The 72,089-nt window shown below is 34.5% G+C and overlaps 1 protein-coding gene, 1 non-coding gene and 1 pseudogene across 3 annotated transcripts; 1 reads left to right on the top strand and 2 right to left on the bottom strand.

Annotated features, from left to right (window-relative positions):
- Positions 1–29,558: 29,558 nt before the first annotated feature.
- LOC107951323 (ycf20-like protein) lies at positions 29,559–31,399 on the bottom strand. Of its 2 annotated transcripts, XM_016886326.2 has the most exons (4): positions 31,114–31,311; positions 30,767–30,947; positions 30,468–30,639; positions 29,559–30,173 (listed from the first exon to the last, which is right to left on the bottom strand). In XM_016886326.2, exons 2-4 carry the CDS (start codon positions 30,931–30,933, stop codon positions 30,102–30,104), a joined length of 411 nt encoding a protein of 136 aa, XP_016741815.2. In that variant the 5' UTR covers positions 30,934–30,947; positions 31,114–31,311; the 3' UTR covers positions 29,559–30,101. The 2 variants fall into 2 exon arrangements, with proteins under 2 accessions (XP_016741815.2, XP_016741814.1); XM_016886325.2 differs by having other exon boundaries at positions 29,559–30,639; positions 31,114–31,399.
- An 8,678-nt stretch (positions 31,400–40,077) lies between these two features.
- Positions 40,078–40,184, bottom strand: LOC121217355 (small nucleolar RNA R71). The gene has a single exon (XR_005913448.1). It is a non-coding gene; the product is annotated as a small nucleolar RNA R71 (small nucleolar RNA).
- A 26,970-nt stretch (positions 40,185–67,154) lies between these two features.
- Positions 67,155–68,666, top strand: LOC121212757 (immune-associated nucleotide-binding protein 9-like; annotated as a pseudogene).
- Positions 68,667–72,089: the final 3,423 nt, after the last annotated feature.

Below are 72,089 nucleotides of genomic sequence, written 5' to 3'. Positions count from 1 at the left end.
AATTAAGCCATTATTCAAATAGTAGGCCACTTTTACATTTTATTCGATTAAGTCCTTTTATCAAATTAAGCACACAAACAATCAAATTTTCATAAGAAATTTTCACACATACTAATTCACATATAATAAGCACGAAAAATAATATTAAAATATTTTTTAGACTCAGATTTTTGGTCTCAAAACCATTATTCCAACTAGGGTCTAAATTGGACTTTACAGCTTAATTTTTTTATCGACATGAGCTGAACAAGATACAACACGGGCGTGTGACACGGCCATGTCGCCCAACACGGGACTCACACGACCGTGTCCAATTTAAAACCCCTAAACCCTAATTTCTTTTCACCTATTTTGTCTTCTTCTTTCCAAGTTTCTAAAAACCCTAGTTGTTGCCCCCCTTTCCCCTACTCCGACCACCTTTTGTCACCCCACACGCACCGCCCCCTCGATAACCCCTCACCTTCACATACCACCAACACACCTCACGAACCTACCCTCCTTGTGACGCAGGCGGAACCCCTCAGCCACCTTGCGCGTCCCTCACTTTCACCCTCTTTCTTAACCAGCCACCCACCCTATATCCTTCCTCCTCCCTACACGAAAAAACCCCGTCCGATCTGCCAACCACTGTCCGCCTCTTGCGCCGATCACTAGGCACTGTCGTACCCCCAAACGCCGTACCACCGCGCATCATTACCTCCACCATCATTATCGATTTTCATTTTCCCCATTTATTTTATTATATTTTATTATTATTTTATTCTTTTTCTTTTATTTATTTTATTACTATTATTCTTATTATTTCTTTATTATCTTTACTGTTTTAACTTGTTTCCTTCATTTTTCTTAATTAGTTAGTTTATTACATGCTGATTATGTTTATTCTTCCTATCATTTTGGGCATGTTGATTATTCTATGTTTTATTCTAACAGCAGTACACCTTTACTTTGATTTTTGCTTATCTTAATTATTCATTGACCATTATTAGTTTTATTTGGTTGTTGACATTTTGGTTATTTGTTTGTTAAAGGTCGATTTCTTCACTAGGTCCAAATTGTTGAGCTAAACTTAGTTGTTTATTATGAACTTGCCTACTTTGTTGATTCGTTAATTTAATTTATCACTTTATCGCAGGTTTATTATGTCAAACACACGAGGCAAATCTAAGGTCGTTGTCCCTGCTTCAAAAAAGTAGAAGGGCCTCGGCGCGACCTCTTCTTCGAGCGCATTAGCCAAAGCTTGCCATCCTTTCCTACGATTTGCAAAAGGCCCACAGGAGGATCTATACCAGCTACATCGAGTACGACCACTCGGTTTGGGTAGATGCATTGATTGGGTCGCATTAGAGCAGGGCCAACTCATTGATGACGTGCACGCCATTATCACTACAACTCTGTGGGATAGATTATTCGATATCATCGAGCCCACCTACTTGGAGCTCACCTTAGAGTTCGGCGCCACATTTTCAGTCCAACAGGTCATGTCGGTCCATGATGAGCCAGGCACCATCACCTTTTGCTTTGGCGGATTGGTGCGACATATGAGCGTCCCAGAGTTTGGTGCTGCTTTGGGACTCTAAACGGAGGAATTCATGAGCGCCGAGGACTTTCTTCAACTTCATCGGCATATTTATCACTCACCTTCAACAGTTGGACTGATCTCACGGGCGTCCTGAAAAACTATGATGCGAGTTGCTCAAAGGCGACGTCTCTCCCACCGACCCTACTGTACCTTCACGCTCTTCTAGCTCATACGTTGATAGGTCAGAGAGAGAGCATAAGAGTGGTTAGTACATATGACGCCTATTTTCTGTGGAGCATAGCTACCGACCATATTTTTTATTCGGCATACTTCATCACTAGCCTGTCACCATCAAACTGAGCGCCACAAGAAGGGCCCCATCTGTCTAGGCCCTTACGTAACTCGCCTCGCTCGACATTTCGGTCTTCTCGACAAACTAGAGTAGTCCTCGACACTTACCCTAGTTGGTCAGATGTCCCCTCAGGGCATCTGAGCATGATCCATATGAGGATGATCGAGCGGGACGTAGAGTGGACCCCATTAGTACAGACTATTCCAGTCTGACGTTCAGCATGACCCAGAGGACTTCACTAATGATGTTCCTCTCTACCACGAGGATCCACCTTCACCACCACCTTCGAGTCACTGCCCTACTCATTCTGCTGCTACTTTAGCAGTCCTCTCTGAGCGATTTACTCGCTTTGAGTAACAGTGTTTTTAGAGGTTCGATAGCATCGATGTACCTCTACAGTAGATATACCAGCGTCTCCACATCTCCTCTCCAGCTCCACCGGCTCGCAACATTGACCAGTCTGATGATGAGGACATTGAGTCCATTTGTCTTTAGATTTCTTTTTCTTTTTCTTTTCTTTTAATTTTTCTTTTTATGTTTATTGTCTCTTTCTATTTTGAAATTTATTTTTCTTTCTAATATCCTAATTGAGTTTAATCTTTGCTCTTCTTTAGTATTTGTGTTTATCTTCTTATTAGTTTCCCAGAATCACGCACTCTCTCTACATTTATCTACAATTTCGCTTTTCACTGTTTTCGGACTTTTATCCATTATTCAGGACAGTTTCAGTTTTCTCCCTCTTTTATGATTTTTTTATATTATGATTATATTTGTTTGTACACTGAGGATAATGTACATCTTAAGTGTGGGGAGGTTATTTATATGATTATTTGAAAACCCCTGAATTATGCCTTGTACTTAAGTAATTTCCTCATATTACTGTTAGAATGAATTTTTCCTTGATTTATGATTCTTATTGATATGTTTTAGATTAAATTCATAGGTATTTGTGCATTGATGGTTTAAACTTTAAGACACTAGAGAATCAAGCATGATAAGTCTATTTTCAGAATTAAAAATTTTTAGGTTGTTTCCCTGAATTGAGTATTACCTTGAAGTTTGAAATTTGCAAGATTGACATCAAAAGCCATAATTTTTGTGAGATTTTGAGCCCTTAGAGCATACATTTTTCTTGCTCACTTTATTATTGGTTATGAGTGTGTCAATATTGATTTGTTATTCTAGAACTTGCTTCGATTATACATGTCGAGACCACACCTTTGATTTGATATATTGAGATGATAAAGGCACCTAGGTTTTAACCCACTTATCTCATAAAAAGCCTACCTCGATAATTAAACCTTAGTGAACCCCTTTAAGCCTAACGTCCAAGCCTGTGTGAAAACAAGGCATACATACTGACATGAACCACACGGCCAGATACACGCTCGTGTGCCATGGCCGTGGGAAAACTGGAGGGTATACAGACTTGGGTCACACGTGTAATACCCCCTACCCGTATTCATTGCCAGAATAAGGTACGAGGTATTACCGGAGTTTACGATTTTTTTTATATATTCAATATAGCCCCTTTATAAATATCTAACCTTGCCTGCAATATTAAATCGAGACCAAAAATAATCCACATCAACCAATCCAATTCAACATATTTTCAAGATAGGTTAACGCATATATATTCACGCATATTTATAAGATAACATCATCGCATACCAAAACCAAGATTTGTTAGCCATACCATTGGTTGACCTTACATTCATTTCACAGAATCATTTACTTTATTAGCTTATACATGCCATTGATTTCCAAAATAAAGTTTTTTATATACCGAAATCCTGAGGTTGATAGTGTGATGTGTCTCCGACCAAATCCGACCTCCGAGCTCTTAACACTACAAAACAGGGGAAAAGGAAACAAGGTAAGCACTTTGTGCTTAGTAAGCTCATGTAACAAGAATTATACTTACCTAATATTTTCAATACAATACAATAAACATTCATATATCCATTCAATGCATTATAACCCTAACATGCACAAACTCAACATTCAAGTTAGTACAATAATTTCCATGTACCAATAATATATACTATGATTGATGAGCTCATCAATACCATGGTTTCCATTTCCTTGTTATTTTTCCATATTTACCCCGTTAAATTTCTTTAAATTTCGATGGATTTTCAGAGGTACACTTTTAGTGTACATTCCCAGGTCCGTCAATTCATATTCATGTGCGCACATTTCCATTTCAGAGAGCACACTCCCGCGAACCTCATCCTTATAGCGGGATTACTAGTCCAGGCTAAATCTCCTGTAATATAAACTCATAGAGTATTGTCGCGATTACCAGTCCAGGCTAAACCCCCTGTAACGACAATTACTCTAATGATCTTAGATCTGAATTACCAGTCCAGGCTAAATTCAGACCCTAATTCGGATTACCCGTCCGGGCTAAATCCATTTTACACATATTCTTCGGGAGGACTATATCAGGATAGGATCACCCGTCCGGGCTAGATCCTTTTTACCGTCAATTCCTTTTCGGAGATCCATCGAATTTTCCTTTCATTCAACCGGGATTTCTTCCCATTTTATCAAATATATCACTGTTTCATTAATTTTCATACAATAAACATTCAAATGATATTCAAATCAATAACAACATTTCAAGCATTTAAGAATATAATTCAAGTTACACGAACTTACCTTGATACTTGTTCGTGTACAAAAATCTACTAATCCTGAAATTTTTCCTTTCCTCGATCTAGCTTCGTATTTGAATCTTCTGGATCTAAATAAATAAATTTAATCATCAATTTAATACATTTCATGTTCATATGCAACAATTTCTATAATTTCATTATTATTTATAGTTTATTCAAAGCTATCTATTTGAGTCATAGTCACTCAATTATTTATAACTCGAGCTACGAAACTCTAAATTAAGATCCATTAATTTTCCTGAAACTAGACTCATATATCTTCTTACCATAAAATTTCAGAATATTTGGTGTTTCCAATAAGTAGAATTTATTCTTTAAAGTCACCCATGTTCTGTTGTTTGATAGTTCTGACCATTCTTCACTAAAAATTAATTATCTCTTAATACAAAATTTGGATGATGTTACCGTTTATTTATATTAAAAATAGAATCATTAAGGATTATAGGAATATAAATTTAAGGCCATAATTATTTTTATTCATTTTTTTATGATTTTTCAAAGTCAAAACAGGGGAACTCGAATTCATTCTGACACTGTCTCACAAAATTCATTATATCTCATGATTTACAGATTCATTGCTTACACTGTTTCTTATATGAGAAACTAGATTTAATAAGCTTTAATTTAATATTTTTTTCATCTTCTAATTCGATTTCTAAAAGTTATGGTGATTTTTCAAAGTTAGTCTACTGCTGCTGTCCAATATTGTTTTAGTGCAAGCTGTTTATTACCATTTTTCCCTTAAGCTTTTAATAAATAACAATTTCATCCCTACTCAATTAGCCTCTCAATTGAGCTGATTTTTCTCAATTAATACTTTATTCTATCACCTTAACTAGTGTACAACCTTTAAGAATAAAAAATTCAGCAATAGACTTTAATTCCAAACATTTTCACAATTAGGTCCTAAAAATCAATTTCTATTGAACTTACCTAATAAAATCATCTCATAAACAAATTAAAGCTTTAATTTCATTCTATTTCATCATAAACTTATAGCACTCAACCATGGTGACTTTAAATTTCATCCATGAAATCAAAAACTAATGAATTTAATAGTAGGACCTAGTTGTAAAAGTCTTAGAAACACAAAATTTACAAGAAAAAGGCAAGGATTAACTCACTTGGTGCAAAAATTAGAAATACCAGCTTAGATAACCCTCCTATGGCTTTTTAGCTTCTGGAATTGAAGAGAAATGAAGAGAAATCTAGATATTTCCTATTTAGTCCTAGTTTTATTTAGTTAATTTTGCAATATTCAATTTTGCCCTTAATTTATCAATTTTCCTGCTGATTTCATGCCCTTGCCATCCAGCCCAAATAAATTTTGGGTCTAATTTCTTTTAAATCCTCTCGCATTAGACACTTAAGCTATTTAATCATCCCATCCACTTTTACACCTTTTACAATTTAGTCCTTTTCATTTAATTAGCTATCCAAACATTAAAATTTCCTAACGAAATTTTAATACCACATTATTAACATCTCATAAATATTTATAAAATTATTTTGACTCGGTTTTACGAGATATAGGTCCCGATACCTTATTTTACCCAATTTCTTCAATAATTTCTTTTTCTAACTAACCACTAAATCGGTAAAATTTTTCTATGAATATTTTCATACAATTTTCCTATCATATCAATTTTCATGCAAAAATATTGAAATAAATTTCTCTTTAAATCGAATTTGTGTTTATGAAACCACTATTCCGATAACATTGAATTTAAGCCATTACAACACGGCCGGCCACACGCCTATGTGCCAGCTCGTGTGCCACACATGACCAATAGACATGCCCGTGTGTCTAAGCCGTGTAACTCACTGACTTATTTTAACTAGGATTCAAGGGTCACACGGTCAAGTCACACGCCCGTGTGCTTATGTGATAGCCCTAAATTGACCCTAGTCGGAAAGCAGTTTCGGGACCGCTAAACCGAATCACCGAAGTATTTGAATATGATATTTATTGTCTAAAATGTGTGAATATGAATGTGTGAAAGTTTTAAGCTTCGATTTAGTCGATTGCATGTGAATTCAGCTAATAGGACTTATGTGTGACACTTTTAAAATGTGACAGGTTAATCTATAAGGATCAATTAATGCATGTTATAAGAATGATGGGTTTGCATGTCAAATTTCCAATTATAATGAGTAGTGGCCGGCCATGGATGGGTCATTGATGATAATATGAATTTTCTATTAGCATTATTAGTTTAGAAAATAAAATATTGAATTAAGAATGATAAAACATGAGGTGAGTGGGAGGAGAAACCAAAGTTGTCTCACCCTTACTCCCCCATTGCCGTGACTAGAGAAAGAGGAGGAAGAAAAATCTTTAGGGAAGAATTCGGCCAAGGTGGATAGCAAGAGGAAGGTAAGTTCAATGCCATTCTTGAAAAAAAAACTTATGCACCATTTGGATGATTAGTTAAATTCTACCTATTTTATGGTTTGAAGATAGGTTTTGTATGAGTTAAGTTTCGGCTGAGGTGGATTTGTGTTGATGTCATTAGCATGCTAAGTGTGAAGCTTTGTAATGATACATGTGATGGTGGATTGATGATTCTTGGATTTTCTTTTTAGCATTTTTGAGTTAGTCATTAAGTTCTTTGCTTAACCCATGGCAAAAAAATTTGAGACAGTGTGGTAGCTAGAGCATTCGGCCATGGTAGAAAATGGAAGAGATATATGGTTGTTGTTTCGTGTTAAATTTAGATGAACGATGGTAGATGAGTGTTTGAACTATACAAATAATCATATGTGAGCATTGGGTGCTAAGGGTAAAGAATCAGCTACCTTATTATGTGCCAAGACCGAATGTGAATTTGGTTATGTTTGAGTAATTTATGTGCTTAAAATTGATGTAGTATAAATTATCATGTCCTTGCCGAATATATATTTGATCAAAGAGGAGTTTGTTATTGAATATTGGTTCGGCTACTAAGCTAGGAAATAATTGTTGGAAACATGGTATCTAAGCAGTTATGTAGATATATATATATATGGCACTTTAAGTAAAATTGTTCATTTGATAAAGTTGGCTAATAGTTCAAGTAAGGATTACTCTATTTGAGAATGTACATGAATTGAGGGTTGATGTTTAAGTGAGGTAAGTATAGGTATATTCGGCTTGTAGTTTTATAAATGTGATATGAGTGTTTTGTTTTGTAAATGAGTAGTATGTTATGAATGGTTCTAAAATATATATGGATGCCATGTGATTGTGGTTGATTGGGAAGCAAATTGTTTGATTTAGCTCAAGAGCTTAGAGGATCAAAGTTGGATAAGGGAAAGGAAAAAGTGATCGAATAGCCGTTGAAATCGTTCGACAACTTCCGAGGTAAGTTTTAAGTTATTAAACGTTGAGTAAATTCAATCATAATGAGTTGATTTAATAAGATATGATGTGTCCATGATATGTCTTAAACTCAAATGGTAAGTTCATAAGTGTTTGGACTTGGAAATTTAAGAGCAAATTGTAATAATTTGCTTAGGACAGCAGAAGTAACGTGATTTTGGAAAATCACTATAAATTGTTGGTGTGGAATTATAGGCTGAATGAAATATGTAATCAAAGCTTAATTAGTCTAGTTTCTTATAAAAGAGACCGTGTAAGCAAAGAAATTTCCTATAAAGAGATATTTAAAGTTGTGTGAGACAGTGTCAGAATGACTCCGAAATCCCCTATTCTGTATTTAGAAAATCATTATAATTTGTACAAAAATGGTTATAAGATAAAATTTATATGCTTAGACTCCTTAATGAGTCTAGTTTCAAATGAAATCAAATAGAACATATTTTGAATTCTGTACAATGAGAAATTTGATTCGTAGTGAAGAGTGGTCAGATTAGTCAAATAGTGAAACAGGGGAAAATTTAAGAAAAATCTGGTATTGATTGGCCAAACCTAAAATTCTGAAAATTTTATGGATGGAAGATATATGAGTCTATATTCAGGGAAAATTAACTGTAATTGATTTTGTGTTTTGTAGCTCCAGTTATAAATAATTTAGTGACTATTGCTCAGGAAAACAGCTTGTAGTGAATATGTGAATTTGTTGTAAACATTGATGAAACAATTTGAGTTGCTCATAAGCTATTGCTGAAATTGTGTACAGATAAATATATATATGTGTGGTAAAGCCGAATGGCTAATGTGAAATATATATGAGATATGTATATTGGTAAAGCGAATGGCTAATGTGAAATATATATGAGATATATATATGTGGTAAAGCGAATGGCTAATGTGAAATATATATGAGATATGTATATGTGGTAAAGCCGAATGGCTAATGTGAAATATATATGAGATATGCATATGTGGTAAAGCCGAATGGCTAATGTGAAATATGTATGAGATATGTATATGTGGTGAAGCCGAATGGCTAGTGTGAAATATGTATAAGATATGTATATGTGGTAAAGCCGAATGGCTAATGTGAAATATATATGAGATATGTATATGTGGTAAAACCGAAAGGCTAATGTGAAATATGTATGAGATATGTATATGTGGTAAAGCCGAATGGCTAGTGTGAAATATGAATGAGATATGTATATGTGGTAAAGCCGAATGGCTAATGTGAAATATATATAAGATATGTATATGTGGTAAAGCCGAATGGCTAGTGTGAAATATGAATTAGATATGTATATGTGGTAAAGCCGAATGGCTAGTGTGAAATATGTAGGAGATGTGTGTATATTGTGGCCGAATGACCAAATGTGAAAGGTGCGTATTATTAAATATTTGATGAGGCAAATGAATTACAAATATAACAGTCGATGTGAATGTTGTAACATGTGATTAAATGTACATGAAACTTGGAAATATATTCCGGGTAAGACCTGATGACTACATGTGGAGATTATGTCCGGGTAAGACCCGATGACTACGTGTGGAGATTATGTCCGGGTAAGACTCGATGACTACGTGTGGAGATTTTGTCCGGGTAAGACCCGATAACTACGTGTGGGGACTATTCGAGCTAAAGGTTTCGCTGAAGATTCGAGTAAAGCATAAGATTATACGACTTCACAGTAACAATTGGTAATAAATACGTTCAATGCGTTAAGCTGGTCAGGTATGTATTTTGAGATTATATTTAAGCTTGATTTGGACTAAATCACAAGGTCGTTATGTGATGCATATGTGAGTAAAGCAATAAGACTGTTCTATGATTATTGTGCGTTTGGTCAATGTGGAAAGTTAGGTGAAAATATGTAATGTACCTATGTTTATAAGAGATCACTATCAAGTGAGAATTTATCTGCCTATTATATATGATGAGATGGGCATATTCGGTAAAGTGATGGTATGCCCGAAGGAAGAGTGAAATAAAAATACGAACAACTATGTTATAATTTGATTGTTATCTGTTGACACTGCTTAAAACTTACTAAGCATTGTAATGCTTACTCCGTTTACTTTGTTTCCTCTGTTTTATAGATCTCATTTGGAAGCTACAGGCTCGGGGATCGTCAACAACTAGTCACACTATCACTATCCACTGCTTGTTATGTTATGTTTTGAATTATTTTATGGCATGTAAAGAATAGACCAGTGGCCGAAGAATATTTTGGTTAATGTATATAAGCCATGCGAAAATGGCATCTTTTGAATGTGTACTTATAGCAGTTAAATTGTATCCCTGGCTGTCTTTAGTATTTACCTAAAGGAAATTTCTTTATAAAAAAAATATTCAAAATTTTTACTGTTCGGATATGAGCTTCAAGTCCGGTAATGCCCCTTTACCTATTCCGGCGACGGATACGGGATAGGGGTGTTACATTTTATTGGTATCAGAGCTACAATTTAGTCGATTCTAGGACTAACGTAGCATGCGTGAGTCTATTTATACATGTCATAAAGTGATTAAGTATTAGTGTGATGATTTTGGACTATTAAAATGTGTTTGTTGTATTGTAATGAATTTTGATCCCGATCGAGCTGTAGCAAGCTTCTGACTATGAGAATTTGCGATATAACTTCACTTGGATATGCTTAAATCATTAAGTTGATCAGGTACGTATCATGTACCCGTATTTGAATTTTGATTTGGATTGAATTATAAGGGTATAAGTGATGCAATTTCGAAAGAGTGTTACGACTATAAATGTGATCTTTGTATGTGGCTATGGAACTGAAAGTTAAATAGTCGATAAGCATGTTGTGTTCGTATTCAAGTAATGTAAATGATATACTAATGTGTATTGTTATATATGTATATGTACATGAGAATTGAGAGTTATATAGCCGGGCTAAGTCCCGAAGAGCATTCGTGCTGGTGTTATATCCGGGATAAGTCCCGAAGAGCATTCGTGCTGGTGTTATATCCGGGCTAAGTCCCGAAGAGCATTCGTGCTGGTGTTATATCCAGGCTAAGTCCCGAAGAGCATTCATGCTGGTGTTATATCCGGGCTAAGTCCCGAAGAGCATTCGTGCTGGTGATATATCCGGGCTAAGTCCTGAAGAGCATTCGTGCTGGTGTTATATCCGGGCTAGGTCCCGAAGAGCAATCATGCTGGTGATGTGCATTCGGGCCTCCGTGCCTAGTAGGCTTCGTGCCGGTAATTTGAGCAAAGTTTAAGTGTTGATTACTATACGAATTCAAATTTAAATGAAAGGATATGTTTAAAAGTGTACATACATGATGTTTGCAGACTTGGTTAAGTCATTTCAATGTGTAACAACAAATGAATAGGGGCACTATATGTGCAAATGATTAGAGGCACTGGGAGTGTGAGTTCTTCAACCGAGCACTATGTGTGCGAGATCGGTCAGTAGACATTAAGTGAGTAAAACAAGATTCATGTAAGACCTCGTATGGAACGAAGGCATTGATTTAAGATGGTGGATATGTTGTTAAGAAATGAATTCATGTTATAAATGTGTTACAGATTTAGTTTATGGAATGCTTGGTTATGAAGTCATATGTGCTATTGCTAAATGACCCCTATTTTTGTTAATCATGTTCAAGAAATTATTTCGATTAAGTTCGACATTTGAAAGTCTGTAAGCATTTTTGATGAATGCTGATAATTTTGGATATATGGGTTATGTGCTAAAATAAATCCCATGCCGGTATAATATATGAGGCTTTATGCCAAACCGATTGTATACGGGTATCGTTAACGGTGATTGAATGTGCTAAATGAATTCAATGTTCAGGTATGTGGAAGTTGATTTTCTGTTGGAAATAGGTTAAGTTGAATAGTGAGATATGATGGAGTTATAAAGGATATTTATTGGGATGTTTGAGTATATGTGTACTTTCGGTCAGGTTACAGCTTATACATGAATGAAAATGTGGGTTACAAATATGTGGGTTGATGATGTGAATTATACATGTTAATATGTGCTTAATATGTGTTTGAAATGCATTTGTGAATTAAATTAAGTGATTATTGCTTATGAAATCAAGAAAATGAGATATATGTCAATACTTGTAGAAATGTTTATGTATTTGTTTTAAGATAAGAAAATGATTTTATAGATCGATGCGAAATCAGTAATGAATTACAATTGCTATCGGTGAGCTAATATTCATATGGATATAATTCAATAAGAGGACGTTATCCTAAACTAGGCATCGGTAGAAATTTTCGGGGACAAAAATTTCTTAAGTGGGGGAGAGTTGTGACAGCCCTAAATTGACCCTAGTCGGAAAGCGGTTTTGGGACCGCTAAACTGAATCACCGAAGTATTTGAATATGATATTTATTGTCTAAAATGTGTGAATATGAATGTGTGAAAGTTTTAAGCTTCGATTTAGTCGATTGCATGTGAATTCAGCTAATAGGACTTATGTGTGACACTTTTAAAATGTGACAGGTTAATCTATAAGGATCAATTAATGCATGTTATAAGAATGATGGGTTTGCATGTCAAATTTCCAATTATAATGAGTAGTGGCCGGCCATGGATGGGTCATTGATGATAATATGAATTTTCTATTAGCATTATTAGTTTAGAAAATAAAATAGTGAATTAAGAATGATAAAACATGAGGTGAGTGGGAGGAGAAACCAAAGTTGTCTCACCCTTACTCCCCCATTGCCGTGACTAAAGAAAGAGGAGGAAGAAAAATCTTTAGGGATGAATTCGGCCAAGGTGGATAGCAAGAGGAAGGTAAGTTCAATGCCATTCTTGAAAAAAAAACTTATGCACCATTTGGATGATTAGTTAAATTCTACCTATTTTATGGTTTGAAGATAGGTTTTGTATGAGTTAAGTTTCGGCTGAGGTGGATTTGTGTTGATGTCATTAGCATGCTAAGTGTGAAGCTTTGTAATGATACATGTGATGGTGGATTGATGATTCTTGGATTTTCTTTTTAGCATTTTTGAGTTAGTCATTAAGTTCTTTGCTTAACCCATGGCAAAAAAATTTGAGACAGTGTGGTAGCTAGAGCATTCGGCCATGGTAGAAAATGGAAGAGATATATGGTTGTTGTTTCGTGTTAAATTTAGATGAACGATGGTAGATGAGTGTTTGAACTATACAAATAATCATATGTGAGCATTGGGTGCTAAGGGTAAAGAATCAGCTACCTTATTATGTGCCAAGACCGAATGTGAATTTGGTTATGTTTGAGTAATTTATGTGCTTAAAATTGATGTAGTATAAATTATCATGTCCTTGCCGAATATATATTGATCAAAGAGGAGTTTGTTATTGAATATTGGTTCGGCTACTAAGCTAGGAAATAATTGTTGGAAACATGGTATCTAAGCACTTATGTAGATATATATATATGGCACTTTAAGTAAAATTGTTCATTTGATAAAGTTGGCTAATAGTTCAAGTAAGGATTACTCTATTTGAAATGTACTTGAATTGAGGGTTGATGTTTAAGTGAGGTAAGTATAGGTATATTCGGCTTGTAGTTTTATAAATGTGATATGAGTGTTTTGTTTTGTAAATGAGTAGCATGTTATGAATGGTTCTAAAATATATATGGATGCCATGTGATTGTGGTTGATTGGGAAGCAAATTGTTTGATTTAGCTCAAGAGCTTAGAGGATCAAAGTTGGATAAGGGAAAGGAAAAAGTGATCGAATAGCCGTTGAAATCGTTCGACAACTTCCGAGGTAAGTTTTAAGTGATTAAACGTTGAGTAAATTCAATCATAATGAGTTGATTTAATAAGATATGATGTGGCCATGATATGTCTTAAACTCAAATGGTAAGTTCATAAGTGTTTGGACTTGGAAATTTAAGAGCAAATTGTAATAATTTGCTTAGGACAGCAGCAGTAATGTGATTTTGGAAAATCACTATAAATTGTTGGTGTGGAATTATAGGCTGAATGAAATATGTAATCAAAGCTTAATTAGTATAGTTTCTTATAACAGAGACCGTGTAAGCAAAGAAATTTCCTATAAAGAGATATTTAAAGTTGTGTGAGACAGTGTCAGAATGACTCCGAAATCCCCTATTCTATTTTAGAAAATCATTATAATTTGTACAAAAATGGTTATAAGATAAAATTTATATGCTTAGACTCCTTAATGAGTATAGTTTCAAATTAAATCAAATAGAACATATTTTGAATTCTGTACAATGAGAAATTTGATTCATAGTGAAAAGTGGTCAGATTAGTCAAACAGTGAAACAGGGGAAACTTTAAGAAAAATCTGGTATTGATTGGCCGAACCTAAAATTCTGAAAATTTTATGGATGGAAGATATATGAGTCTATATTCAGGGAAAATTAACTGCAATTGATTTTGAGTTTTGTAGCTCCAGTTATAAATAATTTAGTGACTATTGCTCAGGAAAACAGCTTGTAGTGAATATGTGAATTTGTTGTAAACATTGATGAAACTATTTGAGTTGCTTATAAGCTATTGCTGAAATTGATGTACAAGATAAATATATATATGCGTGGTAAAGCCGAATGGCTAATGTGAAATATATATGAGATATGTATATGTGGTAAAGCCGAATGGCTAGTGTGAAATATGTATGAGATATGTATATGTGGTAAAGCCAAATGGCTAGTGTGAAATATGTATGAGATATGTGTATGTGGTAAAGCCGAATGGCTAATGTGAAATATGTATGAGATATGTATATGTGGTAAAGCCGAATGGCTAATGTGAAATATGTATGAGATATGTATATGTGGTAAAGCCGAATGGCTAGTGTGAAATATGAATGAGATATGTATATGTGGTAAAGCCGAATGGCTAATGTGAAATATATATAAGATATGTATATGCGGTAAAGCCGAATGGCTAGTGTGAAATATGAATGAGATATGTATATGCGGTAAAGCCGAATGGCTAGTGTGAAATATGAATGTGATATGTATATGTGGTAAAGCCGAATGGCTAGTGTGAAATATGTATGAGATATGTATATGTGGTAAAGCCGAATGGCTAGTGTGAAATATGTAGGAGATGTGTGTATATTGTGGCCGAATGACCAAATGTGAAAGGTGTGTATTATTAAATATTTGATGAGGCAAATGAATTACAAATATAACAGTCGATGTGAATGTTGTAACATGTGATTAAATGTACATGAAACCTGGAAATATATTCCGGGTAAGACCTGATGACTACATGTGGAGATTATGTCCGGGTAAGACCCGATGACTACGTGTGGAGATTATGTCTGGGTAAGACTCGATGACTACGTGTGGAGATTTTGTCCGGGTAAGACCCGATAACTACGCGTGGGGACTATTCGAGCTAAAGGTTTCGCTGAAGATTCGAGTAAAGCATAAGATTATACGACTTCACAGTAACAATTGGTAATAAATACGTTCAATGCGTTAAGCTGGTCAGGTATGTATTTTGAGATTATATTTAAGCTTGATTTGGACTAAATCACAAGGTCGTTATGTGATGCATATGTGAGTAAAGCAATAAGACTGCTCTATGATTATTGTGCGTTTGGTCAATGTGGAAAGTTAGGTGAAAATATGTAATGTACCTATGTTTATAAGAGATCACTATCAAGTGAGAATTTATCTGCCTATTATATATGTTGAGATGGGCATATTCGGTAAAGTGATGGTATGCCCGAAGGAAGAGTGAAATAAAAATACGAACAACTATGTTATAATTTGATTGTTATCTGTTGACACTACTTAAAACTTACTAAGCATTGTAATGCTTACTCCGTTTACTTTGTTTCCTCTGTTTTATAGATCTCATTTGGAAGCTACAGCCTCTGGGATCGTCAGCAACTAGTCACACTATCACTATCCATTGCTTGTTACTGTTATGTTTTGAATTATTTTATGGCATGTAAAGAATAGACCAGTGGCCGAAGAATATTTTGGTTAATGTATATAAGCCATGCGAAAATGGCATCTTTTGAATGTGTACTTATAGCAGTTAAATTGTATCCCTGACTGTCTTTAGTATTTACCTAAAGAAACGTTCTTTATAAAAAAAATATTCAAAATTTTTACTGTTCGGATATGAGCTTCAAGTCCGGTAATGCCCCTTTACCTATTCCGGCGACGGATACGGGATAGGGGTGTTACACACACTGCCATGTAACGTGATCTTGTGTCACACATGGCTGAGACACAAGTCTGTGTCTCTGCTCGTGTGGACAAAAATAGGCCATTTGAATAGCCAATTTGCCACCCCAATTCGGGTCAATCTACAAGCAAAGAAATAAGCATGTACCAAATTTCAAACCAAAACATAAGCCACTCATGACATATCAATTCCAATCAAATACAAACTCATAAGCCTTACCAATCTATATCAAAACATAAATCAAAAGCTTGTCAAAACATTTCTTTCTATACATCATTCAATTTCTTGCTAAAACTTGCCAAAACTTACCAAAATTTACCATTTCCTTTGTCCAACTAAAACATATCAAATATATCATATTGCATCACATATCTTATACAAAAACCATGACATATCCACAACCATACCAAGCCATATCACATGGCTAAATATATATACATCACAAAACATAATCCCACAACTTCTACCCTATACATGCCATACTTTAATATATACATTTTCAAAGTACCAAAATGAGGTTCGGTAGTGTGGTGATGATCCTTGACGATCCTCAAGCTCACAGTAGCTTCAATATCTATAAAACAATACAAACACACACACAAAGTAAGCTTTCAAAAGCTTAGTAAGTTCGTACCAAAATCATCAACAGTATATAAAATATGAAACACCAACACATAAGTACTTATAAATTCTCAACTCAACTATCAATTTCAAGCCAACATCATCCATATGTTAACACCAATTCAATAAACTTTATATGCATAATACCATCTACCACATAGGTATTATACTTACCTGAACATTCTCGTATTCATTCATTTTTATTCTCACCTCTTGTTCGGATATTTTAAGACTTTCTGAAGATTACGAAGGTTTTAAACATCCACACACTTAGTGCTTTAAATATTAGCCGAAGCTACAATAATTCTGCACACTTAGTGCTTTCTCAATTAATTGAACCTATCTCGGTATCGCACACTTAGTGCCTCATATAGCCAAAGCTAGTTTAAATTGCACACTTAGTGCCAAATACCATTGATTTATCATCATATTCATCCAAACTAAATGTATATACAATCTATGTATAAACACAACATCAAAACATACTTATAACATCTTGTTTTACATACGAACTTATCTTGTACTCGAAATTGTCGACTCGGATCATCTACTATATAATCTTCGACTTCCTTCAGTCTAAGTCCGAATTCCTCTTTTCTTGATCTATAAGTATTCAAAATTAACCATTTTATTCACTAAATTATTCAAAACAATCCATAGACACATATTTAAGGCATTTTGCAAACTAGCCCTCACATTTTCACATTTCGACACTTTAGTCCCTAATTCACAAAATCACAAAATACACAAAGTTTTCTTGTACACAAGCTTAGCTGAATTTTCATAGCTCTCATACAAATCCATACATTTCATTTATTTCACATTTTAGTCTCTTAAAATAACATTTTTACAATTTAGCCCAAATTACTCAATTTCATCAAAATTCAAAGACAACATATGTTAACCCAAAACATATCTTTCATAATTCATCAACTAACATCACAAAGCTCATAGTTTCATCGATGGCATAACTCAAAAGCATCAACAAAATCAGAAATTGAGACATGGGATTGATAGTATACTAAGCAACGATTACAAAAACGTAGAAATTATCAAAAACCGAACAAAACTCATACATTAATCAAGCTTCAACCATAGACGAATGAAAACCTAGCCTTTGGATTTCTTTATTTCAAATTTTCGGTCAAAAATGATGACAATAAGGATGATTTTATGATATGTTTTATTTAACATAACTTAATTACTAAATACCAATTTTAACCTTATCTATTTCATTAAAATTCCACTAACTATTGTCCATATTTTTCCATTCATTAAACCAATGGTCTACTTGCATCATAAGGACCCCTCATGTATAAAGCCAAATCAACTAGGCACTTTTAACATCTGCCACACAGCTTTTACATTTTATGCGATTAGGTCCTTTTTATTAAATTAAGCACACAAACATTCAAATTTTCATATGAGACTTTCACACATGCTAATTCACACATCATAAACACAGAAAATAATATTCAGATTATATTATATTTTTTTATTCAAAAATTAAAAAAAAATACATTATATAAAAGAGTAAATTGATTTTTTTTAATTTTTAAATTTTTTTACTGTTAAAAATTTGTGTGGTACAATGACATATGGGGTATCATATGTACCTTATGTTAACGTAAATGAACTATGAACCAGTTTTTAATGTATATTGAATCTAATATATAAATATTAAATTATTATTTTTTTGAATATAGGGATCAAAATACAATTTAATTTTTAATATAGAGTATTCCATGATACTTGTACTTAAGTAATACATGTCCTTCACTTGAAATCCAATAGGAGGTTCTACTTTTTTGTGGACATCGATTCGTACTCTTTGACAACAAGACTGAAGATAAAACCAAGAGAGTGAAACAAGTTGATGATCTTGTCTCACTTGTGAACATGGTCATAGCGCAGAATAGTGGGCAACCATATTATGATGAGTTGTTTGTGGAACTAAAGGTTAGTCGGGTTTTATTTTAGTTTGTAGGGAATTTAGTATAAAGAACTTATGTGAGTAATTGTACTACAGAGAGGGGCAACTTCATGTGATAAACAAGAAGAGGCTGCTTCTCTAAAAGGCTACATAAAGCAAGAAATATGCAAGGAGCAGAATGAAAGATTATTTGAAAAGCTGCTTATGCGTATTTCTGAGTTGGTAATCCCCCTATCTTCTTCTTAATTTGATGGTTACTGTTTATAGTTTAGTCAAACTTGCAACATAAAGCATAAGTATAAACCCAATTACAGAAGGAAATTAAACCATATATAATGTGACTTTAGAATAATAATAAAAATGTCAGTTTGTAGCCTACTTGTATAACTGCCCCGAAAAGTGAGTAAAACAATAACTTAAAATATTCTTGAGGAGAAAATTAGCTTTCGACATAAATGAAGGCTTGTAACTGTTTACAGAATTATTAGTTAATAATGTTTATCTTATTTGTTTGTTTTACATAAAAAGAAATATTTTAACGACAATTAATAAGTTCACTCAGGTGCCTCATCAACTTACTAGACATCCTTATCATACATTTGCTTTTTTTTTCGACTATTAGCTTTCATTTCATTCGCTTTTTACTCATGAGTTAGATTAGATTTGAGTCGAGCTTATATAAGATATTTAGATCAATTTTTTAAGTTCGGTCTTAGTATAGCTTAAATTATTTTTTATTTTAAAAAAATATAATGCATTAAAAAAATACTCAAATAAATATTTTCTAACACATTAAAAATTATTTATACTAAAAAAACACTAACATAAATATAATAAATATTTTATTGTATTAAATACAATTTTTAAAATTTTATATTTCAAGTTAGATTATTAATTGAGTTAGGTTTTTTTAGGGTTTTGGATAATAGGTTTTTTTAATACAAATATAATAAATTTAATTATTATTAGATTAGTTATTAGATAATATAAATAATTAATATAATTAATTTTTATAATATTATATATTCAGGTTGGGCTAGATTAAAATAATCTTGCTCAAAGGTTTGACTTACATAAAAAAATGGATCTTAAATTTTACTCAAGCTCATTTTTTAATTTTTATTTTAATTTTGTTAGAACTAAATGACCCGAATCCTTATTTAAATAAAATACAGTGGTAAAATAAAATAAAAATAAAATCCATATAGAACTACACTTCTTTTATTTTATTTTAGAATAACATTTTTAAAATCTTATTAAACTCTATCTATTTTATATTGATTAGAATAAGATGTTTTAGTCTTACTAGAATATGGTTTTACAAGCCTATAAATAGACATAATCTATTACTCTTGTATTCATTTGAATTCGACATAGTGAATTTTCTTCTCCTCTGCCTGTGGTTTTTTCTCGAAAGAGTTTCTACGTAAAAATTTGTGTGTTATTTTATTTTATTTTATTTTTCACAAATTGGTATTTGAGCTTCCGGATTGTTCATCTCGATCACAGTAATGGCGTTTTTGAAGTATGAAATTCCGCTGTTGGATCGCAACACTAGATTTGTGTTGTGGCAGATTAAGATGCAAGCAGTTCTTACGCAGATAGATCCAGAGGATGCCCTGCTAGGGATAGGTAAGATGCCTTCGACATTAACAAATGAAGAGAAAAAGCCTAAGGATCGAAAGGCATTAGCACAATTACATCTGTATTTGTCTAACGAAATTTTGCAAGATGTGATGAAAGAGAAGACCGCCACTGCATTATGGAAGAGGCTAGAACAAATATGTATATCGAAAACTATAACAAGCAAGCTGCATATGAAGCAGCGCCTTTATGCTCATCGTTTAGAGGAAGGTGCGTCTGTACACGAACACTTAACAGTATTTAAAGAAATTCTCTCAAACTTAGAGGCCATACAGGTTCAGTATGAAAAGGAAGATCTAGGGTTGGTTCTACTCTGTTCGTTGCGCCGTCTGTGACACCCCTAATTTGACCCTAGTCGAAAGTGGTTTCGGGACCACGAAACCGAGTCATAAAAATAATTAACAGTCATATTCGATGCTGATTATATGTGAATATGAATGTGTGGAAGTTTCATACTTTAATTTTATCATTTGTATGCGAAATTATTAAATAGGACTTGTATGAGAAAATTTAGAAATGTGCTAGGCAAATGCTAAAGTGGCCTATTAATATATGTTGGAAAGTGCTTGTACTTGCATGTCAAATTAGCCAAACTATAGGTAGTGGCCGGCCATGCTACAAATTATATAATCAAATATGAATTTTCTATTAACTTAATTAGCTAGATGCCATATTATCATGGGTGAATGCAATAAAATAAAGAAAGAATAATTAAAGGAAGGAAATGGGTGAAAGAAACAAAGTCTTCATCCATGTTTCTTCCTAGCCGATTCTAAAGGAAGCAAAGAACAACCATTCGGTGATCTTGAACTCAAGAATAAGGTGAGTAGTTCATGCTAATTCTTGAAATTTTAGTATATTTTGAGTTAGTTCTTAAGTTCCTTGCTTAACCCATGACAAAATTTTGAGTTGGGTAATGTCTTAAGCTTTCGGCCATAGTAGAAATTAAGGGGTTAGATTGTTGTTTTTTTTGTGTGGTTATTTGAAGTTTAACTAGTTAATACTTAAGTGTTGGTATTTGTACATGAAATAGATGAATGTGAAATGGTTGAGTTACTTGAACAATTCGGCTTTGTAATTGATTTTTTTAGTATAGACCTTGAGTAATGCTAGACATAGATTTTGGTTTTGATAGTGCTTATATGAGTTTAATTAATTCAATTTTGATAATATAATGATAGCTTAAGATAAACAACATTCGGTTATGAATTTTTGTGTTAAATCGAAAATGGATGCTAGTTGAACTATGAACAATTACTTAATAACGAAGAGAATATAAGCTTAATGCTAAAGTAGCATTCAACCTCGGAGTAAGTTAAATTAGTAGGAAAATAAATTTTGAGATGGAAAATTTTGTGTTTGACTAAAGAAAAGAAATCGTTGAAGAGTGTTTGTGAACATGGTAAGTGAATTCGGTTAGTGAGCAAATGAAATAAAAAAAAATTGGAATTTGATTTTTGTTTTGGGTATGTATGACCAAGTATATTCGGCCACAATAATAATATAATTACATGATGTTATATTATGATTATTGAGCTTATATATGTGGGTGCATGTATATCTAGTAATATAATGATATTTGGCTTTGATAGTCGATTGATAAGTTATTACTTTAATTACAAGAGCATTTGGTGAAAGTAACATTTGTGTATGAACATATATTAGTTATGAAATCGGTAGGTTTAAGACTAATTGTGGTAATGATAATATATTAAAATGAGATGGATATTTGATTACCGAATGTGAATAATAAGTAAACACTATTGATCAGAATATTAAACATCTCTATCTATACTTATTTAGCTCAAGAGCAAGTGGGGTCAAAGTTGGATAAGGGAAAGGAAAAAGTGATCGAATAGCCGTTGAAATCGTTCGACAACATCGAGGTAAGTTCTTAAGTAATTGAGTTTGATTCCTTTGTAAATTTTAAGTTTTAAAACGGGATGAATATGAATTATGTATATACGTTAAGGTCAATGACTTTTCTAAATGGCGACATATATGATATTATGTTTTAAATATATGAATGAGAACTTTACAAAGTAAATTGTATAAATCTGCTACGGACAGCAGCAGTAGCGTGTTTTGGAAAAATTACCATAAATTGTGGGAGTTGAGATAAAGGCTGAATAAACCATGTAATTAAAGCTTGATGCGTCTAGTTTGGTATACAAGAAATCGTGTAAGTAAAGGGGTTGCCGATAATGAGATTTTCAAAGTTGTGTGAGGCAGAGTCAGAATGGCTCCGAAATCCCCTGTTCAGTATTCGGAAAATCATTATAAATCGTACAAAAATGATTATAAGATATAATTTTACGCTTAGATTCCTTATGAGTTCAATTTCAAACAAAATAAACGAAAACACATTTTGAATTCTGTACAATGAGAAATTAAATTCTTAGTGGAGAGTAGTCAGAGTAGTCAAGCAGTAAAATAGGGGAAACTTTGAGAAAAATCTGGTATTGATTGGCCAAACCAAAAATTCTAAAAATTTTGTGGATAGAGGATATACGAGTCTATTTTCATGGAAAATTAGAGGCACATAATTTGGAATTTCGTAACCCCAGTTACAAATAATTTAACGACTGTTGCTCAGGAAAATAGCTTGTAGAGAATTTGTGGTTATGTTGTAAACATGGATAAAACTTGTTTTAGTTGATCATAAGCTATTGATTAAACCCATACTTGAATTCTAAATTGTGATATTATAAAACGATATATGAGTGTTAGATGGATCTTTATATTAAAATTTGTGAAATTGTAAGTTTATAAGTATTCGAATATGAAATGATAGTATGGCTTGAAATTGAATTATTCATTGGAAAATGATAGATGTAGATTCAGCCAAGACAAAGCGAAAGTATATGTGGTATGTGAAGTATATTTGGATAATTGTGATGTGAATACATGAAAATTTATATTTTGATTTATGATTTTATGTGATGGATGTGAATGTGTATACATAGCTAAGGCCGAATGGAAAATATGATGAATGTGAACATGCATTTGTGTGCTAAGGCCGAATGGCAAATGTGATGAATGTGAACATGTATTTGTGTGCTAAGACCGAATGGAAAATGTGATGAATGTGAACATGCATTTGTGTGATAAGACCGAATGGCCAATGTGATGAATGTGAACATGCATATGTGTGATAAGGCCGAATGGCCAATGTGAAGAATATGAACATGCATATATGTGATAAGGCCGAATGGCCAATGTGATAAATGTGAACATGCATACATGTGATAAGGCAGAATGGCCAATGTGATGAACGTGGATGTGTATATATGTGGGAAAGCCGAATGGTTAATGCGAAATGTGTATGAGATGGATATGTGGTAAAGCCAAATGGCTAATGTGAGATATGTATGAGATGTGTATATATATTGTGGCCAAATGACAAACGGAGGAAGGTGTGTTTTATTAAATATTTGATGAGGTAAATGAATTACAAATATGATAGTCGATGTGAATGTTGTAACATGTGAATAAATATGTATGAAACTCTATGATGTAAACCCGGGATTAAAGACCGGATGACCATATGTGGTGACTATGTCTGGGTTAAGACCCGCTGACTTCGTGTGGAGATTTCATCTGAGCTAAAGGTCTCGCCGATAATCCGAGTAGAGTTAAACCTATAAGACTTCGCAATAAGAATTGCTTATAAATATATTCAATGCGAAAGGTTAAACAGGTATGTACTCCAAGTTTATATGTGAGCTTGATTTAAACTAAATCATAAGGCAGTTATGTGATGCATACGTGAGCAATCTATGAGACTATTCTTATGATTATGTGACATCGGATCAGTGTGAGAGGTTATGTGAAATTATACAATATATCTATGTCACATCAGCTCACTTTTATGTGAAAGTTTATCTGCCTATTGTATATGATGAGATGTGCATATTCGGTAAAGGGATAGTATGCCCGAAGGAAGAGTGAAATAAAAATACGAACAACTATGTTATAATTTGATTATTATCTGTTGACACTGCTTAAAACTTACTAAGCATTGTAATGCTTACTCCGTTTACTTTGTTTCCTCTGTTTTATAGATCTCATTTGGAAGCTACAGGCTCGGGGATCGTCAGCAACTAGTCACACTATCACTATCCACTGCTTGTTACTGTTATGTTTTGAATTATTTTATGGCATGTATAGAATAGACTAGTGGCGGAAGAATATTTTGGTTAATGTATATAAGCCATGCGAAAATGGCATCTTTTGAATGTTTACTTAGAGAAGTTTAAATTTTATCCCTGGCTGTGCTTAGTACTTATTTAAATGAATGATCTTTATTTCAAGAAAAAGTTCAAAATTTTACAGTTTTGACATGAGTTATAAGTCCGGTAATGCCCTTACCTATTCCGGCACGGTTACGGGATAAGGGTGTTACACCGTCTTATTCAACCTTTAGAGACACAATTTTATATAGTCGCGAGTCTCTCACAGTTGATGAGGTTTATGATTCTTTGACCTCGTATGGTAAGATGAAGCATTTTGTGGTTAAACATGACTCTCAGGGAGAGGGTCTTATTGTTCGTGAGAGACAAGATCAGAATGGTGATGATGATCATGGAAGGACATAGGAACAGAATCCTCGCGGTAAATCTAAGGGTAGATCAAAATCTTCAAACAAAGGTAAAACTTGTAACTTCTGCAAGAAGAAAGGGCACATTAAATTTGAGTGATATAAGCTACAGAACAAGATTAAAAGGGAGGTTGCGAATCAAAAGGGAAAACAATCAGAAAATTTTGGTGAAGCTGATGTTGTAAAAGACTACAGCGATGGTGAACTTCTAGTCGCTTCGGTCAATAATTCTAAAGTAGCGAGGGGTGAATACTTGATTCAGGCTGCACCTTCCACATGAGTCTCAATCGGGATTAGTTTATAACTTACGAAACAGTGTCTCAATGTGTTGTTTTGATAAGAAATAATACTTCGTGTAAAATCGCAGGTGTTGGAATAATTAAAATTAAGATGTTTGATGGAGTTGTCAGAATACTTAGTGACATACGACATGTTCCAGAATTGAAAAGAAATTTAATTTCGTTGAGTACTCTTGATTCAAAAGGGTACAGATACACAACTAAAAGTAGGGTTTTAAAGATTTCCAAAGGTTCTCTTGTTGTGTTGAAAGGGCAGAGAAAGACTTCCAAGTTATATGTTTTGCAGGGTTCTACTGTTATTGGTGATGCAGCTGTCGCTTCCTCTTCCTTGTCAGATGATGATATTACTAAACTTTGGCATATGCGGCTAGGGCATATGATTGAGAATGGCATGGCAAAATTGAGCAAAAGAGGACTTCTTGATGAGCAAAGAATTTGTAAACTGAATTTCTGTGAGCACTGTGTTTTTGGAAAGCAAAAGAGAGTTCGATTCACCAGAGGAATCCATAACACGAAGGGAACGTTGGAGTATATTATTCTGACCAGAGTGCTTTCAAGAGGTGGAGCTAATTATATGCTAACCTTTATTGATAATTTTTCCAAAAAAGTTTAGGTGTTCTTCTTAAAGCAGAAAAGCGATATATTTTTCGCATTTAAGTATTGGAAAATTATGACTGAAAAACAAATAGGAAAACAAATAAAATACCTCCGTACAAACAATAGCTTAGAGTTCTTTCTAATGAGTAATAGATTTTGCAAGTTAGAAGGGATCGTGAGACACTTGACAGTTCGCCATATTCCACAGCAAAATGGCGTTGTAGAACGAATGAACAGAACGATAATGGAGAAGGTTCGATGTATGTTGTCAAATTCCAACTTACCAAAGTCGTTTTAGGCCGAAACAACCTCTACTGCATGTTTTTTGATCAACCGATCCCTATCCGTTGCTATTGAGAAAAAGACTCCGCAAGAGGTATGGTCTGGTAATCCTACAAATTATTCTGATTTAAAGATTTTTGAGTGTCCTGCGAATGCTCATGTTGATAATAAAAAATTGGAACTGAGATCTATTAAATGTGTTTTTCTTGGTTATAAAACTGGTGTAAAAGGGTATAAGTTATGGTGTCCTGAAAATAAAAAAGTTATGATTAGCAAAGATGTTGTTTTTGATGAAACTGCTATGCTACCTAACTTATCTCTTAAAGACTCTTCCAATAAAGAAAATCAAAAGCAGGTGGAGCATCAGATTAATACAGAGTCGACTCCTCAAGCCAGTACAAAAATTGAGAATAGAGTTGCTTCTTTACCGCAATACTCTATCGCCAAAAATAGAACTAGAAGAAAAATTAAACCTTCAAAGAAGTATGCTGAGGCTGATCTAGTTGCTTATGCTTTAAATGTGACTGAAGATATAGATGCAAATCAAGAGCCATCTAATTATTCTGAGGCGGTTAGCTGTGAAGACTCAGAAAAGTGGATGTTTGTTATGCAAGAGGAGATGGAATCACTCCACAAAAACAAAATATGGATCTTGTAAAACTTCCTAAAAGTAAAAAGGTTGTTCGTTGTAAATGGGTGTTTAAAAAAAAAGAAAGCACTCTAGGAGTTGAAGAATCCAAATATAAAGTAAGGCTTGTTGCAAAAGGTTACAGTCAAATTTCAAGAGTGGACTTCACAGATGTGTTCTCCCCAGTTGTTAAACATAGTTCGATTCGATCTTTGCTTGGTAGTGTGGCCATACATGATTTGGAGCTTGAGCAGTTAGATGTAAAATTTGCATTTTTGCAAGGAGAACTTGAGGAGGATATTTACATGCAGCAATAGAGGGTTTTACAGTCTCAAAAAAAGAAGACTATGTTTGCTTACTGAAAAAGTCCCTTTACGATTTGAAATAGTCAACAAGACAGTGGTACAAGAGGTTTGATTCCTTTATGACTTCTCATGATTTCAAAGAAGTAGTTTTGACAATTGTGTTTACTTTAAGAAAAACAGTGATGGTTCTTTTGTGTATCTATTTCTTTATGTTGATGACATGTTGATAGCAGCAAAAGATAAAAGAGAGATAAGAAAGGTTAAAGCCCAACTAAGTGAAGAATTTGAGATGAAAGATTTAGGACAGCAAAGAAGATACTTGGTATGGCGATTCTCAGAGATAGAAAAGCAAGTAAATTGTACCTAAGTCAGAAGGGGTACATTGAGAAAGTTCTTTGTAGGCAGAGTGCTAAGCTTGTTAGTACTCTTTTAGCAGCCCATTTTAGACTTTTATCAGCTTTGTCTCCACAATCAGATGATGAGATTGAGTACATGTCACATGTTCCATATTCTAGTGCAGTGGGATCTCTTATGTATGTTATGGTTTGTTCACGTCCAGATTTATCATATGCAGTCAGTGCAGTTAGTAGATACATGGTGAATCCCGGTAAAAAACACTAGAAAGCAGTTCCGTGGATTTTAAGATACTTACGAGGTACTACTGATGTTTGCTTACAGTTTGGAAGAACTAGAGATGGAGTCATTGGATATGTTGATGTTGATTTTGCTAGAGACCTTGATAGAAGAAGATCTCTCACAGGTTATGTCTTTACAATCGGAGGTTGTGCAATCAGTTGGAAAGTCACTTTGCAAACTACAGATGCTTTGTCTACCACTGAAGTTGAGTACATGTCAATTATTGAGGCTTGTAAAGAAGCTATCTGGTTGAAAGGACTCTTTAGTGAACTCAATGAAGACCTTCAAATTAGTACTGTATTTTGTGACAGTCAGAGTGCAATCTTCCTTACAGAAGATCAAATGTTTTATGAGAAAATAAAACACATTGATATTCGGTATCATTTTGTTCATGATATTATTGCTCGTGGTGATATTGTTGTGAGCAAAATTAGTACTCATGAAAATCCTGCAGATATGATGACTAAGTCACTTCCTATAACCAAGTTTGAGCATTGCTTAGATTTGGTTGGTGTCCATTGTTAAAGTTAAACCCTTAAGGAGTTTTATGGAAGAGGTGGAGAACTTGTTCGTTGAGAGTTCGCGATGAAGAACTTGTTCATTGAGAATTCGTGTGAAGGTGGAGATTGTTAGAATTAAATGACCCGAATCCTTATTTAAATAAAATACAGTGGTAAAATAAAATAAAAGTAAAATCCATATAGAACTACACTTCTTTTATTTTATTTTAGAATAAGGTTTTTTAAACCTTATTAAACTCCATTTATTTTATATTGATTAGAATAAGGTGTTTCAGTCTTACTAGAATATGGTTTTACAAGACTATAAATAGACATAGTCTATTCCTCTTGTATTCATTCGAATTCGACATAGTGAATTTTCTTCTCCTCTGCCTGTGTTTTTTCCCGAAATGATTTCCACGTAAAAATTTGTGTGTTATTTTATTTTATTTTATTTTATTTTTCATAAATTTAAATCGTTTTATTTTTTGAGCGAATTTTTAGACTTAGGGAATCAACCATCAGCAACTCTAATAATATTGTTTAAGTATCGGTTTTCCCATTTCGCAAATTGAATGTCATTTTATGATTTCACCGTAGGTAGAGACAAAGTTGAAGAGGCTTGAAGAGAAGTTAGCAAAGGAGCAGGCAGCGAGGAAGTTAGATCAAATGAAATCAGACGAAATTAACAAGCTTAAAGAGTATTTAGAAAATGCACAGAGGGAGACTGTGGAGCTCTGCAAGAAAGCTAAAAATAAATGTGCCATCCTCTGAATGCTATTATTTTATATTTATGTCATTTTAGATTTAAATTATTTTGAGTTCCTTCATTCGCATTTGATATTTGGGAAAACATTTCTTCACCCCTTAATTGCAAACATTTGATCGCTGGACAGGTGCCTACATCTTCCAACTTTACTTTTTTCATATACATGAAAACTCATATTTTTCTGGTTGTATGAAAATGTGTCAATTTAAGAGTATAAATGGAATACTAGTACTCACAAATTACTAGAGATTGATTCAAAAAAAATTCTAACTTGATTTGATAATTATTAAGCCGAGCTCAAGCTATCAATCAAGAATTCAAACTTAATAATACTTGGAGTTAAATGACTGATGAATTTTATCGAGCATTTTATATTTTTATATTATTAAATTACATTATTACCCTTTAATATGTATTATAAACCTTAAGCTTAATTATTGACTCGAGCTCAAACTTAAAAATAGATGTTTGATCAAGCTTGAGCTGAGTATTGAGCTTCGAATTTTGAGTCAAACTTGAGCTCGAACTTAGCAATATTCAAGCTTAGCTTGGCTTGATTGCACCCCTATGTCAGACCATATGCTTCAAAAAAAATGAATGGTTGAAACCACGTAAACAAGGAGGATGGAAACTGTACTAGAAAGGTATACACATAGACAAACATCGAAGCAGGATTAACTGAACCATAGAATTGAGTCAGATTTGTCATAAATATATTAGCCATTCCTATAGAACATTGTATGTCATAAATTTATAGACATCTGCTGAAAGGTATATAGATAGATGCTTTAATACTTCACTCATCTTCAACTATTCACAAATTCCAACCCATAAGCTGTGGAACTAGAAACCATGGGAAGCATTTCCAAAGTTAAGTACGTACTTGGGGAATCAGTCATGGAATCAGTCATCTGGGCTAAACTGTAGCATGGAAAAAACTTCTCAACTATCTCATCTTCAAATGATCATATGATCCAGTACTGGGAAAACTATAACCAGGAAATTCTACATGCCATTTGAAGTTAAGAATGAACTTAAGGAACCAAAAGACACCAAAGGTGACAAGTCCAAGGAATTTCTTCTCTGTATGAAATGAGCAACATTTTTTTCTTCGAAGAACTTTTCAACTGGACTGCTTCCTTCTTAATGCCACCACTATAGTCCATCAAAGGGCATGAGTGGCAACCAGAGGTTTGGGGCCATGCATGGATTCAAGTCTTGACTAACTTGTGTTGTGTTTCTTATGATAGATGCATGATATGTTACCATAACAGCATATGGTAACAGCAGCAGGCTACATGAATAGAGCAAACACATCCAGGTCAAAACTCAAGGGATTGCTAAAGCCAGTAATCTTATCCAATTCATACTTAAATGAATCCAAGAAGAGACCAAGAGAAAGGCCAGCTTTCCAATAGTTAAATATGGTGATCAGACTCCTAACATTGTCGAGTAGAGGAAGAGAAGCCCTATACATGAGGGCTCCTATACCCTCTACAACAAACACAGCCAAGGCAGCAGATAGGATATCCCAGTCACCTGTCTGCCCAATAAAAGTTGCAAATGCTGTTGCACAATAAAATCCTACCAAGAAAAAGAGTATCTTCATGGGGAGATTTTTCCTTAGCTCCTGAATCCTCACACCTAGTTTGGTTTGAATACCTTGGATGGCCCTAATTAATCTGGGCCGCCCACCGTTGCTGGAAGAAGGATCAAACCCACTGGCATCCACATTGCTTCTAACAGACCATTCCATTTTCCTGCAGAAGATAAATAAAAAATAAAAACCACCCAGAAGTTCAATTACACCATGGATACAACCTTCAAAGATCATACCACCCTATTTGACCTAAATTTAACGGCATATTTCTGGGACCAGATGCATACCTGAAATTATTGACATGAATGAAACATGGCTGAGAATGGAGCTTCCATCCAAAGGAGCAAACATTCTTATGAGAGCATGGTCCAAGATTCAAAGCCGCATCACTTGAATTGGAAAGCTTAAAAATGGAAACAAAAGAATTCCGAGACAACCTGGTTGTCGTGGTCATAGCTTGGGATGAACCTACAAAGTGACAATTCATTAACCAACAGCATCATGCGGCAAGCAGATGTCAGAATCAGAATTCTTTAAAAAGAGAATGGAAAGGGAAGATTAGAAAGAGATGAGAAGGTTTTAAAATTAAAAAACAAAATAGAAAAGAAGATGCAATGAGAGACAGAGAACGTACAAACAACGGCCTGCAATTGCAATTGCAATTGCAATTGGAGTGAGGGAAACGCAGTGGCTTAGCCAATAATTTGCAGAATCCAATTGAAAGGAGATAGGGGGAGAAATTTGGTAAGCCCAAAATAACTAAATGACGGTACAATTTTGGGTAAAATGATACTAATTCCTAAACGCGTATAAACTACGGACGGTGCTATGCTATACACATGGATCTGACTTGTATGAGGAGGATGCCTATAAACTTTTGGATATTGTTTCTTTTTCTCCATCTTCTTCTAATAATTATCATTGTTTCATATTATATTTTTAAAACTTTTATAATTAAATTTAAAATATTTTTTATAAAACTATATTCCTAATTATAAACTGTTCCTACATATTTCTTATCAAATAAGTGCCACATAATTATATAATATTTCACTGTAACCCCGTAAAGAATGTGTGATGAAAATGATACCAATCAAGGAGTTGATTGAAACAAATTTGATGAGGTTTTATTTCTTTCTTTCTTCAAAATGGAGTCCATCCTTCATTATAATTTGTTGAGATTTTCTCTCTTTCTTTCTTTAGGATTGAGTCCATCCTTGATTATAAGGATTCTTCAACTCTTTCCCTGTAAAAGCTTCATGTGTTGGAGGTTATATATAATGTAACTTTTCTATTGTTAAAGATATACAAACATTCTTTCATAATTATGTTGATTTAGATGGTGCCAAAGCCTCCTTCAATTTTTTTTGGAATTGAAGCAGACATAATTATTATTTATGTTCAACGCTTCCATTGTAAGCTTCTTCCTTGTACCACGGTCACTATGTCTGGTTCTAAAAAGGGTGACAGTGGTTCTCATGAGAAAATCGACAACCTTACAATTGTTTTTCGAATATAGGAAAATTCTCTAATCACCTTAGAACGCCTTGATGGAATCAATTATATTGAGTGGTCCCTAAATGCCCAGGATAAGATTTGTGGAAGAAAGCATTGGGGTTTTATTTTAGGTACGAAAGTACCATCAAAAGTTGAACTTTCAAATAAGTACGAAACCTGACAAGAAGAAAATTGCTTGGTCAAATCATGGTTTCTTGATGCAATGACAAAGGACATCAGATCATTATTCCTTCACTTGGGCAAGAAAAAAGAAATATGGCATGCTGTAAAATAAACGTATTCTGTCTAGCAAAATGCTTCAAAAGCATATCAACTTCATTATGAGGTGATGTCTATTCGGCAAAATGGTGAGTTCATTATTTCTTAGTTTGGAAAACTACAAAAGATTTGCCAACAACTTGATAATTTGATGATTGTACTATGGAGTGTGCAACTGACACCACAAAATATACTGCAAAGGTTAATATGTAACACCCCTTACCCGTATTCAACACTGGAACAGGGTACGAGGCATTACTGGACTTATCACACGAACAAATATACAATTTCGGGTTATAAATTTGCGTCAAAATAAAAAACATTTGCTTTTAATCATAAAATCCCTAACACGAGCCTACGAGGCCCAAAACATGCTTTGGAAATTGTTCGAGACTAAACCGAGAAATTTAGAAAATTTTACAAAAACTTAGAAAATTTTTCACTAAACAGGGATCACACGCCCTTATGGATATGGGACACGCCTATGTGGGCAGGCTGTGTGGGCACACACGCCCGTGCCCCGACCCCGTTTAACTCTCTATTTGTCACCCAAGAACAAATTGAGGACACATGGCCAAGTCACACGCCCGTGTGCTAGGCCGTGTGGTCAATTTAAAACTTATGATTTTTTATTAAATAGGTGCAGACTTCACACGCCCAGGATACACGCTTGTTTCCTAAGCCGTGGCCCTCACACGGTTGAGACACGCAGCTGTGTCTCTTCCCGTGTACTCAATATTGGGCATTCTGTTTTGCAAAAATTAGGGTGCAGGGGGGACACGGCCTAAACATATGACTGTGGGGCAACTTGTGTGTCGCACACGGCATAGACACACGCCCGTGTGTCTACCCGTGTAGAAAAAATAAGGCTATTTACTAAGCCATTTTTCCACCCTTTAATGCACACACCTACACAACATAACATAACACCAATCCAAGCATATACATACAACTAACATCCACAACCAAGACATCAACACATCATTCATGGAAGGCATCATTTTATAAATATACTTATAGCTAATACTAGCCTATTTGCAATGGCCTTATACAAAATGAACTTCTAACCAATATAAGCCAACACATTTGGCCAAATCAATATGACCAATAATAAAATGACCAAGTCCCCTATACATGCCATAATTGAAAATGTTGAATTCATTGGTACCAAAATAATTGTTGATAGTGTGAGTGGATCTTCGATGGTCTCCGAATCCCGAGCTAGCTTGGTGACACTATAAAACAAGGGAAAGGAAAGGGAGTAAGCTATATAGCTTAGTAAGTTCCTATACAAATAATAAGCATCATAACCAACAATTAACATGAAGAAGATTAGTATGAACATTATCAAAATCTCATAGTCATAACTTCTCAATCACAATCCTACCAAGAGTTCATCACATATCGAGCTCATTGCTTATGATTTTTATGTACATACCTGTACCAACTCGCAACATAACCATATCTTTCACAACTTTGACATTCCCATTGAACACTCGGAATATTAATGGATACTCGAAAATCTTTCACACAAATGTCATATATGTAGCCGAAGCTACCTCATATCTCATAATACATATGGACTCGTTTTCGAGCTATTCACGGGCCTGCTCACACAAGCTATCAGTCAGGACGTGGCTATACAGTGTTGCTTACACAAGCTGTCAGGTATTTGTAACATATGCCGAACTACCAGCCACTAGAAGGACATACGAGACCAGCACCTGGATTACATAATCACATATTCACATGGGTTTCTAGTGACATGTCACTCATATCCTATTCTATTCCTAAGGTTCAACTGAGATTTCTCGCTTGTCAAAACTTTGTCAAATACATCCAATGAGTCAATCACAATTCATACAATATTAAAGCATTTAAAACATAAATATAACAATGCATTATTTACATATGAACTTACCTCAGTACAAAAATAGTAGAATTGGACCTAATTGTCAAACACTTTGTTTTTCCCCTGATCTAGGTCCAAACCTCATTTTTCTTGATCTATAATAACAAATTTAACTCATTTAATACTCATATTATTCAATTTGGCCCAAAAATCATATTCTGAAAAAATTACATTTTTACCCCTAATATTTCATATTTTTACAATTTAGTCCCTAGGATCGTAAAATGAAATGTATTCAATTTCTTCAAAACCTAAGCCTAGCAGAACCATTTTCATACTCATATCAGCCCATTTTTCCACTTAATCACACTTTTACTACTTATTTTATAACTTTTACAAATAAGTCCTTTTTAACATTTTACCGAAAATCACTTAGTAAAAGTTGTTTATCTAACACCAAACATGCATTTTCTACTATTAAACATCAAAATACACAAATATATAATATGGATAAAATTTTAAACTTTGACAATACTTCGAAATAGTCCTTGGAAAAGCTAGATAAGGTTACAAGGATCTCAAAAACATGAAAATCATTAAAAATGGGGCTAGAACGGACTTACAATCGAGCTTGAAAGTAGCCAAAACCCTAGCTATGTCTTCTTTTGCAATATTCGACCATGGGGGACTAAATTGATGAAGATGAAGACTTTTATTTAGTTATTTTGGCTTTATTTACTAGATTACCAAAATGCCCCTTACCTAAACTTTGAAATTTTTCACTAACCATGTCCATTTTTGTCCATACTAAACTGTAATGGTCTAATTACCATTTAAGGATCTCCAATTTAAAATTCCATAGCAATTAGACACCTCTAGCTTCTAGAACACACATTTTGCACCTACTGCAATTTAGTCCTTTTAGCTAAATTAAGTGCCCAATGATAAAATTTTTGAACGAAATTTTCACGAGGCAATTCCATAAAACTGTAGACCATAAAAAATATAATAAAAATAGATCTTTCTACATTGGATTCGTGGTCCCGAAACTACTGTTCTGACTAGACCCAAAATTAAACTATTACAACTCTCCCCTCTTTAGGGATTTTCGTCCCCGAAAATCTTACCGAAAAATAGGTTTGGGTTCTATTTTCTCATAGCTTCCTCGGGTTCCCACGTAGCTTTTTCGACCCCATGTCATTGCCACAAAACTTTCACTAGGGTTATACTTTTATTTTTCAACTATTTAACTTCCTGAGCTAAAATCTTGATCGATTCTTCAGCATAAGTCATATCGGTCGAATCTCAACTTCTGTCGGTGAAATTATATGCGAAGGATCTGATCGATAACGGTGCAACATAGACACATGAAACACATCGTGGATCCTTTCTAACTCTGTTGGTAAAGCTAGCTGATATGCTACTGACCCTATCCTTTTAGTAATCTCATACGGCCCAACGAAATGTGGACTTAACTTGCCTTTACGGCCAAATCTCAGAATCTTCTTCCGCGGAGATACTTTCAAAAATACTTTATCACTGATATGAAATTCAATCTCTTTACTTTTCAAATATGCATACGACTTTTGTCGATCTGAAGCGGCATTCAAACAGTCACAGATTACCTTTACTTTTTCTTCGGTTTCTCTAACCAAGTCAACCCCATGAATCTGTTTCTCACTAAGTTTTGTCCAATACAACAGAGTTCAAAACTTGCGGCCATACAATGCTTCATATGGTGCCATCTTTATACTCGACTGAAAACTGTTGTTATAAGAAAATTTGACCAATGGTAGATATTTCACCCAACTACCTTCGAATTCTAGAACATAAAATCGAAGCATATCTTCAAGAATTTGGATTACTCTTTCAGATTGACCATCGATTTGCGGATGAAAAGCGGTACTAAAATTGAACTTCGTACCCAAAGCTTCTTGTAATTTCTTCTAAAGTCTCGAAGTAAATCTCGGATCTCTATCCAAAATAATAGAAATAGGCACTCTGTGCAATCTAACAATTTCAGCAATGTACAATTCAGCTAGCTTATCAAGTGAATAGTCAGCACGTACCGGAATAAAATGAGCCGATTTCGTCAATCTATCAACAACAACCTAGATGACATCTTTCTTTTTCGTAGTCAAAGGCAAACCTGTTACGAAGTCCATCGTAATCCTATCCATTTCCACTCGAGTACCATCATTGGCTGAAGTGTACTCGAAGGCATTTGGTGTTTGACTTTTAGTTGTTGACAAATCAAACATCTCGAAACAACTCGAAATGTCTCATTTCATACCTAAACACCAATACAATTTCTTCAAATCATTATACATTTTCGTACTACCTTCTTGAACTGATAAACAACCACTGTGTGCCTTGTGCAAAATTTTCTAAATAAGTTCATCATTTTTCGGCACACATACTCTATCTCGAACATCAAACAATGATCTGAACCGATCCGAAAGTCTGAATCACTGCCCGATTCACACTGAGCTCTTTTAGCTTACAATTCACTCTCGCTTTTCTAAGCTTCACAAATTTGCTGAAGAAATATCAGTCTAGCTCTCATCTTGGCCAAATTGAACCATCATTAGACAAAGTCAATTCCGTATTCATAGCTCTCAAAGCAAACAAAGACTTTCTGCTCAAGGCATCTGTGACTACATTCGCCTTTTTCGGATGATAGTCAATCACTAGTTCATAATATTTCAGTAACTCGAGCCATCTCTGTTGTCGCAAGTTTAGATCTTTCTGAGTCATCAAATATTTTAAACTCTTATAAGCAGTAAAGATATGGCGTTTCTCACCGTTCAAATGATGATGCCAAATTTTCAAAGCAAAAACAATGGCGGCCAGTTCCAAATCGTGCGTTAGATAATTCTTCTCATGCAGTTTCAACTATCTCGAGCCATAAGCTATCACTTTGCCCTCTTGCATCAACACACAACCCAAACCATTTAACGAAGCGTCGCTATAAATTACAAATTCCTTTCCCGATTTAGGTTGTACTAAAACCGGTGCCTAAGTCAGTAATGCTTTCAATATCTCAAAACTTTGCTGACATTTTTTGGACCATTCAAATTTAACATCTTTTTGTAGCAACTTCGTCATAGGTGTAGCAATCATCAAAAATCCTTTGACAAAATATTGATAATAACCGACTAAACCCAAAAAGCTTCTAACTTCAGATACATTCCTTGGCGGTTTCCATTCAACAATTGCCGAAATCTTACTTGGATCAACCTGAATACCATCACCTGAAACGATATGTCCCAAAAATCCGACTTCTCAGAGCCAAAACTCACTTTTACTAAATTTAGTAAACAATTTCTTATCTCTCAACATTTGCAATACAGTTCTCAAGTGCTTGGTATGCTCGGACTCATCTTGAGAATAAATCAGGATGATGAACACAACCACAAACTTATCTAAATACGGTCGAAAAATTCGATTCATCAAGTCCATAGAAACTGCAAGAGCATTACTTAGTCTGAAATGCATAATAAGAAATTCATAATTCCCATAACTTGTCCTGAAAGCAATCTTCGGCACATTGACTCTTTAACTCTTAATTGATAGTAGCCAGATCTCAAATCAATCTTTGAGAATACCATTGCTCCTTTCAATTGATCAAACAAGTCATCAATTCTCGGCAAAGGATACTTGTTCTTTATAGTCACCTTGTTGAGCTATCGGTAATCGATACAAAGTCTCATAGATCCGTCTTTCTTCTTTACAAATAACACTAGAGCACCCCAGGGAGAAAAACTCGATCTCGGAAAGCCCTTATCTATCAACTCTTGCAACTGAGCTTTCAATTTAGTCGGAGCCATCCTATACGGAGCAATCGATATCGATGAAGTCCTAGGTACTAAGTCAATAGCAAACTCAACCTCTCTGATCGGAGGTAACCCATGCAACTCCTCTGAAAACACATCCGGATATTCACAGACTACCGACACTGATTCAATTTTCAATTCAGACATTTTTGTATTCAACACATAAGCAAGATAAACTTCACAACCTTTCTTTACGTACCTCTGAGCAGATATAGACGGAATGACAATAAGCAATTCATTCGATTCATCGGTTTCAACCTGAAGAACTTCACCATTTTCACATTTCAATTCAATAGTTTTCTATCTACGATTTACTATGGCATCATGTAATGTCAACCAATCCATACCCAAAATAACATCAAATTAGTCAAATGGCAACAACATTAAGTCAGCAGGAAAATAGTGACCTTGAATCATCAAAGGAATATTCTTGCAAACTTTATCAACTAGTACATACTTGCCTAAGGGGTTTGACACTTTAATCACAAACTCAGTAAAGTCAACAAGCAAATTCTTACTAGATACCAAATTCACACAAACATAAGAATGAGTCGATCCAGGATCAATCAATGCAATAACATTAGTATCATAAAGAGAAAATGTACCAGTAATCACATCGGGAGATGACGCATCCTAACGACCACGAATGGCATAAGATCTAGTAGGTGCTCTAGCCTTAGATTTCATGGCTGTATCTTTTGTCACACCTTTACTGTTAGTTCTGTTCCCGATATTTCTCGGTGGCCTACCTCTATTGGTGGTATTACTCGGCCTTGCACTTGGAAATTGTTCTTTCTCAGCCATTTTAGGGCAATCTTAGATAAAATGCTCTTGAGAACCACATTTGAAACAAGTCCCTGTTTAAGAGTAGATCTAGCATAATTGAGCGGAGTTGATTGCAATCCTAGAAATAGGACGACATAAATCTGCCAGATTAGAGTCAAATAAAATAGGGGAATCCATAGATCGAGTTAATGTGACGATAGGGGTTTTAATTAGAAAGAGATTTCAATTAATCAACCTAGAGTCAATTGTTCTTAGTCTCGAAAGAGATATTAACATAATTTAAGGATTTCTACAGATTAAGACAAGTGAAAAAATTGTTTGATTCAGAGTCAGAATAATAAGTGACGTCTAGGTGGATTCTTTCGTGGGTATTGTGTCTCTCATTGGGTTTCTTAAGTATTTTCCCAATTCGATCTCTATCGCGTTCATAGTTAATTAGTTTAATTTTAGATTAAAACACTTCTTTTAATTATTAGGCTAAATAATAGAAAAATAGTTATTACTAGTACTTTTAGTCCTTGTGGATACAATATTCTGGACTCACCATAGCTATACTACTATTTGATAGGTGCGCTTGCCTTCGTCGAAATATTAGTTAGTTTCGTGACCCATCAAGTTGTTGGCGCTGTTGCTGGGGACTAAAATATTAGGAACACTTAATTTTTATTACTTTAGTCATTTTTTATTTTTTATTCTTATTTTTACTTTTGTTTTTACTTTAATTTACTAACTATTTCCCTTATTTGCTTATTGCAAGTTCTTTTAGTTTATGACTAGAAGAAACCCATTAGGACCTCTATTATTTGATAGGGAAATTGAAAGCACAGCTCTCAGAAATCGTAGAGAGATAAGACGGAGTCTACAGTATATAGAGGAAGAGCAAGAGGAAAATACCAATATTACCGAGGAGATGGCTGAAAATCAGAATAATTCGCTACCTCCTATAGTTGCCGCGAATCCTATAAATCAAAATCCTGCTCCTCGTACTATGTACGACTAGGCCAAGCCTAATTTAGCGGGGGCTGAATCGAGTATTGTGAGACCTACTATTACTGCAAATAACTTCAAACTGAAGCCGAACACCATGCAGATGATCCAATAGTTTATTCAATTCGATTGTTTGCAAGATGAGGATCTAAATACTTATTTGGCTAACTTTCTAGAGTACTGTGATACTTTCAAAATTAATGGCATTTCTGATGATGCCATTCACCTTCGGTTATTTCCCTTCTCATTAAGGAATAAAGCAAAACAGTTGTTGAACTTTCTACCACGAGGGTCCATCATTATATGGGAGCAAATAATCGAAAAGTTTCTGTTGAAATACTTTTCGCTGGCCAAGATGGCAAAGTTGAGGAATGATATCTCTTCCTTTGTGCAAATGGAATTAGAGACCATATACGATGCATGGGAGATGTATAAGGATTTATTGAGAAGGTGCCCTTACCATGGGTTACCCTTATAATTACAGGTTCAGACTTCCTACAATAGTTTGAACCCCTCAACTAGACAACTGATTGATGCAGTCGCCGGCAGAACCCTAAATAACAAAACACCTGAAGAGGCTTATGAGTTCATTGAAGAGATGTCACTAAATAATTACCAGTGGCAAGTCATGAGGACAAAACTGACAAAAGTCGCTGCTATTTTCAACCTCAACGCGGTCACCATGTTATCAAACCAGGTAGAGCTCTTAAATAAAAAGATTAATGGTTTATGTGTTTCTATACAGGTACATCTGGTGATGCAGTGCGACATAAATAGAGGAGGGATGAATACTTCAGATTATCTACCTTACAGTCCTAGCATGGAAAATGAACAACTGAATTATATGGGTAATAACTCTAAACCTCCAAATAATCCTTATAGTAACACGTATAATGTAGGATAGAGGAACCACCCAAATTTTCATGGGGTAACCAAGGGAATCAAAGACCACAACCCCCTCCATGCTTCCAACCACTCTACCAGCAAGAGAAGAAACCGAATCTTGAAGATATGCTAGTAAAATTTATTTTGGTGTTAGAGACGCATTTTCAAAATACCAAGACAACATTGAAAAACCAACAAGCATAGATTCAAGGGCTTAAAAATCAAATTGGAAAGTTGGCTAAATTAGTTTTCGAAAGGCAACAAGGTAGTCTACCTAGTAACACCGAGCCTAACCTAAAAGAGCATGTGAAGGCAAATACACTAAGGAATGGGAACGTATTGGTTGAAGCTGAAAGAAGATGCCACAAGAAGCTGATAAGGCGAAGGGTGAGGAGTAAATTCTAACGCAAGTGTAACACCATTACTTAAATAATATAAACCACCGATCCCACATCCAGCAAAGTTGAAGAAAGACCGTATGGATGCACAATTTGGTAAATTTCTTGAACGTTTTAAACAGCTACATATTAACTTATCTTTTGTTGAAGTTATTTTGTAGATGCCTACATACGCTAAATTTTCGAAGGAGCTTTTAACAAATAAAAGGAAGTTTGAAGAACTATCTACCATGGAACTCAATAAGGAATGTTCAGCTATTCTTCAAAACAAGCTACCAACTAAGTTGAAAGACCCAAGAAGTTTCACTATTCCCTATATAATTCGTAGTTTGAATATTGAAAAAGCATTAGCTGATTTAGGTGCCAGTATTAATTTGATGCCTTATAAAATGTTCAATCAGCTTGGTCTTGGGGAACCAAAACCCATTAGGCTAAGTATTCAATTAGCTGATAGATCTGTTAAGTATCCTAGGGATATTATTGAAGATGTCCTTGTGAAAGTAGATAAATTCATATTCTCTGTTGATTTTGTTGTGCTTGACATCGATGAGGATGTTGAGGTACCTTTAATTTTAGGTCGCCTATTTTTAGCTATTGCTAGAGCTATCATTGATGTGGGTGACGGTAAACTTGTTCTTAGGGTAGGTGATGAAGAAATTATTTTTAAAATTTATGATGCTATGCGATTCTCTAGAGAACAAGATGATTCCTGTTACTTTATTAACTTTATTGGTCATTCTATTCAAGATTCTTTTCAGGAAATCATTCATAAAGACACGTTGGAACTGTGTCTTATCCAAGGAGAGGAGGCTGATGACGATACCACTAAAATAGGGAAGGTAAAAATTGATTTAAACTTTAACAAGTCTTTCCCAAGACAGAAGAAATATGAGGTATTGAAATGAACGACGAACTAAAACAAAAACCCTCTATTGAAGAACCTCCCAATTTGGAATTGAAGCAATTACCAGATCACGTAGAGTATGCGTTCCTCGGAGATAATTTAAGACTACCAGTGATTATTGCTTCCAACGTGCAACCCAATGAGAAAAATGAGTTATTACAAGTACTGAGGGTGCATAAAAGAGCCTTAGCTTGAAAGATTTCTGACATTAAAGGGATTAGTCCTTCGTTCTGCACCCACAAAATTTTAATGGAAGATGAATATAAATTGTGTGTGCAAGCTCAAAGACGACTAAGTCCCAACATGAAAGAAGTTGTTAAAGTCGTGGTAATTAAACTTCTAGATGCTGGAATTATTTATCCTATTTCTGACAGTACTTGGGTAAGCCCTGTGCAGGTTGTTCCAAAGAAGGGAGGCATGACTGTTGTAGCCAATGAGAAGAATTAATTCCAACAAGAACAATCACAGGTTGGAGAGTTTGCATTGACTAAAGGAAATTGAACGATGCCACGAGAAAAGATCACTTTCCTTTACCATTCATTGATCACATGTTGGAAAGGTTATCTAGGCATATGTATTATTGTTTCCTAGACGGACTCTCTGACTACTTTCAAATTCTGATAGCTCTTGAGGATCAAGAGAATACGACATTTACATGTCCATACAGTACGCTTGCTTATCGTAAAATGCCTTTTGGATTATGTAATGCTCCTTCCACGTTTCAGCTCTGCATGTTATCCATCTTTGATGAACTTGTGGAAGACATATAGAGGTATTTATGGATGACTTCTCGGTATTTGGTAATTCTTTCCATCTTTTCCTTAAAAATTTAAAACGAGTTCTAATGAGATGTAAGGAGATGAACCTTGTGCTTAATAGGGAAAAGTGTCACTTCATGGTTCGAGAAGGGATTGTATTAGGCCACAAAATTTCTAGTAAAGATATTGAGGTTGATAAAACAAAAATTGAGACCATAGAAAAATTACCTCCTTCTAGTTCACTTAAGGCTATTAGAAGCTTTTTAGGACATGTTGGGTTTTACAGAAGATTTATTAAAGATTTTTCTAAAATAGCTAAGCCTTTAACAAAACTACTAGAAGACGTACCTTTCAATTTTGATCAGGAATGTTTAGAATAATTTAATACTCTTAAAGATAAATTACTCAATGCTCCAATTATAATTGCACCTGATTGGAATTCGCCCTTTAAACTAATATGTGATGAAGTGGTTTTACAGTCGGTGCAGTTCTTATAAAGCGAAGAGACAAGCATTTTCAACCGGTTTATTATGCTAGCAAGACTTTAACAGCTGCACAAGAAAACTACACTACCACGGAAAAAGAATTACTAGCTATGCTTTTTCATTCGATAAATTTAGAACATATCTCTTATTATCTAAAGTTGTCGTTTACACTGACCATTCAGCTCTTCGTTATCTCATAACTAAGTCTGATGCAAAACCTCGACTTATAAGATGGATTCTACTTTTACATGAATTTGATTTGGAAATTCAGGATAAGAAAGGGGCTAAAAACCTTGCGGCAGACCACTTTTCTAGGCTTGAAAATCCACATATCAAAGAGCTCGATGAGAGTGAGATAAATGACTTGTTTCCTGAAGAACAACTCTCGGTTATATCTAACTCTAAGGTACCTTGGTTTGCAGATATCGCGAATTAATTAGTTGCTAACATCCTACCAAAAGGATTGACACATCATCAAAAGAAGTGATTCTTTGCCGATGTGAAAAAATATTTTTGAGAGGATCCTTTTCTTTTTCGTATATGTGCAAATCAAGTAATTCGAAGATGTGTTACAAAGTCAAAGGCAAGCAAAATCCTAGAACACTACCATTCACGACCGATAGGAGGACATTATAGTGGGACTAGGACAGCATATAAAATGCTCGAATCAGGTTTTTATTGGCCCACACTGTTCAAAGATGCTGACAGGTATGTCACTTCTTGTGATAGATGCCAGAGAATAGGTAATCTCTCTAAACGCGATGAAATGCCTCAAACATATATGCTATCATGTGAAATATTTGATGTATGGGATATTGACTTTATGGGTCTGTTCCCTAGCTCATTTAGGAATAAATACATCTTAGTAGAGGTTGATTATATGTCAAAATGGGTGAAAGCTCAAGCTTTACCTACTAATGATGTTAGAGTGGTAGTGAGAATTCTTAAAACGCTCTTCTCTCGATTCGGAACACCTAGAGCTATCATTAGTGATAGGGGTACTCATTTTTGTAATGCTCAATTTGACAAAGTCCTTAAAAAAATGGAGTGCACCACAGAACAGCTACCCCTTAGCATCCTTAAACTAGTGGACAAGTTGAAGTGACAAATAGAGAGCTCAAATGTATCCTAGAGAAAATCGTAGAATCAAATAGGAAAGATTGGGTGGTAAAAGTAGATGACGCTTTATGGGCCTATAGAAACGTTTTTAAAACTCCCATAGGAACATCTCCTTACAGACTTGTTTACGGGAAAAGTTGTCATTTACCATTTGAATTAGAGCATAATGCATTTTGGGCTATAAAATTCCTAAAATATGATCCTAAACTTGCTAGTGAGAAAAGATTAATGTAGTTAAATGAGCTAGATGAATGGCGAGCAAATGATTATGAGAACTTACGATTATACAAAGAAGTGAAAAAGTGACACCATGATTCTCGTTTGAAGCAACCTAGGCAGTTTGCAGCCAGAGATCTTGTTTTGCTATACAATTCAAAGTCAAATTGTTCCCTGGAAAGCTGAAATTAAGATGGTCAGGTCCATTTGTAGTCCAAATAGTTTTTTGCTACGGCACAATAGAGGTAACTCAGCCAACATACGACACATTCAAGGTAAACGGTTATCAACTTAAACTTTATAATAGTGAGGACTTTAGAGATGATAGAGAGGAGCTTCAGCTTCGTGAACCTTTATAATTAAGAGTACAAGGTAAGTCTACCTTAAGACTTTAAATAAGTGCTTCTTGAGAGGCAACTCGAGTACTAACATTGCTAATTTCCTCAATTTTTATTTCAGATTATTTCTTTAAAAATTCACTAAACATTAAAATGCAGGTTTTTGACCCACACGGCCATAGGCGCAATAATGAGTTACATGGCCGTGTACCCCGCATGACCTAGACACATAGGCGTGTCCTTGGCCGTGTGGACTTTTTGACTTAGTTTTTAAAATTTGAAAAAAATTGACAGTGAGCTACACGGCCTGGCGATATGGCTGTGTAACCCACACGACATGGACACACGGGCGTGTCCTTCGCTGTATTGATCTTGGGACTTAATTTTTCTAAAAATCGATAGAAACACGACCTAACAGAGTCCACACGGGCGTGCGACACGGTCGTGTAGACCACACGGCTTGGACACACGAGCATGTCTTTGGCCGTGTGGAACCTGGAGCTAAACTTTTCAATTTTAAAGCAAGTCAGGAAGCTACACGGGTAAGGCACACGGCTGTGTCTGCCATCACACGGGTATGGGCGTGGGAGAAGAAAAGGTAATTGCACATGGCCGAGTGATATGGCCGTGTGAGCCAAACAGCTGTGGAACCTGAGCGTGTCCTAGGCCATGTGAAAACTGAAGCTTAATTGTTCAAATTTAAATCAAGTCAAAAAGGTACACGGGTAAGTCACACGGTTGTGTGCTAAGTCACATGGGCGTGTGGGATTCCACACGGGCGTGGGAGAAGCAAAGGTGATTGCACATGGCCGTGCAACACGGCCATTTGAACTACACAGCCTGGACACATGGGCGTATCCAAGGTCATGTGAAAACTGGGCTTATGTAATACCCCTAACCCATATCTGTCACCGGAGTAGGGTTACGAGGCATTACCTGACATATCGAAACATTTAACATTCATTTCACAATCATCATAGCATCTTAGTCACACATCAATGCATAGTCCCTTATATAGGTCTATAAGACCTTAAACATGCTTTAGAAAGGGGTCGGGACTAAATCGGGCTCATACAAAAATTTTGAAAACTTAAACATTTTTCAAAGTTATAAAGGTCACACACCCGTGTGAACAGGTCATGTGCCTCACAAGGCATTAGACACGCCCTTGTGTCTAGGTCATGGCAAAATAGGGCATACATACTGACTTGTCCCACACGGCCACAAGACATGCCTGTGTGCTAGGCCATGTGAAAATTAGGGAGGCTACTGACTTGGGTCACACGGCTGACCACACGCCTATGTGCCAGCCCGTGTGTCACACACGGCCAATGGACACGCTCGTATGTTTAGGCCGTGTCAAAACTGTAAGGTATACTGACTTTAAATAGTAGGGTGCCCCAGGAGACACACGGCTGTATAACATAACCGTGTGTCACACACGGCTGAGACACACGCCCATGTCTCTGCCTGTGTGGACAAAAACAGGCTATTTGTAAAGCCAATTTGCCAGCCATTTTGGGTCATTCCTACAAACATAAAACCAAGCACATTTCATACCAATTTCCAAACAATTCATATACCATTCATGACATATCATAAATAATCAAATTCATGCTTATAACCATACCAAAATCATACCAAATCATAATTCAAAGTCATACCAAAACTTAAGTTTCATAACCTCAAGTTACTTCATTCAATCATACCATAAACTTACCAATTTCCCAATTAAGCACATACCAAAACTTACCAAAATTGACCATTTCATTTAGTCATTCAAGAGTGCATCAAAACATACCATTTTTAAACACAAAGTAAATACCAAAATTCATTCATAATCACATACATAACCAAGCTATATCACATGGCTAGTTACACATTACAAAACATATTCACACACTTCTAGCCTATACATGCCATACTTCAATATATACATTTTCAAAAGGTACCAAAATATAGTTCGATAGTGTGGTGATGATCCCCGATGATCCCCGAGCTCCCAGTAGCTTCGATATTTAAAAAACAGTTGAAAACACACACACAGTAAGCTTTCAAAAGCATAGTAAGCCATATACAAATAAACTTAACACATAATATCAATCTAAATGACTTAATTCATATAATTTAAGGCAAAATACATTCACATAGTCATATATCTCTTATATTTCATTTGATCATGATTCACATATATATATCATATCTCATTCTCATAGCAACTCATAATTATATCATATGTTCACCAAGGTACATGTACTCACCTTTCATTCTCAAACATGGTATACAATTCAAACGTATCTAGATCGAATACAAATTCACATAGTCATCTATTTTCTCGAAATGCCCGTTGAACTATTCGGAATCAATAAGGATACTCGAATAGCTTGGAAAGCTCGTACAATGCCAACGTCGCAGACGTGGTCTTTCATGTAATTAATATCAATGCCACTGTCCTAGACAGGGTCTTACACGAGATCAAAATGATGCCGATGTCCCAGACATGGTCTTACACATAAATCATAAGTTGATGCCAACGTCCTAGATGTGGTCTTACATGAAAACACATATCGGATCCTATGTCATGACATATGTATCCTAACTATTCCTATGGTTCGTACGAGACTTCTCGGACGTTGAAACTTTGTTGATACTTTCTCAGATATCTCATACTCAACTCATATAGTCATTTATCATTGTTCAAAAGCATATAAACAATAATAATTCAATTCAAAACACATTTATTTGTATATCGACTTACCACGTACAAATTTGAACGAACAGAGTCGACTATTCAACGACTTTCGTTTTCCCCCGATCTAATTCTATTTTCTTTTGGTTCTTGATCTAAATCAATTCAAATTTAACTTATTCAAGCTCACATTCATTCAAATCAATCCAAAAATACATATTTAGGGTATTTTACAAATTAGCCCTTATATTTTCACATTTTGACAATTTAGTCCCTAATTCATAAAATCACAAAGTACACCAAATTTCCATACACACTTGCTTAGCTGGATATACATGGTGTTCATATAAGCCCACATGTTTCATTTATTTCACATTTTAGTCCATCAAAATCTGATTTTTACAATTTAGCCCAAATTACTCAAATTCATCAAAAATTCAAAGACAAAACATGTTAACCTAACATCAAGCTTCCATATACTATCATCAAACTTCACAAAACTAATAATTTCATCAATGGCATAACTCAAAATCATCAAAAAAGTCAAAAATTGAGACATGGGCTTGAAAGTACACTAAGCAACAATCACAAAAACATAGAAATTATTAAAAATCTAACAAAACACATACCTAAATCAAAGAAATCAACGGCCGAACCCTAGCTTGAATTTTTCTTTCTTTTTCTTTGATAATTTCGGCAACGATGATGAACATAATGGCTAATTTCATATTTTGTTTTATTAATAATAAGTTTATTTCATCATTTACTATATTAACCTTACTAAATCATTAATATATAACATATAAACCATGGATATAAATGTCCACTAACCTTTACAACGGTTAAATATCAACATAAGGACTTCTTAATAATAAAGACACATCAATTAAGCCATTATTCAAATAGTAGGCCACTTTTACATTTTATTCGATTAAGTCCTTTTATCAAATTAAGCACACAAATAATCAAATTTTCATAAGAAATTTTCACACATACTAATTCACATATAATAAGCACGAAAAATAATATTAAAATATTTTTAGACTCAGATTTTTGGTCTCAAAACCATTATTCCAACTAGGGTCTAAATTGGACTTTACAGCTTAATTTTTTATCGACATGAGCTGAACAGGATACAACACGGGCGTGTGACACGGCCGTGTCGCCCAACACGGGACTCACACGACCGTGTCCAATTTAAAACCCCTAAACCCTAATTTCTTTTCACCTATTTTGTCTTCTTCTTTCCAAGTTTCTAAGAACCCTAGTTGTTGCCCCCCTTTCCCCTACTCCGACCACCTTTTGCCACCCCACACGCACCGCCCCCTCGATAACCCCTCACCTTCACATACCACCGACACACCTCACGAACCTACCCTCCTTGTGACGTAGGCGGAACCCCTCAGCCACCTTGCGCGCGCCTTCCTTTCACCCTCTTTCTTAACTAGCCACCCACCCTATATCCTTCCTCCTCCCTCCACGAAAAAACCCCGTCCGATCTGCCAACCACTGTCCGCCTCTTGCGCCGACCACTAGGCACTGTCGTACCCCCAAACCCCGTACCACCGCGCATCATTACCTCCACCATCATTATCGATTTTCCATTTTCCCCCATTTATTTTATTATATTTTATTATTATTTTATTCTTTTTCTTTTATTTATTTTATTACTATTATTCTTATTATTTCTTTATTATCTTTACTGTTTTAACTTGTTTCCTTCATTTTTCTTAATTAGTTAGTTTATTACATGCTGATTATGTTTATTCTTCCTATCATTTTGGGCATATTGATTATTCTATGTTTTATTCTAACAACAGTACACCTTTACTTTGATTTTTGCTTATCTTAATTATTCATTGACCATTATTAGTTTTATTTGGTTGTTAACATTTTGGTTATTTGTTTGTTAAACGTCGATTTCTTCACTAGGTCCAAATTGTTGAGCTAAACTTAGTTGTTTATTATGAACTTGCCTACTGTGTTGATTCGTTAATTTAATTTATCACTTTATCGCAGGTTTATTATGTCAAACACACGAGGAAAATCTAAGGTCGTTGTCCCTGCTTCAAAAAAGTAGAAGGGCCTCGGCGCGACCTCTTCTTCGAGCGCATTAGCCAAAGCTTGCCATCATTTCCTACGATTTGCAAAAGGCCCACAGGAGGATCTATACTAGCTACACCGAGTACGACCACTCGGTTTGGGTAGATGCATTGATTGGGCCGCATTAGAGCAGGGCCAACTCATTGATGACGTGCACGCCATTATCACTACAACTCTGTGGGATAGATTATTCGATATCATCGAGCCCACCTACTTGGAGCTCACCTTAGAGTCCGGCGCCACATTTTCAGTCCAACAGGTCATGTCGGTCCATGACGAGCCAGGCACCATCACCTTTTGCTTTGGCGGATTGGTGCGATATATGAGCGTCCCAGAGTTTGGTGCTACTTTGGGACTCTACACAGAGGAATTCATGAGCGCCGAGGACTTTCTTCATCTTCATCGGCATATTTATCACTCACCTTCGCACAGTTGGACTGATCTCACGGGCGGCCTGAAACACTATGATGTGAGTTGCTCAAAGGCGACGTCTCTCTCACCGACCCTACTGTACCTTCACGCTCTTCTAGCTCATACATTGATAGGTCAGAGAGAGAGAATAGGAGTGGTTAGTACATATGATGCCTATTTTCTGTGGAGCATAGCTACCGACCATATTTTTTATTTGGCATACTTCATCACTGGCCTGTCACCATCAAACTGAGCGCCACAAGAAGGGCCCCATCTGTCTAGGCCCTTACGTGACTCGCCTCGCTCGACATTTCGGTCTTCTCGACAAACTAGAGTAGTCCTCGACACTTACCCTAGTTGGTCAGATGTCCCCTCAGGACATCTCGAGCATGATCCATATGAGGATGATCGAGCGGGGACGTAGAGTGGACCCCCATTAGTACAGACTATTCCAGTCTGACGTTCAGCATGACCCAGAGGATTTCACTGATGATGTTCCTCTCTACCACGAGGATCCACCTTCACCACCACCTTCGAGTCACCGCCCTACTCATTCTGCTGCTACTTCAGCAGTCCTCTCTGAGCGATTTACTCGCTTTGAGTAATAGTGTTTTTAGAGGTTCGACAGCATCGATGTACCTCTACAGTAGATATACCAGCGTCTCCACATCTCCTCTCCAGCTCCACCGGCTCGCAACATTGACCAGTCTGATGATGAGGACCATTGAGTCCATTTGTCTTTAGATTTCTTTTTCTTTTTCTTTTCTTTTAATTTTTCTTTTTATGTTTATTGTCTCTTTCTATTTTGAAATTTATTTTTCTTTCTAATATCCTAATTGAGTTTAATCCTTTGCTCCTCTTTAGTATTTGTGTTTATCTTCTTATTAGTTTCCCAGAATCATGCACCCTCTCTACATTTATCTACAATTTCGCTTTTCACTGTTTTCGAACTTTTACCCATTTTACACATATTCTTCGGGAGGACTATATCAGGATAGGATCACCCGTCCGGGCTAGATCCTTTTTACCGTCAATTCCTTTTCGGAGATCCATCGAATTTTCCTTTCATTCAACCGAGATTTTTTCCCACTTTATCAAATATATCACTGTTTCATTAATTTTCATACAATAAACATTCAAATGATATTCAAATCAATAACATACATTTCAAGCATTTAAGAATATAATTCAAGTTACACGAACTTACCTTGATACTTGTTCGTGTACAAAAATCTACTAATCCTGAAATTTTTCCTTTCCTCGATCTAGCTTCGTATTTGAATCTTCTGGATCTAAATAAATAAATTTAATCATCAATTTAATACATTTCATGTTCATATGCAACAATTTCTATGATTTCATTATTATTTATAGTTTATTCAAAGCTATCTATTTGAGTCATAGTCACTCAATTATTTATAACTCGAGCTACAGAACTCCAAATTAAGATACATTAATTTTCCCTGAAACTAGACTCATATATCTTCTTACCATAAAATTTTCAGAATATTTGGTGTTTCCAATAAGTACAATTTATTCTTTAAAGTCACCCCTGTTCTGTTGTCTGATAGTTCTGACCATTCTTCACTAAAAATTAATTATCTCTTAATAAAAAATTTGGATGATGTTACCGTTTATTTATATTAAAAATAGAATCATTAAGGATTATAGGAATATAAATTTAAGCCCATAATTATTTTTATTCATTTTTTATGATTTTTCAAAGTCAAAACAGGGGAACTCGAATTCATTCTGACCTTGTCTCACAAAATTAATTATATCTCATGATTTGCAGATTCATTGCTTACACTGTTTCTTATATGAGAAACTAGATTCAATAAGCTTTAATTTAATATTTTTTTCATCTTCTAATTCGATTTATAAAATTTATGGTGATTTTTCAAAGTTAGTCTACTGCTGCTGTCCAATATTGTTTTAGTGCAAGCTGTTTATTACCATTTTTCCCTTAAGCTTTTAGTAAATAACAATTTCATCCCTACTCAATTAGCCTCTCAATTGAGCTGATTTTTCTCAATTAATACTTTATTCTATCACCTTAAACTAGTGTACAACCTTTAAGAATAAAAAATTCAGCAATAGACTTTAATTCCAAACATTTTCACAATTAGGTCCTAAAAATCAATTTCTATTGAACTTGCCTAATAAAATCATCTCATAAACAAATAAAAGCTTTAATTTCATTCTATTTCATCATAAACTTATAGCACTCAACCATGGTGACTTTAAATTTCATCCATGAAATCAAAAACTAATGAATTTAATAGTATGACCTAGTTGTAAAAGTCTTAGAAACACAAAATTTACAAGAAAAAGGCAAGGATTAACTCACTTGGTGCAAAAATTATGAAATATCAGCTTAGATAACCCTCCTATGGCGTTTTTAGCTTTTGGAATTGAAGAGAAATGAAGAGAAATCTAGATATTTCCTATTTAGTCCTAGTTTTATTTAGTTAATTTTGCAATATTCCAATTTTGCCCTTAATTTATCAATTTTCCTGCTGATTTCATGCCCTTGCCATCCAGCCCAAATAAATTTTGGGTCTAATTTCCTTTTAAATCCTCTCGCATTAGACACTTAAGCTATTTAATCATCCCATCCACTTTTACACCTTTTACAATTTAGTCCTTTTCATTTAATTAACTATCCAAACATTAAAATTTCCTAACAAAATTTTAATACCACATTATTAACATCTCATAAATATTTATAAAATTATTTTCGACTCGGTTTTACGAGATATAGGTCCCGATACCTTATTTTACCCAATTTCTTCAATAATTTCTTTTTCTAACTAACCACTAAATCGGTAAAATTTTTCTATCAATATTTTCATACAATTTTCCTATCATATCAATTTTCATGCAAAAATATTGAAATAAATTTCTCTTTAAATCGAATTTGTGGTTATGAAACCACTATTCCGATAACCTTGAATTTAGGCCATTACAACACGGCCGGCCACACGCCTATGTGCCAGCCCGTGTGCCACACATGACCAATAGACATGCCCGTGTGTCTAAGCCGTGTAACTCACTGACTTATTTTAACTAGGAATCAACGGTCACACGGTCAAGTCACACGCCCGTGTGCTTATGTGACAGCCCTAAATTGACCCTAGTCAGAAAGCGGTTTTGGGACCGCTAAACCGAATCACCGAAGTATTTGAATATGATATTTATTATCTAAAATGTGTGAATATGATTGTGTGAAAGTTTTAAGCTTCGATTTAGTCGATTGCATGTGAATTCAGCTAATAGGACTTATGTGTGACACTTTTAAAATGTAACAGGTTAATCTATAAGGATCAATTAATGCATGTTATAAGAATGATGGGTTTGCATGTCAAATTTCCAATTATAATGAGTAGTGGCCGGTCATGGATGGGTCATTGATGATAATATGAATTTTCTATTAGCATTATTAGTTTAGAAAATAAAATAGTGAATTAAGAATGATAAAACATGAGGTGAGTGGGAGGAGAAACCAAAGTTGTCTCACCCTTACTCCCCCATTGCCGTGACTAGAGAAAGAGGAGGAAGAAAAATCTTTAGGGAAGAATTTGGCCAAGGTGGATAGCAAGAGGAAGGTAAGTTCAATGCCATTCTTGAAAAAACAAAAACTTATGCACCATTTGGATGGTTAGTTAAATTCTACCTATTTTATGGTTTGAAGATAGGTTTTGTATGAGTTAAGTTTCGGCTAAGGTGGATTTGTGTTGATGTCATTAGCATGCTAAGTGTGAAGCTTTGTAATGATACATGTGACGGTGGATTGATGATTCTTGGATTTTCTTTTTAGCATTTTTGAGTTAGTCATTAAGTTGTTTGCTTAACCCATGGCAAAAAAGTTTGAGACGGTGTGGTAGCTAGAGCATTCGGCCATGGTAGAAAATGGAAGAGATATATGGTTGTTGTTTCGTGTTAAATTTAGATGAACGATGGTAGATGAGTGTTTGAACTATACAAATAATCATATGTGAGCATTGGGTGCTAAGGGTAAAGAATCGGCTACCTTATTATGTGCCAAGACCGAATGTGAATTTGGTTATGTTTGAGTAATTTATGTGCTTAAAATTGATGTAGTATAAATTATCATGTCCTTGCCGAATATATATTTGATCAAAGAGGAGTTTGTTATTGAATATTGGTTCGGCTACTAAGCTAGGAAATAATTGTTGGAAACATGGTATCTAAGCACTTATGTAGATATATATATATGGCACTTTAAGTAAAATTGTTCATTTGATAAAGTTGGCTAATAGTTCAAGTAAGGATTACTCTATTTGAGGATGTACATGAATTGAGGGTTGATGTTTAAGTGAGGTAAGTATAGGTATATTCGGCTTGTAGTTTTATAAATGTAATATGAGTGTTTTGTTTTGTAAATGAGTAGTATGTTATGAATGGTTCTAAAATATATATGGATGCCATGTGATTGTGGTTGATTGGGAAGCAAATTGTTTGATTTAGCTCAAGAGCTTAGAGGATCAAAGTTGGATAAGGGAAAGGAAAAAGTGATCGAATAGCCGTTGAAATCGTTCGACAACTTCCGAGGTAAGTTTTAAGTGATTAAACGTTGAGTAAATTCAATCATAATGAGTTGATTTAATAAGATATGATGTGGCCATGATATGTCTTCAACTGAAATGGTAAGTTCATAAGTGTTTGGACTTGGAAATTTAAGAGCAAATTGTAATAATTTGCTTAGGACAGCAGCAGTAACGTGACTTTGGAAAATCACTATAAATTGTTGGTGTGGAATTATAGGCTGAATGAAATATGTAATCAAAGCTTAATTAGTCTAGTTTCTTATAAAAGAGACCGTGTAAGCAAAGAAATTTCCTATAAAGAGATATTTAAAGTTGTGTGAGACAGTGTCAGAATGACTCTGAAATCCCCTGTTCTGTATTTAGAAAAGCATTATAATTTGTACAAAAATGGTTATAAGATAAAATTTATATGCTTAGACTCCTTAATGAGTCTAGTTTCAAATGAAATCAAATAGAACATATTTTGAATTCTGTACAATGAGAAATTTGATTCGTAGTGAAGAGTGGTCAGATTAGTCAAACAGTGAAACAGGGGAAACTTTAAGAAAAATCTGGTATTGATTGGCCAAACCTAAAATTTTGAAAATTTTAGGGATGGAAGATATATGAGTCTATATTCAGGTAAAATTAACGGCAATTGATTTTGAGTTTTTTAGCTCCAGTTATAAATAATTTAGTGACTATTTCTCAAGAAAACAGCTTGTAGTGAATATGTGAATTTGTTGTAAACATTGATGAAACTATTTGAGTTGCTTATAAGCTATTGCTGAAATTGATGTACAAGATAAATATATATATGTGTGGTAAAGCTGAATGGCTAATGTGAAATATATATGAGATATGTATATGTGGTAAAGCCGAATGGCTAATGTGAAATATGTATGAGATATGTATATGTGGTAAAGCCGAATGGCTAGTGTGAAATATGTATGAGATATGTATATGTGGTAAAGCCGAATGGCTAATGTGAAATATGTATGAGATATGTATATGTGGTAAAGCCGAATGGCTAGTGTGAAATATATATGAGATATGTATATGTGGTAAAGCCGAATGGCTAATGTGAAATATGTATGAGATATGTATATGTGGTAAAGTCGAATGGCTAGTGTGAAATATGAATGAGATATGTATATGTGGAAAAGCCGAATGGCTAATGTGAAATATATATAAGATATGTATATGTGGTAAAGCCGAATGGCTAGTGTGAAATATGTATGAGATATGTATATGTGGTAAAGTCGAATGGCTAGTGTGAAATATGTAGGAGATGTGTGTATATTGTGGCCGAATGACCAAATGTGAAAGGTGTGTATTATTAAATATTTGAGGAGGCAAATGAATTACAAATATAATAGTCGATGTGAATGTTGTAACATGTGATTAAATGTACATGAAACTTGGAAATATATTCCGGGTAAGACCTGATGACTACATGTGGAGATTATGTCCGAGTAAGACCCGATGACTACGTGTGGAGATTATGTCCGGGTAAGACCCGATGACTACATGTGGAGGTTTTTTCCGGGTAAGACCCGATAACTACGTGTGGGGACTATTCGAGCTAAAGGTTTCGCTGAAGATTCGAGTAAAGCATAAATTATACGACTTCACAGTAACAATTGGTAATAAATACGTTCAATGCGTTAAGCTGGTCAGGTATGTATTTTGAGATTATATTTACGCTTGATTTGGACTAAATCACAAGGTCGTTATGTGATGCATATGTGAGTAAAGCAATAAGACTGTTCTATGATTATTGTGCGTTTGGTCAATGTGGAAAGTTAGGTGAAAATATGTAATGTACCTATGTTTATAAGAGATCACTATCAAGTGAGAATTTATCTGCCTATTATATATGATGAGATGGGCATATTCGGTAAAGTGATGGTATGCCCGAAGGAAGAGTGAAATAAAAATACGAACAACTATGTTATAATTTGATTGTTATCTGTTAACACTGCTTAAAACTTACTAAGCATTGTAATGCTTACTCCGTTTACTTTGTTTCCTCTGTTTTATAGATCTCATTTGGAAGCTACATGCTCGGGGATCGTCAGCAACTAGTCACACTATCACTATCCACTGCTTGTTACTGTTATGTTTTGAATTATTTTATGGCATGTAAAGAATAGACCAGTGGCCGAAGAATATTTTGGTTAATGTATATAAGCCATGCAAAAATGGCATCTTTTGAATGTGTACTTATAGCAGTTAAATTGTATCCCTGACTGTCTTTAGTATTTACCTAAAGGAAATTTCTTTATAAAAAAAATATTCAAAATTTTTACTGTTCGGATATGAGCTTCAAGTCCGGTAATGCCCCTTTACCTATTCCGGCGACGGATACGGGATAGGGGTGTTACATTTTATTGGTATCAGAGCTACAGTTTAGTCGATTCTAGGACTAACGTAGCACGCGTGAGTCTATTTATACATGCCATAAAGTGATAAAGTGATAGTGTGATGATTTTGGACTATTAAAATGTGTTTGTTGTATTGTAATGTATTTTGATCCCGATCGAGCTGTAGCAAGCTTCTAACTATGAGAATTTGCGATATAACTTCACTTGGATATGCTTAAATCATTAAGTTGATGAGGTACGTATCATGTACTCGTATTTGAATTTTGATTTGGATTGAATTATAAGGGTATAAGTGATGCAATTTCGAAAGAGTGTTACGACTATAAATGTGATCTTTGTATGTGGCTATGGAACTGAAAGTTGAATAGTCGATAAGCATGTTGTGTTTGTATTCAAGTAATGTAAATGATATACTAATGTGTATTGTTATATATGTATATGTACATGAGAATTGAGAGTTATATAGCCGGGCAAAGTCCCGAAGAGCATTCGTGCTGGTGTTATATCCGGGATAAGTCCCGAAGAGCATTCGTGCTGGTGTTATATCCGGGCTAAGTCCCGAAGAGCATTCGTGCTGGTGTTATATCCGGGCTAAGTCCCGAAGAGCATTCGTGCTGGTGTTATATCCGGGCTAAGTCTCGAAGAGTATTCGTGCTGGTGATATATCTGGGCTAAGTCCCGAAGAGCACTCGTGCTGGTGTTATATCCGGGCTAAGTCCCGAAGAGCATTCGTGCTGGTGTTATATCCTGGCTAGGTCCCGAAAAGCATTCGTGCTGGTGTTATATCCGGGCTAAGTCCCGAAGAGCATTCGTGCTGGTGTTATATCCGGGCTAAGTCCCGAAGAGCATTCGTGCTGGTGATATATCCGGGCTAAGTCCCGAAGAGCATTCGTGCTGGTGTTATATCCGGGCTAAGTCCCGAAGAGCATTCGTGCTAGTGTTATATCCGGGCTAAGTCCCGAAGAGCATTCGTGCTAGTGTTATATCCGGGCTAAGTCCCGAAGAGCATTCGTGCTGTTGTTATATCCGGGCTAAGTCCCGAAGAGCATTCGTGCTGGTGTTATATCCGGGCTAAGTCCCGAAGAGCATTCGTGCTGGTGTTATATCTGGGCTAAGTCCCGAAGAGCATTCGTGTTGGTGATATATCCGGGCTAAGTCCCGAAGAGCATTCGTGCTGGTGTTATATCCGGGATAAGTCCCGAAGAGCATTCGTGCTGGTGTTATATCCGGGCTAAGTCCCGAAGAGCATTCGTGCTGGTGTTATATCCGGGCTAAGTCCCGAAGAGCATTCGTGCTGGTGATATATCCGGGCTAAGTCCCGAAGAGCATTCGTGCTGGTGTTATATCCGGGCTAAGTCCTGAAGAGCATTCGTGCTGGTGTTATATCCGGGCTAGGTCCCGAAGAGCAATCATGCTGGTGATGTGCATTCGGGCCTCCGTGCCTAGTAGGCTTCGTGCCGGTAATTTGAGCAAAGTTTAAGTGTTCATTACTATACGAATTCAAATTTAAATGAAAGGATATGTTTAAAAGTGTACATACATGATGTTTGCAGACTTGGTTAAGTCATTTCAATGTGTAACAACAAATGAATAGGGGCACTATATGTGCAAATGATTACAGGCACTGGGAGTGCGAGTTCTTCAACCGAGCACTATGTGTGCGAGATCGGTCAGTATACATTAAGTGAGTAAAACAAGATTCATGTAAGACCTCGTATGGAACGAAGGCATTGATTTAAGATGGTGGATATGTTGTTAAGAAATGAATTCATGTTATAAATGTGTTACAGATTTAGTTTATGGAATGCTTGGTATATGAAGTCATATGTGCTATTGCTAAATGACCCCTATTTTTGTTAATCATGTTTAAGAAATTATTTCGATTAAGTTCGACATTTGAAAGTCTGTAAGAATTTTTGATGAATGCTGATAATTTTGGATATATGGGTTATGTGCTAAAATAAATCCCATGCCGGTATAATATATGAGGCTTTATGCCAAACCGATTGTATACGGGTATCGTTAACGGTGATTGAATGTGCTAAATGAATTCAATGTTCAGGTATGTGGAAGTTGATTTTCTGTTGGAAATAGGTTAAGTTGAATAGTGAGATATGATGGAGTTATAAAGGATATTTATTGGGATGTATGAGTATATGTGTACTTTCAGTCAGGTTACAACTTATACATGAATGAAAATGTGGGTTACAAATATGTGGGTTGATGATGTGAATTATACATGTTAATATGTGCTTAATATGTGTTTGAAATGCATTTGTAAATTAAAGTAAGTGATTATTGCTTATGAAATCAAGAAAATGAGATATATGTGCATACTTGTAGAAATGTTTATGTATTTGTTTTAAGATAAGAAAATGATTTTATAGATCGATGCGAAATCAGTAATGAATTACAATTGCTATCGGTGAGCTAATATTTATATGGATATAATTCAATAAGAGGACGTTATCCTAAACTAGGCATCGGTAGAAATTTTCGGGGACAAAAATTTCTTAAGTGGGGGAGAGTTGTGACAGCCCTAAATTGACCCTAGTCGGAAAGCGGTTTCGGGACCGCTAAACTGAATCACCGAAGTATTTGAATATGATATTTATTGTCTAAAATGTGTGAATATGAATGTGTGAAAATTTTAAGCTTCGATTTAGTCGATTGCATGTGAATTCAGCTAATAGGACTTATGTGTGACACTTTTAAAATGTGACAGGTTAATCTATAAGGATCAATTAATGCATGTTATAAGAATGATGGGTTTGCATGTCAAATTTCCAATTATAATGAGTAGTGGCCGGCCATGGATGGGTCATTGATGATAATATGAATTTTCTATTAGCATTATTAGTTTAGAAAATAAAATAGTGAATTAAGAATGATAAAACTTGAGGTGAGTGGGAGGAGAAACCAAAGTTGTCTCACCCTTACTCCCCCATTGCCGTGACTAGAGAAAGAGGAGGAAGAAAAATCTTTAGGGAAGAATTCAGCCAAGGTGGATAGCAAGAGGAAGGTAAGTTCAATGCCATTCTTGAAAAAAAAAACTTATGCACCATTTGGATGATTAGTTAAATTCTACCTATTTTATGGTTTGAAGATAGGTTTTGTATGAGTTAAGTTTCGGCTAAGGTGGATTTGTGTTGATGTCATTAGCATGCTAAGTGTAGTGTGAAGCTTTGTAATGATACATGTGATGGTGGATTGATGATTCTTGGATTTTCTTTTTAGCATTTTTGAGTTAGTCATTAAGTTGTTTGCTTAACCCATGGCAAAAAAATTTGAGACGGTGTGGTAGCTAGAGCATTCGGCCATGGTAGAAAATGGAAGAGATATATGGTTGTTGTTTCGTGTTAAATTTAGATGAACGATGGTAGATGAGTGTTTGAACTATACAAATAATCATATGTGAGCATTGGGTGCTAAGGGTAAAGAATCGGCTACCTTATTATGTGCCAAGACCGAATGTGAATTTGGTTATGTTTGAGTAATTTATTTGCTTAAAATTGATGTAGTATAAATTATCATGTCCTTGCCGAATATATATTTGATCAAAGAGGAGTTTGTTATTGAATATTGGTTCGGCTACTAAGCTAGGAAATAATTGTTGGAAACATGGTATCTAAGCACTTATGTAGATATATATATATGGCACTTTAAGTAAAATTGTTCATTTGATAAAGTTGGCTAATAGTTCAAGTAAGGATTACTTTATTTGAGAATGTACATGAATTGAGGGTTGATGTTTAAGTGAGGTAAGTATAGGTATATTCGGCTTGTAGTTTTATAAATGTGATATGAGTGTTTTGTTTTGTAAATGAGTAGTATGTTATGAATGGTTCTAAAATATATATGGATGCCATGTGATTGTGGTTGATTGGGAAGCAAATTGTTTGATTTAGCTCAAGAGCTTAGAGGATCAAAGTTGGATAAGGGAAAGGAAAAAGTGATCGAATAGCCGTTGAAATCGTTCGACAACTTTCGAGGTAAGTTTTAAGTGATTAAACGTTGAGTAAATTCAATCATAATGAGTTGATTTAATAAGATATGATGTGGCCATGATATGTCTTCAACTCAAATGGTAAGTTCATAAGTGTTTGGACTTGGAAATTTAAGAGCAAATTGTAATAATTTGCTTAGGACAGAAGCAGTAACGTGACTTTGGAAAATCACTATAAATTGTTGGTGTGGAATTATAGGCTGAATGAAATATGTAATCAAAGCTTAATTAGTCTAGTTTCTTATAAAAGAGACCGTGTAAACAAAGAAATTTCCTATAAAGAGATATTTAAAGTTGTGTTAGACAGTGTCAGAATGACTCCGAAATCCCCTGTTCTGTTTTTAGAAAATCATTATAATTTGTAAAAAAATTGTTATAAGATAAAATTTATATGCTTAGACTCCTTAATGAGTATAGTTTCAAATGAAATCAAATAGAACATATTTTGAATTCTGTACAATGAGAAATTTGATTCGTAGTGAAGAGTGGTCAGATTAGTCAAACAGTGAAACAGGGGAAACTTTAAGAAAAATCTGGTATTGATTGGCCAAACCTAAAATTCTGAAAATTTTATGGATGGAAGATATATGAGTCTATATTCAGGGAAAATTAACGGCAATTGATTTTGAGTTTTTTAGCTCTAGTTATAAATAATTTAGTGACTATTGCTCAAGAAAACAGCTTGTAGTGAATATGTGAATTTGTTGTAAACATTGATGAAACTATTTGAGTTGCTTATAAGCTATTGCTGAAATTGATGTACAAGATAAATATATATATGTGTGGTAAAGCCGAATGGCTAATGTGAAATATGTATGAGATATGTATATGTGGTAAAGCCGAATGGCTAATGTGAAATATGTATGAGATATGTATATGTGGTAAAGCCGAATGGCTAGTGTGAAATATGTATGAGATATGTATATGTGGTAAAGCCGAATGGCTAATGTGAAATATGTATGAGATATGTATATGTGGTAGAGCCGAATGGCTAGTGTGAAATATGAATGAGATATGTATATGTGGTAAAGCCGAATGGCTAGTGTGAAATATATATAAGATATGTATATGTGGTAAAGCCGAATAGCTAGTGTGAAATATGAATGAGATATGTATATGTGGTAAAGCCGAATGGCTAGTGTGAAATATGAATGAGATATGTATATGTGGTAAAGCCGAATGGCTAGTGTGAAATACGTAGGAGATGTGTGTATATTGTGGCCGAATGACCAAATGTGAAAGGTGTGTATTATTAAATATTTGATGAGGCAAATGAATTACAAATATAACAGTCGATGTGAATGTTGTAACATGTGATTAAATGTACATGAAACTTGGAAATATATTCCGGGTAAGACCTGATGACTACATGTGGAGATTATGTCCGGGTAAGACCCGATGACTACGTGTGGAGATTATGTCCGGGTAAGACTATATGACTACGTGTGGAGATTTTGTCCGGGTAAGACCCGATAACTACGCGTGGGGACTATTCGAGCTAAAGGTTTCGCTGAAGATTCGAGTAAAGCATAAGATTATACGACTTGACAGTAACAATTGGTAATAAATACGTTCAATGCGTTAAGCTGGTCAGGTATGTATTTTGAGATTATATTTAAGCTTGATTTGGACTAAATCACAAGGTCGTTATGTGATGCATATGTGAGTAAAGCAATAAGACTGTTCTATGATTATTGTGCGTTTGGTCAATGTGGAAAGTTAGGTGAAAATATGTAATGTACCTATGTTATAAGAGATCACTATCAAGTGAGAATTTATCTGCCTATTATATATGATGAGATGGGCATATTCGGTAAAGTGATGGTATGCCCGAAGGAAGAGTGAAATAAAAATACGAACAACTATGTTATAATTTGATTGTTATCTATTGACACTGCTTAAAAGTTACTAAGCATTGTAATGCTTACTCCGTTTACTTTGTTTCCTCTGTTTTATAGATCTCATTTGGAAGCTACAGGCTCGGGGATCGTCAGCAACTAGTCACACTATCACTATCCACTGCTTGTTACTGTTATGTTTTGAATTATTTTATGGCATGTAAAGAATAGACCAGTGGCCGAAGAATATTTTGGTTAATGTATATAAGCCATGCGAAAATGGCATCTTTTGAATGTGTACTTATAGCAGTTAAATTGTATCCCTGACTGTCTTTAGTATTTACCAAAAGAAACGTTCTTTATAAAAAAATATTCAAAATTTTTACTGTTCGGATATGAGCTTCAAGTCCGGTAATGCCCTTTACCTATTCCGGCGACGGATACGGGATAGGGGTGTTACACACACTGCCATGTAACGTGATCTTGTGTCACACATGGCTGAGACACACGTCTGTGTCTCTGCTCGTGTGGACAAAAATAGGCCATTTGAATAGCCAATTTGCCACCCCAATTTGGGTCAATCTACAAGCAAAGAAATAAGCATGTACCAAATTTCAAACCAAAACATAAGCCACTCATGACATATCAATTCCAATCAAATACAAACTCATAAGTCTTACCAATCTATATCAAAACATAAGTCAAAAGCTTGTCAAAACATTTCTTTCTATACATCATTCAATTTCATGCTAAAACTTGCCAAAACTTACCAAAATTTACCATTTCCTTTGTCCAACTAAAACATATCAAATATATCATATTGCATCACATATCTTATACAAAAACCATGACATATCCACAACCATACCAAGCCATATCACATGGCTAAATATATATACATCACAAAACATAATCCCACAACTTCTAGCCTATACATGCCATACTTTAATATATACATTTTCAAAGTACCAAAATGAGGTTTGGTAGTGTGGTGATGATCCTTGACGATCCTCAAGCTCACAGTAGCTTCAATATCTATAAAACAATACAAACACACACACAAAGTAAGCTTTCAAAAGCTTAGTAAGTTCGTACCAAAATCATCAACAGTATATAAAATATGAAACACCAACACATAAGTACTTATAAATTCTCAACTCATCTATCAATTTCAAGCCAACATCATCCATATGTTTACACCAATTCAATAAACTTTATATGCATAATACCATCTACCACATAGGTATTATACTTACCTGAACATTCTCGTATTCATTCATTTTTATTCTCACCTCTTGTTCGGATATTTTAAGACTTTCTGAAGATTACGAAGGTTTTAAACATCCACACACTTAGTGCTTTAAATATTAGCCGAAGCTACAATAATTCCGCACACTTAGTGCTTTCTCAATTAACTGAACCTATCTCGGTATCGCACACTTAGTGCCTCATATAGCCAAAGCTAGTTTAAATTGCACACTTAGTGCCAAATACCATTGATTTATCATCATATTCATCCAAACTAAATGTATATACAATCTATGTATAAACACAACATCAAAACATACTTATAACATCATGTTTTACGTACGAACTTATCTTGTACTCGAAATTGTCGACTCGGATCATCTACTATATAATCTTCGACTTCCTTCAGTCCAAGTCCGAATTCCTCTTTTCTTGATCTATAAGTATTCAAAATTAACCATTTTATTCACTAAATTATTCAAAACAATCCATAGACACATATTTAGGGCATTTTGCAAACTAGCCCTCACATTTTCACATTTCGACACTTTAGTCCCTAATTCACAAAATCACAAAATACACAAAGTTTTCTTGTACACAAGCTTAGCCGAATTTTCATAGCTCTCATACAAATCCATACATTTCATTTATTTCACATTTTAGTCTCTTAAAATAACATTTTTACAATTTAGCCCAAATTACTCAATTTCATCAAAAATTCAAAGACAACATATGTTAACCCAAAACATATCTTTCATAATTCATCAACTAACATCACAAAGCTCATAGTTTATATCTTTCATAATTCATCAACTAACATCACAAAGCTCATAGTTTCATCGATGGCATAACTCAAAAGCATCAACAAAATCAAAAATTGAGACATGGGCTTGATAGTATACTAAGCAACGATTACAAAAACGTAGAAATTATCAAAAACCGAACAAAACTCATACATTAATCAAGCTTCAACCATAGACGAATGAAAACCTAGCCTTTGGATTTCTTTATTTCAAATTTTCGGTCAAAAATGATGACAATAAGGATGATTTTATGATATGTTTTATTTAACATAACTTAATTACTAAATACCAATTTTAACCTTATCTATTTCATTAAAATTCCACTAACTATTGTCCATATTTTTCCATTCATTAAACCAATGGTCTACTTGCATCATAAGGACCCCTCATGTATAAAGCCAAATCAAATAGGCACTTTTAACATCTGCCACACAGCTTTTACATTTTATGCGATTAGGTCCTTTTTATTAAATTAAGCACACAAACATTCAAATTTTCATATGAGACTTTCACACATGCTAATTCACACATCATAAACACAGAAAATAATATTTAAACATTTCTCTGACTCGAATTTGTGGTCTCGAAACCACTATTCTGACTAGGGTCTAAATCGGGCTGTTACACTCAAAGTGAACTCAGAGTTCAATGTACGCATGCCTAAGCCTATTTGTGAGGATTGAGAGGATCAATCAATGAAAGTCACAATGGGGATGAGTAAGAGTGGTGGCCTCTTATGAGTGAGACATACAAATGAGAAATACAATGCAAGTTAGACAATGACGGAAACATAAGACAAGGAAAATGTTCCAAAAGGTAGAATTACATGATAGAGAGAGTAGTTGAGAATCAGCTGAGGCATCAAGACCGTTCCGAGATAAGTCAAACCAGTGCCATTCTAAGGACGCGACAAGGGCGTTGCAAGAATGGATAGGGGAGAATGTCATAGATCACAGATCAAAACTTGTGACCATTGCATACAAAACATCCCATAGAGATCAACTTATGAAATGGGGCTCGTTTGCCTGGTTCGACTCGTGAAACCCATGGAGAAGCTCATCTACTAGAAGCTTTGGTGATCCAGTGAAACATTCCAATAAAATTAGAGCTACTAGGGTAATTTATGTAAATCGTAAAGAATAAAGATGTATATAGTTTAAATCCCTCAGGAATCTCATCTTGTAGATAGGCACAAATCTCAATCGTTGATGGAACTCAATCTGTACATTTGGTTTTGGGGGAGCTCAACTATAAATAGAGGCATTTCCCTCATTTGTATTCACCCAGTTGTAAACTTTTAAAGTAATAGAATACTTTTGAAAGCATTTACACACTAAGTGTGCGTTATTTTTTCTGTGGCTTTTTGTTTGTTCTTAGCTTCTTTTGTTTTTATAATTTGCTTCTACTTAACTTCGATACTTAAAGAATTTTTGCGAGATTTTTAATTTTCCGAGAGTAGGATAATTTAGGTAGATTTAAATAAAAAATTCGTTTAAAGTCACATAATTTACTAGACTAAAAATCTAACCTCGTGACAAAAAGACACTCTTAAAATTAAGTACTAATGGAGTAGACGAGAAAATGGACAAACTGTGCATGAAAAGTGCGAATATCCTTTACATTACCATGATTTTTTTTTTATCTTTTGTTATGTAAAAAAATATAATTAATCTTTTAAGTCTTAATTTATTTATAGAATGATAAAACACAAATAACTTATATAGATTTCAACTCAATAGATGTTAATAAAATTTACTGAAAATAATCAATTACATAATTTAATACTAATAAATTTTAAAATATTGAAAACTCTATCACCCAAATCATTAGCATGGGCATATTTTTAGTCAAATCTGAAGTTTGGCATTTTTATTAAGTGCCTTTTCAAGTTCTTAAAACACTCAAAATCTCTCACAGCTTTTACCAAAAGAAAAAAAAAAGCTCACAGTAATTACGAAAAGCACTACAAGTTTGTGGCCTTTGTCCATAAATAGCATTCCATAGACGACGTTTCCTCTCTCGGAAAGTGGACTACTTGAAGGAAGGAGCTCTCAGGAGAGAGAGTAAAGAGTAATTTATATAAAGGTGACATTTAATTGAATTGCCCTTTTTAACATTGAGCTGTATTCAAGTAAACAAACAGTCGTAAAAAGAAAAACCCGATTAAGTTTCTTCTTGTCTTTTCGTTTCATTTTACTTCTCTCTCTCTCTCTCTCTCTCTAGATTCTGAAGTGAAATTGTTTGACTGTTCTCTAATTTAACAGGGGAGATTACTGTCTAAAGAAGTGTTTCTAATTTAGCAGGTAATCGCATATGATGGGTGGTGGTAGTGCGGTATATGATGACTGCGAGTTTACCTCGCCTTCTAACGGAGCTAAAACACTGATTTTAGTTGGGCGTACGGGCAATGGAAAAAGCCCAAGCAGTCTTGGCATCAAGTCCTTTACCTCAAAGATTAGCCCGTCTGGGGTAACTAGAACTTGTGAGTTGCAAGACAACAGTGCTCAAATATGGGCAAATTTTTAATGTCATTGATACTCCAGGTATGGTGGAAAGGGTATTCATTTAATCCAAGGTTATCAAGGTTATCAATGCATTTACTATAAAAGACTTATAAAGCATGTCCTTGCAGGGCTTTTTGATGCTTCAGTTGAATCTGAGTTCATTGGAAAAGAAATTGCCAAATGTATCGATCTTGCGAAGGATGGGATACATGCAGTTGCTGTAGTTTTCTCATTAAAGACTCGTTTTTTAGCATAAGAGAAAACTGCATTTCAGTGTTTGGACACTTTGTTTGGAACCAAAATTTTTAGCTACATAATTATAGTGTTCACTAAATGGGGATGCCTTGGAAGAGGACGTAACATTGAAAGATTATTTGGAAGATGGTCCACAACCATTAAAGGTTGTTTCCTAAATTAAATGCAACTTGATTTGTGTAGTTGAAATATAGCGATGGTAAAAATATCCTGAGTACTTGATTCAGATTATATTATATTTTTTTATTCAAAAATTAAAAAAAAACATTATATAAAAGAGTAAATTGATTTTTTTTAATTTTTAAATTTTTTACTGTTAAAAATTTGTGTGGTACAATGACATATGGGGTATCATATGTACCTTATGTTAACGTAAATGAACTATGAACCAGTTTTTAACGTATATTGAATCTAATATATAAATATTAAATTATTATTTTTTTGAATATAGGGATCAAAATACAATTTAATTTTTAATATAGAGTATTCCATGATACTTGTACTTAAGTAATACATGTCCTTCACTTGAAATCCAATAGGAGGTTCTACTTTTTTGTGGACATCGATTCGTACTCTTTGACAACAAGACTGAAGATAAAACCAAGAGAGTGAAACAAGTTGATGATCTTGTCTCACTTGTGAACATGGTCATAGCGCAGAATAGTGGGCAACCATATTATGATGAGTTGTTTGTGGAACTAAAGGTTAGTCGGGTTTTATTTTAGTTTGTAGGGAATTTAGTATAAAGAACTTATGTGAGTAATTGTACTACAGAGAGGGGCAACTTCATGTGATAAACAAGAAGAGGTTGCTTCTCTAAAAGGCTACATAAAGCAAGAAATATGCAAGGAGCAGAATGAAAGATTATTTGAAAAGCTGCTTATGCGTATTTCTGAGTTGGTAATCCCCCTATCTTCTTCTTAATTTGATGGTTACTGTTTATAGTTTAGTCAAACTTGCAACATAAAGCATAAGTATAAACCCAATTACAGAAGGAAATTAAACCATATATAATGTGACTTTAGAATAATAATAAAAATGTCAGTTTGTAGCCTACTTGTATAACTGCCCCGAAAAGTGAGTAAAACAATAACTTAAAATATTCTTGAGGAGAAAATTAGCTTTCGACATAAATGAAGGCTTGTAACTGTTTACAGAATTATTAGTTAATAATGTTTATCTTATTTGTTTGTTTTACATAAAAAGAAATATTTTAACGACAATTAATAAGTTCACTCAGGTGCCTCATCAACTTACTAGACATCCTTATCATACATTTGCTTTTTTTTTCGACTATTAGCTTTCATTTCATTCGCTTTTTACTCATGAGTTAGATTAGATTTGAGTCGAGCTTATATAAGATATTTAGATCAATTTTTTAAGTTCGGTCTTAGTATAGCTTAAATTATTTTTTATTTTAAAAAAATATAATGCATTAAAAAAATACTCAAATAAATATTTTCTAACACATTAAAAATTATTTGTACTAAAAAAACACTAACATAAATATAATAAATATTTTATTGTATTAAATACAATTTTTAAAATTTTATATTTCAAGTTAGATTATTAATTGAGTTAGGTTTTTTTAGGGTTTTGGATAATAGGTTTTTTTAATACAAATATAATAAATTTAATTATTATTAGATTAGTTATTAGATAATATAAATAATTAATATAATTAATTTTTATAATATTATATATTCAGGTTGGGCTAGATTAAAATAATCTTGCTCAAAGGTTTGACTTACATAAAAAAATGGATCTTAAATTTTACTCAAGCTCATTTTTTAATTTTTATTTTAATTTTGTTAGAACTAAATGACCCGAATCCTTATTTAAATAAAATACAGTGGTAAAATAAAATAAAAATAAAATCCATATAGAACTACACTTCTTTTATTTTATTTTAGAATAACATTTTTAAAATCTTATTAAACTCTATCTATTTTATATTGATTAGAATAAGATGTTTTAGTCTTACTAGAATATGGTTTTACAAGCCTATAAATAGACATAATCTATTACTCTTGTATTCATTTGAATTCGACATAGTGAATTTTCTTCTCCTCTGCCTGTGGTTTTTTCCCGAAAGAGTTTCTACGTAAAAATTTGTGTGTTATTTTATTTTATTTTATTTTTCACAAATTGGTATTTGAGCTTCCGGATTGTTCATCTCGATCACAGTAATGGCGTTTTTGAAGTATGAAATTCCGCTGTTGGATCGCAACACTAGATTTGTGTTGTGGCAGATTAAGATGCAAGCAGTTCTTACGCAGATAGATCCAGAGGATGCCCTGCTAGGGATAGGTAAGATGCCTTCGACATTAACAAATGAAGAGAAAAAGCCTAAGGATCGAAAGGCATTAGCACAATTACATCTGTATTTGTCTAACGAAATTTTGCAAGATGTGATGAAATAGAAGACCGCCACTGCATTATGGAAGAGGCTAGAACAAGTATGTATATCGAAAACTATAACAAGCAAGCTGCATATGAAGCAGCGCTTTTATGCTCATCGTTTAGAGGAAGGTGCGTCTGTACACGAACACTTAACAATATTTAAAGAAATTCTCTCAAACTTAGAGGCCATACAGGTTCAGTATGATAAGGAAGATCTAGGGTTGGTTCTACTCTGTTCGTTGCCCCGTCTGTGACACCCCTAATTTGACCCTAGTCGGAAAGTGGTTTCGGGACCACGAAACCGAGTCATTAAAATAATTAACAGTCATATTCGATGCTTATTATATGTGAATATGAATGTGTGGAAGTTTCATACTTTAATTTTATCATTTGTATGCGAAATTATTAAATAGGACTTGTATGAGAAAATTTAGAAATGTGCTAGGCAAATGCTAAAGTGGCCTATTAATATATGTTGGAAAGTGCTTGTACTTGCATGTCAAATTAGCCAAACTATAGGTAGTGGCCGGCCATGCTACAAATTATATAATCAAATATGAATTTTCTATTAACTTTAATTAGCTAGATGCCATATTATCATGGGTGAATGCAATAAAATAAAGATAAATATTGATGAAACTATTTGAGTTGCTTATAAGCTATTGCTGAAATTGATGTACAAGATAAATATATATATGTGTGGTAAAGCCGAATGGCTAATGTGAAATATATATGAGATATGTATATGTGGTAAAGCCGAATGGCTAATGTGAAATATGTATGAGATATGTATATGTAGTAAAGCCGAATGGCTAGTGTGAAATATGTATGAGATATGTATATGTGGTAAAGCCGAATGGCTAATGTGAAATATATATGAGATATGTATATGTGGTAAAGCCGAATGGCTAATGTGAAATATGTATGAGATATGTATATGTGGTAAAGCCGAATGGCTAGTGTGAAATATGTAGGAGATGTGTGTATATTGTGGCCGAATGACCAAATGTGAAAGGTGTGTATTATTAAATATTTGATGAGGCAAATGAATTACAAATATAACAGTCGATGTGAATGTTGTAACATGTGATTAAATGTACATGAAACTTGGAAATATATTCCGGGTAAGACCCGATGACTACGTGTGGAGATTATGTCTGGGTAAGACCCGATGACTATGTGTGGAGATTATGTCCGGGTAAGACCCGATGACTACGTGTGGAGATTTTGTCCGGGTAAGACCCGATAACTACGCGTGGGGACTATTCGAGCTAAAGGTTTCGCTGAAGATTCGAGTAAAGCATAAGATTATACGACTTCACAGTAACAATTGGTAATAAATACGTTCAATGCGTTAAGCTGGTCAGGTATGTATTTTGAGATTATATTTAAGCTTGATTTGGACTAAATCACAAGGTCGTTATGTGATGCATATGTGAGTAAAGCAATAAGACTGTTCTATGATTATTGTGCGTTTGGTCAATGTGGAAAGTTAAGTGAAAATATGTAATGTACCTATGTTTATAAGAGATCACTATCAAGTGAGAATTTATCTGCCTATTATATATGATGTGATGGGCATATTTGGTAAAGTGATGGTATGCCCGAAGGAAGAGTGAAATAAAAATACGAACAACTATGTTATAATTTGATTGTTATTTGTTGACACTGCTTAAAACTTACTAAGCATTGTAATGCTTACTCCGTTTACTTTATTTCCTCTGTTTTATAGATCTCATTTGGAAGCTACAGGCTCGGGGATCATCAGCAACTAGTCACACTATCACTATCCACTGCTTGTTACTGTTATGTTTTGAATTATTTTGTGGCATGTAAAGAATAGACCAGTGGCCGAAGAATATTTTGGTTAATGTATATAAGCCATACGAAAATGGCATCTTTTGAATGTGTACTTATAGCAGTTAAATTGTATCCCTGACTATCTTTAGTATTTACCTAAAGGAACGTTCTTTATAAAAAAAATATTCAAAATTTTTACTGTTCGGATATGAGCTTCAAGTCCGGTAATGCCCCTTTACCTATTCCGGCGACGGATACGGGATAGGGGTGTTA

Source organism: Gossypium hirsutum, chromosome A02, assembly GCF_007990345.1.
Source record: "Gossypium hirsutum isolate 1008001.06 chromosome A02, Gossypium_hirsutum_v2.1, whole genome shotgun sequence".
NCBI lineage: Eukaryota > Viridiplantae > Streptophyta > Magnoliopsida > Malvales > Malvaceae > Gossypium > Gossypium hirsutum.
This window is presented reverse-complemented; position numbering and strand designations above follow the sequence as displayed.

Bases quoted from the DNA above. Each gene is read 5' to 3' on its own strand.
- LOC107951323 (XM_016886325.2), bottom strand. From the start codon at position 30,933: ATGACCACGACAACCAGGTTGTCTCGGAATTCTTTTGTTTCCATTTTT. The intron at 30,640-30,766 runs GTATGCATCTGG...TATCTTCTGCAG, and splicing joins ATTCATGTCAATAATTTCAG to GAAAATGGAATGGTCTGTTA.